The sequence below is a fragment of the Eucyclogobius newberryi genome, unplaced genomic scaffold (assembly GCF_026437365.1).
Source record: "Eucyclogobius newberryi isolate DKJ021-1_F unplaced genomic scaffold, fEucNew1.0.hap1 SCAF_11, whole genome shotgun sequence".
NCBI classification, from domain to species: domain Eukaryota; kingdom Metazoa; phylum Chordata; class Actinopteri; order Gobiiformes; family Gobiidae; genus Eucyclogobius; species Eucyclogobius newberryi.
Genome location: NW_027315735.1, coordinates 10,788,383 through 10,849,330, shown reverse-complemented (window position 1 = coordinate 10,849,330; position 60,948 = coordinate 10,788,383). Strand labels below are relative to the sequence as shown.

The following is a 60,948-nucleotide window of genomic DNA, read 5'->3' as shown; positions in this document are numbered from 1 at the left end:
TATTATGTTCCAGTGAAACTATATTATGTTCCAGTGAAACTATATTATGTTCCAGTGAAACTATTGCCTCCACTCCAGAATATCCTGGTTTATGGTTCATATCTCTGTAAATACTGGGCCTATCCAGATGAAACAAAACCTGGCACAAAGCAAATAAACTCTGTCACAACAGCAAATAAACAAAAGGACTTTAAGTCAGAAGATGAATACAGTATACAAAACAATCTTCCTAAGCGCTGCATAGGCCCCGCCCACCATCAGAGATCATGATATAATACTAAACATAAACACAACCCTAGTGTTTTCTATTTATATTGTAGTTCATTTTGTACAATTTTCGCTACCAGCTGATGACACACTTTACGAGGAGGGCATTCTTGTCAGTTGACAATTTTTATGAAAACTTTTCTTCTCCTAAACTCAAAGCGCACACCACCCACAGCCAGTCCGAGCAGCGCATCTGCCCCACACACGATCTGTCTCAGACCGCATACACATACACAATGTCCGTGTCCGGGCAGACCGGGACAGACCGGGACAGACCGGGACAGACGTCTGCAGTGGGGACACACACGACTCTTGAACTGTCTGCTGCTGCTGCTGCTCAGACTCGCGTCCTCTCCTCGGTGTGACCGTGAATGAAGCCGCCGCCGCGGGAGGCCCTTGTTCCCCGTGACTCATGGAGGATGGCGGCGGCGGAGAGACCGACACTCATGCCCAGGTCTGCTGCTCGCTCACGGGGGAAGAAGAGAGGGACAAACTGGAGAAGCTGCTGGTGCTGAAGGTCTACAAGAGGAGGTGGTTTGTCCTGCTGGTGCTGTGCCTGCTCAACTTCTCCAACGCCACGGTGAGACTCTGTCCCCTCCGGACACCGGGAACTAACCCTCACCGAGATTTAAGAGGCATTGTGCTTTTCCCTGGACGTTACTTAGTGAGCTTTAACAGAAGTAGATCATCAGTTTACATTGTGTTCATTATAAACTGTAATATAGATCTCAAACAGCTCATACTGATAGAAACATTGACTTCCTGTTGAAAAGTGCAGAGCTGATAAGCCCCGTCTCGTCATGGTGACAGCGTAACAGACATGTTATTCACATGTTATTCACATGTTATTCACATGTTATTCTTTATTCACATGTTATTCACATGTTTTTATGTTTTTGAACATTGTCTTTGTGACATTTGACAACTCAAAGTACTACAGAGGACAGGGATGTGGGCGGGGATAGGGGGTAAGTTGCATGATTACTCAACAGAGTTGGGGGTAACGCTTTAGCTGTTAACGTGTTAGAGTACTCAATTTACTTTTTTTCAGAGTAACAAGGAACGTAACACGTTAGTTTTGTGCACCCATGTAATCTAGTACTCCCCAAGTGACTTTCAGCTCAGTAAAGATAGTTGCACTGTGCAGCTAGTGACTCTTGTCCTCACGCCAAAGAGAAAAGACACTTTCAGATGCACGTTTGGAAAAACTCCTTCTCCTTCATTATAACCACTATTTAGTATGTGAGGAGTCAATGTGTGATTTAAATAAACTACAGTTAAAACAAGTGTGTTCTGTTGTTGTGCGTCGCTGCTCATGTTGTTCACTGCTTGAGGACGACACGTGTTTATTGTATGACATTGTGTTGTGCTCATCTTAAACATAAAAGAGAAAGAAAGCTCATTAAACACATTTACTTTGTTACTGTGTTTGTAATAAAGTCAAGTCGTCAGGCTTGTGGTATTGAACAGTAAAGACCGCCTTGTGTTCTGAGGACAAAGTTCCAAATCAATGAAGGACTCACGTCAGGATTTACCTCTGTTATAATGTTGATTATTGGTAACTCAAGATTACTCTAAAGCGTTTCTTTTATAACACAGTAGCGCAGAAACGTGTTTTCCAGGGCAGTAACAAGATAACGTAACAAGTTACTTATGTAACGCTAAACTTAATTATTCTTAATAAAGCATGAACAATCTTTTATTCATAATGAACAAACTGTTCATTAAGAATGATTCAAGATTAACAACTACGTAATTAAGGGGTTAGGAAATTAATGAAGTAGTTAATCTGAATCATTCTTAATAAACTATTTGTTCATGAGCAAAAAAATAAATTTGAATTCCAATTCCATTAACTGGCCAAAGGTTTTAAGAACAAATATGTTCCACCACACATTTGACAAAGAACTGGTGGTTCCTTCTTACAACTTTTGTCCACAATTTATTTTTGGCTGTGGAACCTGCCAGGACGCCTGGGGGACTACACAGTCATGTTTTTATGACATAATTAATGAAGTGGCTGTTCTTAATTAAGGATAAGGTTATTATATGTCTTGTTTCCACTGGTTCGCTTTGGAGCAGATTGATATTTAAGGAGGAGCTTCAAACCACAAGGAGATGATTGGATTAGAGAGAACACCCACTCGGGTTAAGACAATAACAAAAGCAGATAGAAACATGTTTTGTTTTTGTAAGAAACATCAAAAAAATATATCCACAAACATTGAACCCTATTGTTATACATCTAGAATATTATATTAATCTAATGGTTTGAAGTCCTAATTTCACTTTTGTTTTTTGATACTGACATGAACTATGTGCCTTAGTACTTGGATGGGAGACTGCTGTACTGCCCGGGGCCACAGTGAGGCGCTTGTGCACACTGGCATGGCCTCGTGTTCCCTCTGATCACATACGTTTCACTCACTGTTCAAGCTTTACACTTTCACTTCCTTGTTTATGATCTTTTTGGGGCACTAGCACATGACTTGCTGTGGACTCTTTGACACATGAGTCACATGGAACGTATGGTCTACTTCTACATAATGCGCTGCCTCAAACCTTTCGTAGATGTGTGAAAGTTCAGCGTCATCTGTTCTCATCATGTCAATTTTATTACAATTATTTGAATAACGCCCAAAATCAAAACAGTATTTGCCTCGAGTGTGACAAAGCATTTCACTAAAGGCCAGACACTGCAGGTAAAGAAGAAAAACATCTTACATTTAGTGATATCAATGTGCAACATTGTTGCTTCCTCATACAGAACTGTCAGTGTAATCCCTCATTTGTCCAGGTTTATATATGCTCCCTCTCTCCCTTCATTCCCTCGTCTATGGGAGGGTATATATGCTCCCTCTCTCCCTTCATTCCCTCGTCTATGGGAGGGTATATATGCTCCCTCTCTCCCTTCATTCCCTCTTCTATGGGAGGGTATATATGCTCCCTCTCTCCCTTCATTCCCTCGTCTATGGGAGGGTATATATGCTCCCTCTCTCCCTTCTTTCCCTCGTCTATGGGAGGGTATATATGCTCCCTCTCTCCCTTCATTCCCTCGTTAGTCTATGGGAGGGTATATATGCTCCCTCTCTCCCTTCATTCCCTCGTCTATGGGAGGGTATATATGCTCCCTCTCTCCCTTCATTCCCTCGTCTATGGGAGGGTATATATGCTCCCTCTCTCCCTTCATTCCCTCGTCTATGGGAGGGTATATATGCTCCCTCTCTCCCTTCATTCCCTCGTCTATGGGAGGGTATATATGCTCCCTCTCTCCCTTCATTCCCTCGTTAGTCTATGGGAGGGTATATATGCTCCCTCTCCCTTCATTCCCTCGTTAGTCTATGGGAGGGTATATATGCTCCCTCTCTCCCTTCATTCCCTCGTCTATGGGAGGGTATATATGCTCCCTCTCTCCCTTCATTCCCTCGTTAGTCTATGGGAGGGTATATATGCTCCCTCTCCCTTCATTCCCTCGTTAGTCTATGGGAGGGTATATATGCTCCCTCTCTTCCTTCATTCCCTCGTCTATGGGAGGGTATATATGCTCCCTCTCTTCCTTCATTCCCTCGTCTATGGGAGGGTATATATGCTCCCTCTCTCCCTTCATTCCCTCGTTAGTCTATGGGAGGGTATATATGCTCCCTCTCCCTTCATTCCCTCGTTAGTCTATGGGAGGGTATATATGCTCCCTCTCTCCCTTCATTCCCTCGTCTATGGGAGGGTATATATGCTCCCTCTCTCCCTTCATTCCCTCGTTAGTCTATGGGAGGGTATATATGCTCCCTCTCCCTTCATTCCCTCGTTAGTCTATGGGAGGGTATATATGCTCCCTCTCTTCCTTCATTCCCTCGTCTATGGGAGGGTATATATGCTCCCTCTCTCCCTTCATTCCCTCGTTAGTCTATGGGAGGGTATATATGCTCCCTCTCTTCCTTCATTCCCTCGTCTATGGGAGGGTATATATGCTCCCTCTCTCCCTTCATTCCCTCGTTAGTCTATGGGAGGGTATATATGCTCCACTCTCCAGTTAGTCTCTGCTTGATTGTCGAACTGTCAACACAGACATTCACGCCTGCTAAGGTCTGCTAAGGTTTATGTTTCTTATCTCCTGTTTATGTTACTCTGCAAGAGACACTTTTAGTTTAATTCATCTGATCGCACATCTGAAACCTGTTTGCATTTGTTCACTTTTCCTGAAATAAAGGGACAGAAAATACCTGTTTTAGACCACTAGAGGACCACAAAATCATCCATCCATCCATTTTCTTCCGCTTTATCCTGGGCCGGGTCGCGGGGGCAGCAGTCTAACCAGGGACTCCCTGACTTCCGCTCCCCAGACACTTCCTCCAACTCCTCCGGGGGGATCCCGAGGCGTTCCCAGGCCAGCCGAGAGACATAGTCCCTCCAGCGTGTCCTAGGTCTTCCCCGGGGGCTCTTCCCGGTGGGACATGCCCGGAACACCTCTCTAGGGAGGCGCCCAGGAGGCATCCGGAACAGATGCCCGAGCCACCTTAGCTGGCTCCTCTCGACGTGGAGGAGCAGCGGCTCTACTCCGAGCTCCCCCCGTGTGGCCGAGCTCCTCACCCTATCTCTAAGGGAGCGCCCAGCCACCCGGCGGAGGAAACTCATTTCGACCGCTTGTATCCGTGATCTTGTCCTTTCGGTCATTACCCAAAGCTCATGACCATAGGTGAGGGCAGGAACGTAGACCGTCCGGTAAATCGCACAAGCTCAAGTTCTTTCCCCCCCAGCGAGGTGACATTCCATGTCCCCAGAGTTAGTCTTTGTGTCCGGAGATCTGGTCGCCGAGGCCCCTGTCGTCGACTGCCGCCCAGATCTCTCTGCATCGGCCTCTTATGGATCCTCCTGCAGGTGGTGGGCCCACGGGAGGGCGGCCCCACGTCGCTCTTTTGGGCTGTGCCCGGCCGGGCCCCGTGGGGAAAGACCCGGCCACCAGGCGCTCACCAGAGCACCCACCCCAGGCCTGACTCCAGGATGGGGCCCCGGTGACGCCTATCCGGGCGACGTAAACGGCCTTGTTCTTAAACTCATCATAAAGGGCTTCTGAACCGATCTTTGTCTGACCCGTCACCTAGGACCTGTTTGCCTTGGGAGACCCTACCAGGGGCTTAAAGCCCCCGACAACATAGCTCCTGGGATCATTCGGGCGCTCAAACCCCTCCACCACGTTAAGGTGTCGGTTCAAGGAGGGGACACTGGATTTAACACAATTTAAATTTTCTTCCTCTGTTGTGACGTAATGTATTTTTTTTAACTTCCCAATGGCTTTCGGCGAGAGCCTCCTCAGAATGATTCATGTGAAGAACTCAGTTCAGAGTGAGGCACAGATCAGTCTGACATGGGCCAGGTATCAGTTACAGAACAATAGAGGATTACTCAAACAAGCAGAATACAACTTTACAAATTTGAGTACTGTATTTTCCGGACTATAAATCGCACCAGAGTATAAATCGCACCAGCCAAAAAAATGCATAATAGAGAAGAAAAAAAACATATATAAGTCGCACTGGAGTATAAGTCGCATTTTTTGGGGGAAATTTGTTTCATAAAATCCAATTTTACATCTAATCCCCAAAGCAGTGGTAGCAAAAACAGGGTCTCACAGCAGAAATGCTCTCTGTAGCTCTGTAGCTCTGTAGCTCTGTAGCTCTGTAGCTCTGTAGCTCTGCAGCGCAATGTATTGCCAATAGCAGTGCGACTTATAGTCCGTAAAATACCATAAACTAATGATGAACTCGGTTTATCACTCAGCTCTGAGGTTCATCACAGGAGAAGGATACAGAACTCCTCACTGTCAACTCTAAAGTAGAATGGCAATCATTGGATGCAAGACGAAAACAGCACTGCCTTTTGTTTGTGTTTAAGGATCTTTTTGGCATTTTGCCTGATTATTTATCAAGTTTATTTCACATCAGTTCAAGTATTCACTGTTTGAGGTCTCAGGGCATTTTTATCTTACAATCCCATCGTGTCAACACAGAGACAGGAAAAGACTTTCTACAACTTTACTCCCTCACTGTGGAACAAAACAAACTTTTTAACTTATATAATTTTTTCAAGTTTAAAGCACTGGTCAAGGACTACTCTCAGTGCCAATGCACTTGTTTTATATAATTGTATCTCAGATTGTATGTTTAAATGTGTTTTCATGTATTGATTAATTTTATTGATAGTTTTATTTGTGTTTTAATATCCTATGATTGTTGTTTATTTTGTGTTGTGTTTTAACAGGGCCATGAAAAATAACTTTTCTCATTGGGTTTTCCCTGTATAGATAAATAAAATTAATGAATTGATGAATGAGGAAAGACTGTTATAACAAGGTTAAAAGCTCATTAAAGTTGCGTTGACAGAATGTCTCCTTTAAAGTATCAATTGGGATACTTCTGACATTATTATTGACATGATTATTACACTTTGAACATATTCGACGCAGATATTGTCTGCAGTGTTTGTTCCTTGGCAGGTCACAGTGCCCCCGTTCCCTCTCAGACATCCCTCACTCTGTCACTGATGGCAGGCTTGTGTCTGGGTTGTGTTGCAGTTATGGCTGAGCTTTGCACCCGTGGCCTCTCAGACGGCGTCCTACCTGGATGTGACCTTGGCGCAGGTGAACTGGTTGTCCCTTGTTTACATGCTGGTGTCCGTGCCCCTCAGCTTGGGAACCACGTGGATGCTGGACACCCTAGGGCTGCGCATCACGGTACGTCCACACCGACACACACTCCCACACCAGAGCAGACCATTCTTCAGCAGCAGGGAGATGGACACGGAACCTATTTATTATGAAAATGGGGAAATACATTCAATCATGTTATTCATTTGTTCTGAAAATAACTCTGTGTAACATTTCTGGTAATGGGTAGGCCCCCTTCATGACTCCATAGAGAGATAAGTTGAAACCAAACCATGGAACATTCCCCATGGAGATATGTTTTTTTAATTTTTTTTTATATATTGTTTTCAAAATGTTTGAAACACTTAGCAAAAACATGGAACAGGAAGAACATAGCAAAACAAATTGTGAAAACATAGCAAACAAAACTAAAGCACAAAAAATATTTTTTAAAATCTCATTTATCAAATTTTATAATCAAGTAATTTAATTTGCCGTATGTCAGTTATAATATTGGTCCAGTCCTGGTTCGACAGCTCAGTTTTTTGAGATGACCTTTTCCGCTGCTCCCAGGAGTACCGCTCCTGAATAAAAGCCACAGAAATGAAATTTACAAAGAAAAAATAAATTGTACATGTACTGGCCGAACGTGTCAATAAGCCGTAGGTGCTCACGTTGTGCCAAGAGATATTTACATAGAAATACGGTCGACGGTAGTGAATTCTCAGTGCGGGGCGGGTTATAAAACGCAGACCACTGTATCATATGTCAGCGCGTTCAAATTAGGTTCCTCATTAGACTCATTTCTGAGTGAATATTAATTGGATTGTAATAAAACACAGCATTTTGAATCTTAACATACAGAGAACACTGAGCTGTCCCTACTTTCCCCTCTGTCCCTACTGTCCCCTCTGTCCTTGATGACTGATTTACCTGTGTCTGTGTCTTCACATCTGGATCATCTGCTCCTGAGCTCGAACTTATCTAGTGAGTGTTGTGTTGTAACATGAGATATTTACACAGAAAGATTGTTCCACAATAGTGAAGGTCTGAAATTCTAATTTCACTACAGCAGGTTCTGAACTGCAGCTTTATATCACATTTCTGCTTCGCATGTCTTTGAATTCGGCCGTGTCTAGAGTCACTTCCTCATTAGGCTCATTTCTCTGTGAATATGAGTCTGATTATAATAAAACACACAACGTTTTGAAGCTTAAAATACAGAGACCACTACGTGTCCCCTGGACAGTGACCACTGATATCTTCTTCTACAGTGTGTCAAACGCTTGCGCTTCCTTCTAGATTTCCCCCTGGTGGCCGTTTGCCAGTAAAAATCTATAAATTAGATGCACCGTTGTAATGACCGCAGTATTCAAAGCGTGGGGAAAAAGTAGCGGCTTAAAGTCAGAAAATGTCATCAGTCAAAATGAATGGCTCAACTGTTTGTCATCTGCCGGTAAGGCCTGTACAGGAACCTCTGGCACGCCGTTACTATTATTTATTATTATTTTTCCATTGATCTTCATATTTTGGCTCACACGAGCACAGCAAAGCTCTGATTTGAGCTGAAATAAAGTAAACCCCAACCTCTCTTTTCTTTTGACAATTGTAGAGTTTTGAATTGGATACTATTTTTTTTCCCTTCATTTATTTAATCCTCTCGTTGAACAGCCAGTTGGGAATAGAAATTGGAAGCGTCTAGACCAGATTGCCATTTAAATGGCTTGGTCTGACTTCCAGTTTTTACATCATAGTAAAGACACGCTGTAAAGGCCATTTTTGTAGTATTTTCTTAGTTGGGCTGAGAATTATTTTAATCTAGCAAATTGCTAAATTTGCTAGATTTATTATTTTTCTCTTGGTGGAGGCTTATAGGTGGAGATAGATTCCCTATATTCAGACAGGTGTGGAGGCTTTACCTGGGCTTCAAGGCCTATAGTTTTTGACTGTGCTATTTTGGCCTATAATTGTGCAAAATATTTACGTGGAATTGAATCAGTTTTGGATTTTTGAAACCTGCGGCTCTAAATAAATCTACATCATTCCAAAAGTCTGGACATTGATTTCATTCAACACCTCAGCACACATCAATGACAAGCTAAGGCCCAGACTGCCATTGGAACAAGTCATATGGGATATGGATTTTGTCACCACACACGCATTCGCTGCGCTGCGGCCGAAATCAGACTTAACAGCTTTGTTCGTTTGTTGTCATTTTTGTATATCATTCAAGGATTGTCTTATGTTATTCAATTCAATTAAATGTATTTTTCTTACGCCCAAAATCACAACAGTGGTTGCCTCGAAGGACGACTTTGAGAACAGAACAATGTTCATAGGGACTTGGCTATGTCCCAAAGTTCCCTGTCCTTAGACCCTCCTTCTCGGCCAGGAACATCTTCCAAACCTCCTTGCGAAAAAGTATGAACCTGGAGGAGTTCCACAGTGAAGGAGCGATTTGACTCCCTCAGACGGACAGGCAGACGCGCCTCAATTTGCAGATAGACAGTGGAGCTGGAGCCACTCAGAAGGAGAAACAGTTCTTCGAGGCAGATGAAGAACTGTTTCTCCAGGCAGTTGAGGATCTGGATCCACAGGTCAGTGATGTGCCTGCAAATTGAGGGTGTCCAGAAAATAATGTATTTCCTCTTCTTCTGGAAAGATTCAAATGGTGATTGATTTAATTGGGTCTTTACATTACTTTGCTTGTCTCGTATTTTCAAAATTGTCCTTTCTGCTTGTTTTTTTTAAGTTCCCAGGCTAATAATTTTGAATATTTTGATCCACTCTCATAATATCATTGTTTGATAAAGAACATTTTCTATTTCCTGTGAAGTCAGATCATTATTTTTTCCTCTTATCTTTTTAATTTCCTGTTGCATTTTTAGTTTTTCTTGCAGATCATTTAGCTTGTTTCTTTTTTGCAGAGGAAATGGCTATAATATTTCCTCTCAAAACTGCTTTAGCAGCATCCCAGAGGACGGGTAGGGATAAGTCATTCTGTTCTCCACCGAGGTCACGGTCCGACAGCTTTCATCGTTTAGGTCCTGTAGCATTACCTGTCTTGTGTTGTCAGTGTTCACTCATCTCTTGTTCCTTCTATCTTGGGATTATGTGGTGAAATGGCAGCGAAGGGAATGCATTTCTTTGTAGACCAACGTTGTAACTGGAAGTTATGGAGATATGTTTTACTCAATTTAATAACATTTATTTTTGTAGCGCCTAAAATCACAACAGCAGTTTCCTCATAGGGCAACAGTGAGAACAGATTAAACATTGTTAATAGGGAATTTGCAAATGTCCCAACATCCCCTGACCTTTGACCCTCCTGCAAGAAAAACTACAAAACCTCTTTGGGAAACAGTATAAACCTCGAGGAGACCCACAGTGAAGAAGAGCTCCCACTCCCATGAGGAGGAGACAGATTATTGAGGCAGAAGAAGAACTTTTCGGCAGATGAAGAGGGTCAGCATCAGCAGATGTGAACAGCAATGAACAGACTACAAGTGAAATCAGATATTAATGTTGATGAGAAAAGTTGTGTTTGTCAGAGGATAGTGCTCAAGCTGCCATACTTTCCCCATAGTTGCTCCTAGGGCAGCGTAGCTGAAACTGTAGCTTTATATTTCTGTTCCTAACTGGCCTGACCATAAGCCATTTCAAAGAGGAACATTTTAAGCCTGGTCTTAAATGAAGAGACTGTGTCGGCCTCTTTAACATGGACAGGAGCTGATTCCATAACACAGGAGCTTGGGAGCTAAACGCTCTACCTCCTACTGTGCTTTTAGAGACTCTTGGGACCACCAGAAGGTCATCATTTATGCAATTCAATTCAATTTATTTTTGTAACACTCAAAATCACAACAGTTTCCTCTGAGGGCGACAGTGAAAAACGGATTGAACAATGTCCATGGGGGCGAAGGACGATGTTCCAGAGTCCTCTTTCCAGGAAAAACTACATAAAACCTCCTTGGGAAAAAGTAGAAGGTTCCAGAGTGAAGGAGAGCTCTGACTCTCACAGACTGACAGACGGACGCAAGGGAGACAGTGGAGCTGGAGCCACTCAGGAGGAGAACCAGTTCTTCAGGAGGAGAACCAGTTCTTCAGGAGGAGAACCAGTTCTTCAGGAAGAGAACCAGTTCTTCAGAAGGAAAACTAGTTCTTCAGGAGGAGAACCAGCTCTTCAAGAGGAAAACCAGATCTTTCAGGCAGATGAAGGACCATCCATATGGGGTAGAGACCGCTTCACCAGGAGCGGAGCATCTGTGTCCACAGGTCCTCAGGGATGGAAGGGAATGAGAAAAACAAAAGGCAATGAACAGTTTGCAAGAATAAGTAGTCAGAAGTAGAGGATAGTGCTCAAGCTGCCATACTTCCCCCAGCATAGTTGCTCCTAGGGCAGCATAGCTGAAACTGGCCTGACCATAAGCCATTTGAAAGAGGAACGTTTTAAGTCTGGTCTTAAATGAAGAGACTGTGCCGGCCTCTTTAACATGGACAGGAGCTGGTTCCAAAACATAGGAGCTTGGTAGCTAAACGCTCTACCTCCTACTGTGCTTTTAGAGATTCTTGGGACCACCAGAAGGCCAGCATTTTGAGAGCGAAGAGCTCTGTTTGGATGATATAGTACTATAGCATCTTTGAGGTAGGATGGGGCCATGTAATTTATGGCTTTGTAAATCAGGAGGAAGAGTTTAAATTTGATTCTAAACTCGACAGGAGCCGGTGAAGTGACTCCAGCACTGGCGTAATGTGCGCTCTTCTTTTAGTTCCTGTTAGTAATCTTGCTTCTGAATTTTAGGACACGCTGCTCAGAATCGCTTTTAGGCAGGATTCTTCTGATTTTGGCTATATTGTGCAAATGGAAATAGGCTGTTTTACAGGCTTGATTTATATGAGCTTTAAATGAGAGCTCCTGGTCAAATAAGACTCTGAGGTTTCTTACAGTAGAACTGGAGGCTACCTGCTCAGATGAAGCGTCTCGTAGATGTTTAGGGCCCTGCTTAATGACTGTTTTTTTTCTGTAATGTTCAAAGCAAAGATTATATCTGTTAGGGCTGCACAATCAAATCACGATTTGTGTTGACATTTGAGAAAAAGACTGAAACATGAACGGATAAATTAAAACAAGAATCCCTTGTATTTCAGAACATCTTTGTAGAAGTGTATACTACATGTACACATTAAAAAAAAGAAAGAAAGAAAGACAGGTTTGTTCTTTGCACAGGGCATCCCCTTATCTACACAATTGTAGCCTTTCTATTTTGATAGTTGCACCAACTCAAATGGAGAGAATATGATTGAGAATACAGTTTATTTAACCAGAAAAGTTACAAGTCAGGTCTGTTGAGAGACAAGCCCCCTCACAGCAAGAGTGCGTGTTTGCACATCCGTGTCTTTTGTCTAATGCCTTCCAACTTGTAAATTCACACTGAAACAGCCTTCCTACTTGAAGAGTCCCAGTTAGAAAATCTAACATAGCGATGCCCTGTATTTGAAAGACTTAATCAAGTGCAATTCTCTGACATATTGTCTATCTTATTGGTGCAATATTCTCCGTTCATATAACTGCTGTAAATAAGAGTGTTACTTTTGTTACTCTTATTTTTAATTTGTTTTACTTTTTATTAAGAATATAAGAGGTTTTTTATAAGAGTTTTTATAAGAGCTTTTCTATTAAAAGTGTTTTTTTAATAAGTTATCTGTTCTTTTACTTCTGTACCTACTTTGTGTTGCAACCCTGGAATTTCCCCATTGTGGGACAAATAAAGGCTTATCTTATAGTAAAAAATCCAACAGCTATAATCTTTTTCGTACTTGTGTTATTTTCCCTTTAGTCTGAGAACCTGTGCTGCCGTTGAGCCTCTGGAGTTATGAATGCAAATGTTGCTAACGTCTACACAGTGGTTAAGTCAAATAATGCAAATAGTCACTCACAAACAATCCTTTATAAAATTAAATGTAAACAGTAAATTATTTTTATTATAGCTTGTTTTTAGGAAACTTGGCGACAACATCACTCTGAGGTCTGAGGTTCAACCTCCGAGAGCGACTGGAATGCAGCACCAGTTTATGTTCTGGTGGTGAATGTGTCTCTCTCTGTGCTGCAGCTGATCGTGGGCTCCTGGCTGAACATGACAGGAGCTCTGGTGCGTTTCGTCGGTGCAGCCCTGTCTGAGTACTTTGCCTCGAGCAGGTACCCCGTGGTACTCTTGGGACAGACACTCAGTGCTCTGGCTCAGCCCCTCATCATCTTCACCCCCACCAAACTGGCAGCGCTGTGGTTCCCCGAGCACCAACGCGCCACCGCCAACATGCTGGCCTCCATGTGTGAGTACCCCACATCACCCCGACATGTGTGAGTGACCCACATCAACCCGACATGTGTGAGTAACCCGCATCCCCCCGACATGTGTGAGTACCCCACATCCCCCCGACATGTGTGAGTAACCCGCATCCCCCTGACATGTGTGAGTAACCCGCATCCCCCCGACATGTGTGAGTACCCCACATCCCCCCGACATGTGTGAGTAACCCGCATCCCCCCGACATGTGTGAGTACCCCGCATCCCCCCGACATGTGTGAGTACCCCACATCCCCCCGACATGTGTGAATGACCCACATCCCCCCGACATGTGTGAGTACCCCGCATCACCCTGACATGTGGTACTACCCCGCATCACCCTGACATGTGTGAGTACCCTGCATCACCCTGACATGTGGTACTACCCCGCAACACTCTGACAGCTGCAGGTGGAGAACGCTCAGTGTTAAATAAATAAATCAAGAGTTTGCGTGGCGCACGCCTCTAGTGGTCACTTAGAGTTCCTACACAGTTCCTCCTTTTATAGATGAGGCCCCTGTGCTCCAGACTCACTTTTTGGGGTCCTTAAACGTAAGTAAATTTGTTCATTTAAATTTTAGTAGTTAAGTATTTCCAGTACCTTCTGCTAATCAACATAATATGTCGATTAATATGTGGGTAAATACTAAACATCTATTTAATGCATTATTAGTTTCACCCATTTTAGTTTGCCATTTCTTCATCATAAATATATATATATTTAATAAATTGTGGTTATTAAAAGCGTTTGATGAGTTTCATGTGCAGCTGAGCTGTGTGTGAGCAGCATGAGGCTCTCAGCTCTCTAGTTTAAGCCTCGTCTGCAGAGTTAAACTAAGGGAGCGTACTGCATAGAGACCCCTGTGGCCCCTGCTCTAGTCACGGGGCCCTGCTCTGAGAGGAGGGAGGCGGGGCAAAACACACACATGCAGGTGGCTCTCATTAACACCGCGTAACATGATGGCAATATTTGCACTGTGGCACTCTTAAAACTCTTTAAATAGTGATCATGATGAATGTGCTGCATCTCCATCTGAAGGAGGAGTCCATCTTGAGACTGTCCCAGAGAAAAGCTCTTTTGTTTCCGTCCCTGGGACGAGACAGTGTTAGTCTCAAGCCCTAGGGCCTGTATATGAGCCTCTCTCTTCTGTGTGCAGCGAACCCTCTGGGCCTGCTGCTGGCCAACGTCCTGTCCCCTCTGCTGGTGGACTACGGGGGTATCCCCACCATCGTGAGTCTCTCTCTACCCCCCTCTCTCCCTCCCCCCTCTCTCTCTCTCCGGCTCTCTCTCCCTCCCCCCTTCTCTCCCTCCCCCTCTCCCCCCCTCTCTTTCTGTGCCCATGTGCTGACCTCCTCCCATGGCTCCCCCTCAGACGCTGGCCTACACGGTGCCAGCCTGTGTGAGCTGTCTGCTGGCTACAGTGGGGGTCCGCAGCAGTGCCCCCCCCACAGCCCCCTCTCCCAGCGCCCAGTCCAGCTCCGAGCCCTTCTTCCACGGACTCAAACTGGTGAGCTTCATCACATGAACACCAGGAAAACCGGATAACTAGCCTTGTCCAATTTAGACAGATTTTCCAACACACATGTACTGTACTTCTCGTGCTGTACAGCTCCTGAATAAAAGCCGCGCACACACGATTGTTCATATACGGGCCGCACCTGTCAATAAGCCGCAGGTGCCCACCTTGTAACATGAGATATTAATACATAAACGCGGTAGTGATGCGTCCTTTTAACCGGGGGTCTCGCGGTGCACCCGGGGTCCGTTGTGCTGTGGGACTAATTAGACTAATTTCTCAGTGAATATGAGTTGGATTGTAATAAACACACAGCATTTTGAAGTTTAACTTCTGTCCTTGATGACTCTGTGTGAGATGATTGACCTGTGTCTGTCTTCGCATCTGGATCATCTGCTCCGGAGCTCGAAGCGAGTGAGTGTTGTGTTGTAACATGAGATATTTACACAGAAATATGCTCCATTTGTCTTTTGACTCATGAGTCAGGTCTGTCCAAGAAAGTTTCATTCATTCATCACTACAGCAGGTTCTAAACCGCAGCCTGCTGTATATCACATGTCCGCGCTCCACGTGTGTCTTTGTGTTCAACCGTGTCTAGAGTCACTTCCTCATTTGACTCATTTCTCTGTGAATATGAGTCTGATTGTAATAAAACGCATCACGTTTTGAAGCTTAAAATATAGAAAACAGGACGCGTCCCTTGGGCAGCGCTTCCACTGATGTCTTCTTCTACAGTGTGTCATACGCTTGCGCTTCCTGCTATATTGCCCCCTGGTGGCCGTTTGTCAATAAAAATCTATAAATTAGACGCACTATTATAATGACCGCAGGGTTCAAATCGTAGGGAAAAAATAGCGGCTTAAAGTCAGAAAAGTACGGTAAACCTGTGAAGTAGGATGGAGGCGTCTTGATTGGAATGTCAAAGCCAATGACACATGTGGAGAAGTGTTCTTCCTGCTGCATGTAACAGAGCTGGAGCAGACTGGGCTCAGACGTGGACTCCACCGCGGACCAGCACCAGTGCTTTTGTTATGGTCCACTGTGAACAGGACCATTAAAGCGATCCAAAGTGGACCGGGCCAATCAGGAGAGTCCGGAGAGTTCAATTTGAACACGACATTCAACATGCTCCAGGACGCGACTGGGCGGATAAGATGTGTTTGAAAGTAAATGTCCATGTTTGTCAGTGAACCCTGAGCTGCAATGATAAAAAGTTTAAAAAGTTTAATAAGTATAGTAATTTGGCTTCTCTCATCACAACCATAACAACGAAATTTCCCCTTGTGTGGACATTAAAGGATTATCTTCTATCTCATCTTATCTCATAGTATTTGCCTAAATTGTTCATAGTCGTAAATCAAATATGTTTGTATATGTATGTATATGTATGTATATGTATGTATATGTATGTATATGTATGTATATGTATGTATATGTATGTATATGTCTCTGTGTCCAGCGCTGAGAATTTCCACAACTTTTCAGGTAATTCCATCAGGTCCATAAAGTTTCGATTCTGCTCCAGAATATTATCCATGCATAAGGCAGTTTTCTCCTCAGAAATAGCGAGTTGCTCTTATGGCAAACACGCTGTCTGTTGTCGAACACTTTTACCAGCTGCAGCACAGCGCCCGCAGCGCAGCGCCCGCAGCGCAGCGCCCGCAGCGCTGTAGGGTAATAGCCTTAAAAAGAGAATCCCTTTGAAACGAAGATTTATGTAATCAATTTATTATTACAGGGCTGTTAGGGTAACAAAGAAAATTTGTTTCAGGGGAGACGGTGCAAACAAATAGATAAACAGGACAGGCTATTATCAGGAGGCTCCGCCCGGTGGGCAGGGCTTACACAGCTCAGAGTAGGATATCAGAGTTCTCCGACTAGAGCCACAGATTGAGAATGGATGAAAGTGGAAACAGTGTCCAGATGATGGTCATCAGGATGAACTAGGAGCGTGCTAATCGTGCACTTTCAGGTGTCCAACGCATTTTGACTTTGTGTGTGCACCTTTACTGTGTGTTGTTGAGCCCATGGCGTTCTCTGTGCATGTAACAGCAGTGAGTAGCAAAGGTCCACAAGTGTGACAAATACTTACTGTGTGTGTGTGTGTGTGTGTCTGCGTGTGTTTGTCTGTGTGTGTGCGTGTGTCTGTTTGTGCGTGTGTGTGTATGTGTGTGTGTGTGCGTGTGTCTGTTTGTGTGTGTGTGTGTATGTGTGTGTGCGTGTGTCTGTTTGTGTGTGTGTGTGTATGTGCGTCTGCGTGTCTGTGTGTGTGTGTGTGTGTGTGTGTGTGCGTGTGTCTGTTTGTGTGTGTGTGTGTATGTGCGTCTGCTTGTCTGTGTGTGTGTGTGTGTGTGTGTGTGTGCGTGTGTCTGTTTGTGCGTGTGTGTGTATGTGCGTCTGCGTGTCTGTGTGTGTGTGTGTGTGTGTGCGTGTGTCTGTTTGTGCGTGTGTGTGTATGTGCGTCTGCGTGTCTGTGTGTGTGTGTGTGTGTGTGTGTGTGCGTGTGTCTGTTTGTGTGTGTGTGTGTATGTGCGTCTGCTTGTCTGTGTGTGCGTGTCCGTGTGTGTGCGTGTCCGTGTGTGTGTGTGTGTGTGCGTGTGCGTGTGGTTCTGTTTGTGTACAGCTGATGAAGAACAGAGCTTATCTCATCCTCATGCTGTGTCTGGGAGCTGGGATCGCCTCCTTCACCTGCTTCTCCTCCCTCCTCGACCAGATCCTCTGTGTGCAGGGCTACCCCTATGTAAGTGCAGGTACTCCTATATAAGTGCAGGTACTCCTATGTAAGTGCAGGGCTACTCCTATGTAAGTGCAGGTACTCCTATGTAAGTGCAGGTACTCCTATGTAAGTGCAGTGCTACTCCTATGTAAGTGCAGGTACTCTTATGTAAGTGCAGGGCTACTCCTATGTAAGTGCAGGTACTCCTATGTAAGTACAGGTACTCCTATGTAAGTGCAGGGCTACTCCTATGTAAGTGCAGGTACTCCTATGTAAGTGCAGGGCTACCCCTATGTAAGTGCAGGTACTCCTATGTAAGTGCAGGTACTCCTATGTAAGTACAGGTACTCCTATGTAAGTGCAGGGCTACTCCTATGTAAGTGCAGGTACTCCTATGTAAGTGCAGGTACTCCTATGTAAGTGCAGGTACTCCTGTGTAAGTGCAGGTACTCCTATGTAAGTGCAGGTACTCCTATGTAAGTGCAGGGCTACTCCTATGTAAGTGCAGGTACTCCTATGTAAGTGCAGGTACTCCTGTGTAAGTGCAGGGCTATTCCTATGTAAGTGCAGGTACTCCTATGTAAGTGCAGGGCTACTCCTATGTAAGTGCAGGTACTCCTATGTAAGTACAGGTACTCCTATGTAAGTACAGGTACTCCTATGTAAGTGCAGGGCTACTCCTATGTAAGTGCAGGTACTCCTGTGTAAGTGCAGGTACTCCTATGTAAGTGCAGGTACTCCTATGTAAGTGCAGGTACTCCTATGTAAGTGCAGGGCTACTCCTATGTAAGTGCAGGTACTCCTATGTAAGTGCAGGTACTCCTGTGTAAGTGCAGGGCTATTCCTATGTAAGTGCAGGTACTCCTATGTAAGTGCAGGGCTACTCCTATGTAAGTGCAGGTACTCCTATGTAAGTACAGGTACTCCTATGTAAGTACAGGTACTCCTATGTAAGTGCAGGGCTACTCCTATGTAAGTGCAGGGCTACTCCTATGTAAGTGCAGGTACTCCTATGTAAGTGCAGGTACTCCTATGTAAGTGCAGGTACTCCTGTGTAAGTGCAGGTACTCCTATGTAAGTGCAGGGAGAAGTGCAGGGCTACTCCTATGTAAGTGCAGGTACTCCTATGTAAGTGCAGGTACTCCTGTGTAAGTGCAGGGCTACTCCTGTGTAAGTGCAGGTACTCCTGTGTAAGTGCAGGTACTCCTATGTAAGTGCAGGTACTGGTGAAAGCGTGGGTACTCCTGTGTAAGCGTGGGTTCCCCTGTGTAAGCGTGGGTACCCCTGTGTAAGCGTGGGTTCCCCTGTGTAAGCGTGGGTACCCCTGTGTAAGTGCAGGCACTATGTAGGGTCAAGAGTCAAGACTAGGATCAGAACTTAAAAATGATGATTGTTATTTTACATTGTTTGTTTCACAGTTGTATTCACATTCCAAAGAAGTAAACCTGTTTTTTATCTGTTTAAGTCACATTAACTTTATTTTCTCATTAAGAAAGTTTGATATCATAAAGCTGCTCACAGATTTGAGGAATGTTAATCTATCACACTGTCTGCCTATATGAATATACAGGGTACTCTTATGTGAGTATACTGTACATACAGGGTACTCCTACACGTGTACCAGTAGAAGTTCACCAGAGCAGGTGTCATGTGGTTGCAGAACTTTGCTGGCCTGTGTGGGGCGCTCTTCATCGTGTGGGGGATTGTGGGAGCGGCGGTGCTCGGGGTCTACGTGGACAGAACCAAGAAGTTCATTGAAGTGACAAAGATCAACCTGAGCCTGAGCGCGATGGCCTGCGCTGCTTTCTCTGTGGTGAGCAGCACACTGTGTTTGACACTGTTAATGTTTGCTCTACAGAGAGAGGGGTCTGTGGTACATGTAGGCTCTCTTTTATACACACACACACACACACGAGCTGTTGGTGGGATCCCACTTGAGGTCCTGGGTGATGGTGGTGCCAAGAAAGCGGAGGGTGGTGATGGTGAGGGGAGGCTGGGGGGCTGTGACTTTCCTGAAGTCCACGATCATCTCCACTGTCTTCTGGGCGTTGAACTCAAGGTTGTTACCGCTGCACCAGGACACCAGTCGTCCACCTCCCTCCTGTAGACAGACTCATCCCCATCCGAGATGAGCCCGATGAGGGTGGTGTCGTCCACAAACTTGATCAATTTTACGGAGTCATGGCTGCAGTTTGTGTACAGGGAGAAGAGCAGGGGAGAAAGTACACAGCCCTGTGGAGATCTCCTCTCGCATAGAAATATCAAATCTCCCCAGGTGAACTCGTAATATAGACAACCGCAGCCTGACAGACCTGACTAAGCCTTCATCCAGAAAATTATCTTGGCACATTTCAAAAGGAGGCATGACTCATGGTAAACCTCAAAAGGTTTGCCTTTTAAGTTAAATGTAATGTAAAACATAGGGGTGCCTTGGCTTAGGAAAAGTATGTATAGGGTGCCCCAGTGCTGAAATGTTTGTAACCACTGCTCTTGAGGACCTATCTGCAGTCTCTGATGCTCTACAGCACAGATGCAAACATGTGACCCCCAAGACGTTTTAATCCAGCCCGCCGAACATTTCTAATTTATATTTAATAATTTCCAGCTATGCACTGATGCGCATTGCGCACTTTACAGACTTGAGTAGAGGTCTGGATGAGGAAAGAGACGTGTGGTTTTGGGAAACACTTGGAATAAAGAAAGGAGACGGTTTTGCGGACGTTAGAGCTGTGCTAAAAATGGAGCTAATGTGGAGCTAACAACAAGAAAACAGACTTCAGTGATGATGCTCTGTGAGGAAAACATCCAAACCAGAGCAAACCTGGACAGATCAGGAGCCACAGGTAAAAACACAGGTCAGAGTGTAATAAAGTATGAACATGACAGAGTGAAGCTGCTCTAACTGTGTCCACACGAACGTGACCGTGAACACAAACACTATGACCTCATTTCATTCACTACATCAATCATTTGTCTCTAAAATAAGCTTAAACTAAAAATAGTGAGCTCATATTGAGTTTGAGCAGAAACATGTCTGTGATATGAACATTTCATATCAGAAATCATATAACAAGTCCATGTTCTTGTTCCTGCTGCTGCATGAATAGACTCAGTCTTTCACCTGCTGCAGATTTGTGCAACAGTGTCCACAAAGAACTATTACTAGGATATAGAAATATATTTATGTCTTATATTTTTTATTGTTTTCTTTTATACGTTATGTCTGGCCGTTTCGAGTGTCGAAATTCAGCCCGCGGCCCAAAATGAGTTTGACAATCCTGCTCTACAGTATATGCAGTTATACAAATATATCATTGTTCTATTTAGTGCTTTGCAATTAATCAAATTCTATTTAAGATTGAGATTCAACCATTTCTATTTTTCATCGCAAAATACTTGTCTTCTTGTCTTCCACAGCCAATCCTGTCAGAAAAGCATGTGGTTTGGAGCAGAGTTCAGACTGGTGGGGAAGACATTTGTGTGTTAATAATCTTGTTTAAGTTCAGAAAATTAAGAGAAGATTTATACCAATTCTCTAGACAAAATACAATGTAGTAAAAAAATCTAAATCTTGATTATTTATTTATTCATCAATTAAATGTATTTTTGTAGAACTCAAACCCACAACAACAGGGCTTCAATTGCCCCTCTGCTTCTCTACATGAACTTCTCTGCTCCTGCAGGTGGCGCTGATGCCCCAGCAGCAGGCTGCGGTGGCTGTGGTCTGCTCCCTGTTTGGGTTCTTTGGGTTCTCTGTTTACCCCATTGCCATGGAGCTGTCGGTGGAGTGCTCGTACCCCGTGGGAGAGGCCACCTCCGCGGGGCTCATCTTCACCTCAGGGTGGGTCACCGAGCACAACACAAATCAAAAGCTTAAACAGAATTGTAAAGTAGGATGCAATAAAATGACTCTGGAGTAATTCCTGTGACATGTGACCTGCTCCATGCAGGCAGGGCGGGGCAAGGTAGGGCAGGGCAAGGCAGGGCAAGGTAGGAGCAGGGGCCGGCCCAAGCCTTCAGGGGGCCCTAAGCAAAAACATTTTTGGGGGCCCTCACCACGTCATCAGAATCAGTTTTATTGCCATTGTCAGTAAACAATTCACATATGGGAACTTTTTTCAACGCAAACAAAGCGCACCAAAACGCCAGGGCATGCGTTTGCCAGTTAGTTTATTCTCAGCACCTCACAAGCTCAAATATTGATAACTTAAATCCCACAATGCAACTTGGTATTCCGCCGACATCACCTCTACTCCCTGTACAAATAACACACATCCCAGATATATTTTTGGGCGTATTTGTGGCCGTTAAGGGTCGACAGCCACATTACCACATTAGTTTAAATGAATGAACAGGGGGGTCTGCTGCATTTTAATGTGGTCCAGCCGGCTAAAGTAAGAGTAAAATGTTGAGGTTGTAATGCTATAAAATGATGATGTGATGAAACTGTGCCAGGAGAAAATGATTAAAGCCAGTTATTAATACATTAGTGTACTTAATTACTCAATACAATATTGGCTATGATAAATAATTATGGTCAAATTGATTCATTTTAACTGAAAATGTAAAAGTAATAGTTATCTTTACTAATTTATCTTTTACTGTTCCCAAATGTTCCTTCTTGCCAAAGTGACAAAACAAGTTATATTAAATTAAACAAATGGCATAAGCATTGCTTGATTAACAATTAACACTGATAAAACAGTGCAAACATGTTATTCCCAGAGAATGAACAGAACTAGAAGTGAAGGTGCAAATCTAGCTATAGTGAAGAGACTGCGTTTCTGCAACTTTGCCACTTTTGTATAAAAATATATAGTATTATTCTATAACAGACGTAATTTTAATATGTCTGGTTATTTTTCACTATGAATTTATTATAATTTATAACAAATAGTCTAATGATGCTTTTTAAATAAATTGAAATATTTTATTGCTCTATTAAAAGTGAATTACAATATAAATGTTTGTTCTGATCAGAACATCAGACACTGGACTCCTGCATGAAACAATGCTGCGATGTGATTGGCTGATGGACCTTACGTGCATAAACCTTTATGTTCCTCTCATTCCACTTTAAGAAGTCAAAGTAAAACAGACACAACGAGTCACGATTGATCTCACACATGGTGATGTGAGAGAGAGGGACGCAAACTCAAACCCGCTCATCTCTAACTGAGGCTGCACAGGGGCCCTGCTCAGGGGCCCGGGACAGGGGCCCTGCTCAGGGGCCCGGGACAGGGGCCCTGCTCAGGGGCCCGGGACAGGGCCGCACACTGTTCACACCAAAGTTTCACGTCAGAAGTTCTGGACGAGACGGCGCTCGTCCGGACCGGATCTCCGCCTCTTAGTGACCCGGGGCATAGACGCCCCTCACCGGCCTCACCTGCAGCTAACACTGCCTGGCTGGTGTAAATGTTAAACTTATTATCTTTCATTCAGACATATTGTGTGCGGGGCAGAGCTCTCGTCGCCTCCAGCCTGAGCAAACTAACGTGACAGAATCGTGTTGTTTCAAACAGCATTATTAACCGTCTCTTTGTAAGAGAAGTTCAATACCTGGAAAGTGTTGTTGAGTTTGCAGTTTCTTTACATCATCAAGAAGTTTCTTCTTTCGTTTACATATTCTTCTGGACATAATGACCACGTACTGTTTTTATGTTTTGCTCTCGTTCTCCTCGCGCACAATGAAGTTGACCAATCAGCGCAGGTTTGGTGTCTTGGTTGCCAGATTGTCATTACAAATAAATGCGGTTTGTGCGTTATATGTTACCGCTGTGTGCGCTGCCGCGCCAGCAGCGCTACTACACTAGTGGTGCACGCTGCTCTTGCACTTCGCATAAGACGGGTTGCCAGATTAGGGGCCCTCTTAACGCCTCGGGGCCCTACGCGGCTGCTTAGTTCGCTTATAGGCTGGGCCGGCCCTGGGTAGGAGGTAGGGCAAGGCAGGGCAGGGCAAGGTAGGACAATTGCTGTAGAAAATAGACTAGTCCAAGTTAGAAATGAGTCCACTGAAAGAATCCCTCCTACCTTCTGTTTTTAGAAGGGAGAGAAACAGAAATGGCACAAACATAACAGTGTGGTTACATACAAAAGTAGTAATACAAAACTAACTAAATGCTTGGTTGTTTTGGTACGTTTTGATAATTTGTATTCACTGTAAAATAACTAGTGAGAAAAATGTTTTCACCTGGTTATTCTTGGGGCCCAAATAAACGCATTTCTACTGTACAAAGAGTGTTTTAGTCATGTTTGTATATTCTATTTACAAAAAGTGAAAGTAAGAAAAATGCATAAAGTATTTTTCTTATTTTCACCTTTTCTGTAACCCATATAACATTTACATTTATAAATAGTATGGTAGAAAAAATATGTTAAACAAGCATACAAACTCAAATAAAATGAGGTGAGGATTTGAACCCAAAACCACCAATAAACTATTACAGGAGATATAATCTACTTTATTAATCTACTAATATTAACAACCTGTGTTTCTCCAACAGTCAGGTCCAGTCTGTGGTCTACATGGTCCTGCTGCAGGGTCTGACCACGCCCTTGGCCCCCACCCCTGGTTCTGTGTGTGGAGAGGGACCCCAGAGCTGGAGAGGTCAGTAAAGACAAAAACTGGTTCACCCTGAGGACAAGATGCTGACACAAAAACACTGGAGTTCAGGACCACAGATCGCTGTGCATCTTCATCTTAAAGCCACTAACCGCTCTATCAAAGACAGTGAGGAGAAGATTCTGAGCAGGAGAAAAGATGGTTTGAAAGATATTCTGTCCTCACTGTGGTGTCACTACCAGGGCAAAACAGATAGCGAACATCAAAAAAGAGAGTCCAACGACCATGCAGAGAAGACTTGTCTTTAATCGCTTTTCAGACGCTTTTCTCCACAACTTGTCTCTTTCGTAATTATTTATGTAAAACTGTAACAAAACACATAAAAGCGTGAAAAAGTACATGTAAAATAAAAGGTTGGTACATTGACTTACTACATGTAAATTAATGAATTACAACTGTAAACCTTATAGATGTACCTTTACATCAGTTGTACGACAACATGTGAGAACAAATAAAATTAAAGCCGCAAGCGGCATCCAACGGCCCTCGCGGGCCGCCGGCCTTCCGACTCTGCGCTTTCGACTTGATAAAGATGGCGCCCTTATTGTGTGTTGAATTAAAAAAGAACTTGACATACGGCGACACATTGGACATGGCCAATCCAGTGCAAATGAACACAAGTGTCAGTCAAATTTGCTGCTCCACCGCACAGAGACCGGAACACTTAGAATATAAATATGGATAACTTTTGATACCCCGCTTGTGTAGATGATATTTCCCAAAGTGAAGCTTGATCGAGCTATTGCCCACGGAGGAGTTTGTTAAAGTGTGAAGCGTAAATGTGAACATTTCATAGATTTAGCGTTTTTCCCATCTGTGACAGTATATTTGCAGCTCCACGGCACAGAGACCGTAGCACTTAAAATCAAAATATGAATAACTTTTGATGCCTCGCTTGTGTAGATGATTTTCCCCAAATATGAGTTTGATCGGGCAATTGCCCTAGGAGGAGTTCGTTAAAGTGTGAAGCGTAAAAATGTGGTCATTTTAGAGATTTCGCTGTTTTCAAATAGTCCAAATTCTGAGAAAAGTTTGCGGCTCCGCTGCACAGAGACCGTAAATGTTATCTTTAAACTTTGAATAACTTTAGATGCCCCACTTGTCTAGAGGACGTACACCGATTTTGAGGTTGGTGGGCAAAACGCACTAGGAGGAGTTCGTTAAAGTGTGAAACATAAAAATGTGGTAATTTGAGAGATTTTGCGGTTTTCCCATAGGGATAACATGGGAGGTTTCTGTCATCGCTACGACTACGCCGTAAAAAATTAAGGCATTTGTCTGATTGGCTTTTTTGATCGGGACTCCAAAATAGAATTTTGGGTAAAGTTTAGAACATTTTGGTAAAACAAATTTTTGACCTTCAATGTTAATTTAAAGGTCACTCTGTAGGGGGCGCTATCGCGACCATTTCAATTTTGTCATCGTAAACTGGTCCAAACTTGAAAGTTTAACAACTGATTCAAATTTTGATGAAATGGGAGCAATTTTTAGTTTTGCAATATCCCAAAATAAGTTGTCCAACTTTGCGGCTGCGCCGCACACAGACCGTAAAAGGTATCCCAAAAATTTGAATAACTTTAGATGCCCCACTTGTCCAGAGGACATACGCCGATTTTGAAGTCGGTGGGCAAAACGCCCTAGGAGGAGTTTGTTAAAGTGTAACGTGAAAAAATTGCTGACTGAGCGTGTTTTCATTTTCAAAGGAAGATGGCTGCCATAGGGTAAGTCTGGGTGTGTGACCACAATAATATTATTTTTTTGTCCTTACGAGAGGAATGCGTGTCCCGAATTTCGTAACTCTACGACAAAGTTGACCTCGGGGCGTCTCCCATAGGCGCAATGTATTTTGGCTTTTGTCGGTGGCGCTGTCGCGCCATTTTTTAACAAAAAAAAAAAAAATGGCCCAGAAAAAAGAACATTTTTCGCCGATTCTGAATTTTGGGCAAAGTTTGGTGAGTTTTTGAGCATGTTCAGGGGGTCAAATTAGAGCTCAAAAAGCAGAAGAACAATAAAATAATAATAATATTTTTAGCAAAAACAATATAGCCGTTTCCACTATAACAACAAATTATACATCGTTTGAAAGCTCTAAGCCTTCCCGATGCCGCCATGGGGTGGAATCATCATTACGAGCGCTTACGCGCTCGTCACTCCCTATTCCGTCGGGATGCCCCGCCCACTCCCCATAGATTTCCATTGATTTGAGCAGATACAAGCATGGCCCATGTCTGCGGCATGGACTCTCGCGTACAGGACGATGCCAGGAGGGTTTTTGGAGCAATGCAACGCTTCGCGCTGCTGTTGTCAACAATGAGTGAATGGGCTATGCCCATTCACTCATTGTTGACTATTTCTGTCATAGCAGGAGTAAGTATGCATGATCCATGCCTTCGGCATGGGCTAGTTCACTGTACTTGCCAGGGGCGACGGGGTACCAAACATGCGGGCTGAGCAGTTTGGTATTAGGCCCTCCGCCCTGCTGGGGCTCGGGCTTAATAAAGGTCTGAACACATAAAATGGGACAAGGCTACATGCACAGCAGCTAGCAACAACTAACATTTCAAAGAAGTACAGATTCATAGCTCAAGTTTAGTATAAGTTTATATATGCAAACGTAGAATAACATTACAACACAGAATAGCATTCAATTTACGGACAAAGATACAACAAGGCTGAAAACAGGATGTTTTTGTCTGTAGCTGCACTGCTTGACTGAACGCATGTGGCCGAAAAACGAAACTTATACCAACAACGTCCACTAGGGGCAGTAGTCGACTATCGCACATAGGAAGCATTTTAGGAATGATGTAATCATGTGTCAACAGTACAAAAAAGTTAAAGAGGAAATCTTTGTTAAATAAGAAAAACCGTCCTTAAATAGAAACGGTGGTTTAAGATTAACCTTCCGGTCGTTTATAATGGAATTTTAAATCCCTGGACAGGTTGACGCCCAGAGCATTCAGATGCTAATCAGTTACTCAGGGAGGAGGGAAAGTAAGCCAGGCTACAATAGGAGGCTGATAGTAAACAAAGAAGCTAGTTTCTGGTGAAACCAAAAACACCCATTATCAGGAGGTGGGCAGGGCCCCCTCAGAGTAGGATAAATATCTCAGTTCCCAGACTCGATTCGCAGATTGAGAATGACTCAGATGAGTGTCAAAACGTTTTGTTGAGTCCAGATGATACAACTGAATCTTTTTGTACAATGGAACACTCCTGGATGAATGAGGAATTACAATAACATGAGATATTTACACAGAAATATGGTCCATGTAGTGATTGCAGTGTTGTCTTTGAAGAAAATGAAGAAAAGTTTAATTTCACAACAGCAGGTTCTGAACCGCAGACCGATATAGATTCGCTTCCTCATTTGACTAATTTATCTGTGAATATGAGTTTGATTGTAATAAAACACTCAGCGTTTTGAAGCTTAAACTTCAAGGTCCCCTGGGCAGTGCTTTCTCTGATGTCTTCTTCTACAGTGTGTTAACGCTGGCGCTTCCTGCTATATTGCCCCCTGGTGGCTCTGACTGTGTCCACACTAACGTGACCGTGAACACAAACACAATGACCTCATTTCATTCACTACATCAATCATTTGTCACTAAAATAAGCTTAACCTGTTACGTCGGTGTAATCCCTCATTCGTCCAGGCGTGTTCCATAGTAGAAAAAGCTTCAGTTGTAGTCATCTGGACTCAGTTTGAAAAAATAGACGTTTCGACTCTCATCCAAGAGTCATTGTCAATAAAAGAATTTAGGTCGAGAACTCCGATATTAATACTGTTCTGTGGTAAGTCCAGCCCATTGGGCGGAGCCTTCCTGAAGTAGAAAGAGTTGTTTGTTTCAACAGAAACTCCCCCCTTGTATCTACCGAGCTAGCCTATTCAGAATCTTAATGGGCTATTAGAAACCTCTTTGTCTTTGTGAGACCCTGGCTCAACCACCCTGAGTACCTGATTAGCATCTAAATGGCCTGGTCCTGGTCCTCTACCTTTCCAGGGGTTCAGTATTCCATTATAGATACCAGGAAGATAGAATCTGAGCCCTCCATTTCTGTTTAAAGAAGGTCTTTCTTTTTTAACAAAAATAGCTTCCTTGACTCCTCTTTCAAACCATCTTTTCTCCCTGCTTAAAACCTTCACCTCACCGTCTTCAAACGAGTGATTAGAGGCTTCAAGATGGAGATGCACGGCACTCTGAGGTCCTGAACTTGTATTTCTTCTGTGCTGATAGAGCCTCTTGTGTAGAGGCTGTTTTGTCTCACCTATGTACCGTTCTTTACAGCTTTCTTCACTGCATTGGATCGAATAAACTACATTGCTCTGTTTTTGAGTCGGCAACTTGTCCTTTGGGTGAACCAGTTTTTGTCTTAAAGTGTTTCCTGGTTTAAAATAAACAGGGACTTCGTGTTGTCTAAAAATTCTCTGCAGTTTTTCCGACAGGCCAGAGACATAAGGGATAGAAACACCCTTCCTTCTCTGTTCAGTTTCCCTTTTGTCCTGCTTCTTGGTTCTCTTCACTCTGTTGAGAGCCCAAGCGGGGTAACCACAGGCTGAGAGGGCATTTCGGACATGTTTTTCCTCTTTCTTCTTGCCCTCTGAGCTGGTGGGCACACCTTGAGCTCTGTGTTGTAAGGTTCGGATCACACCCAGCTTGTGCTGTAGTGGGTGGTTGGAGCCAAAGAGCAGATACTGGTCCGTGTGTGTAGGTTTCCTATATACTTCTATTTGGAGTTTCCCGTCCTCTCCTCTGATCGTGGAACAATCAAGAAAGGCCAAGCGATTCTCCTTAGCGTCTTCTCTTGTAAACCTAATATGTGGGTCCACAGCATTGTTGTGCTCTGAGAAGGCTTCCAGCTCTTGTTTCTTGATTGTTACAAACGTATCATCGACATAGCGAAGCCACAGTTTTGGGGCAATGCCTGAAAAGGAGGCCAGTGCCTTCTTCTCAAAGTGCTCCATGTACAGGTTGGCCACTATGGGAGAGACGGGCGAGCCCATGGCACAGCCATGAATCTGTCTGTAAAATTGTCCCCGGAATTGAAAGTAGGTGGTGTTCAGACAGATGTCCAACAGTAACTTAACCTGTTACCATCCACCAGTTCTCTTACATCATCACTTTTATTTCCGTGGTCAATACCAGCAAGCCATACATCATTTTAAAGCTTATTTTCTCAACAAAACAAATATGTCATTGATTTACATTGAATAATATGCCCCAAGAAGCAATTGCCAATAGTTTGTGAGAAAGTCTCAACTTTTACAAACGCATGTCCTACCTGTTTGCCGTTTATGACGGACGAAACGGCTTTCAATCTGTACATCCTTGTACTCAGTCTGTCCGTAAGAATCCATAGAAAAATAATATCCACTTGTATTTTTCCTGAAGTTATCCGATTTTGAGATATTGTCAAGTAAACAAAGTTTTCACGCTCGTCAGGCGCATTTCTCCGTCTATAACAAATGACCCGTTTGACATATAAGATAATGTTGGGCATCGATCTTTTCTTCAGATGTTAGCTACAGAAAAATGCACTGCTTCCGAGGCACGAGATTCCTCTGTTTACATTGAGAATGCGCAAGCTAATGGTGACGTAGAAGACTTTGATTGACATATTATTCTAGCCAATGAGTATAGCTTTCGAATGGTGGGACTTAGGGCTTCTTCACACAGAATCGTCTCTATTCATGTGCATAAAGACATTCAGAGTCTAGATTTTTCGGCAGGAGACGACTAGATTTTACGCATCACGTTTTCTGATTTTATTAGCCTTTTGGACGCGCATTTTGTTAGATATATGTATTATTATACCAATACAAAAATAAAATACAAATATTATTAATTATTTTTATTTTTTTTCACCTCTATATGGGAAATTCATATTTACACATTTTCACATACATTGTTTTTAGCAGTTATAATGGGTATTAGTGGCCTACAAAACATCAAAATGTATGTTTTATGATCAAAGAGGAGCTAAAATTGTAATAAAACAGTTTGGCACAGTTGGCACATATTTGGTTCACTTGTTCCGAATATACTTTTTGATACAAAAAGGTCAACAGCACCAAAATGCCTGTTCCCAGAGATCTGAAACTTTACACAGTTGTTGTCAACAAGATAAACATCATATACAGTGAACAGCATAAGTACACAATGAAGTATGTCATGCTCAGGACCATTACATGTTTTGTTTATGTTTGGGCTTCTGTAGTGTAGGCTCTGAAGCCCTGACAGTGTTCATGTGCACATCTGCAGAAACTAGAAGGCCTAAGCTTTCTAATGATGCGTCACACTTGCATGTGGAACATAAGATCCTCTTATAATAAGCAATGCCATTTGGGTATGTCCAACCATTGTGCACAGGGCGAAAATAGGTGGGTGGTAACAGGTTTTAAACTATAATTTTTTTTTCATATTGAGTTTGAGCAGAAACACGTCTGTGATAGTAACACAAGTCCATGTTCCTGTTCCTGCTGTTGATGCATGAATATGCACTCAACTATTACTAGGCTATAGAAATATATTTATTTCTTATATTTTTATTGCTTTATTTTTTACGTTCTGTTCAGCCGTGAACAGCCTGAGCATCAAAACTGGAGGTTTGTCTGTCTCACCTCCTGTTCTCCTCTGCAGTGTCTCTGATGGTGATGGCAGGACTGTGCACCGTCTTCACCTCCATCTTCGTTCTCTTCTTCCACTCTCGCTACAGACGCCTGGAGGCTGAGGAACAGGCCCGGTACGGGACCAAAGCGGCCCCTCCCACCGGGCCGGACCAGAGTTCATCCGCCGGGCTGAACCAGGACCACTCTGGGCCGAGTCATTTAGAACCAGCGGGTGGTGTGACATCACTGTTTGAGTGAAAACTAAATGGTTTTATTAAACTTTTTAACTGTTGCTGCTCCATCCTCAAAGTTTCACATCCCTTCACTTTACGTGTGCAAAAAGCTCAGAGTTCCCAGTAAAAAACTACAAAGCACATCAGTTGGGAAAAACACTTGTGGTTAGTGCAAACTAAATTGGATTTTTTTGCTTAAAAATATAAATTCCTAATCTCTTATTCGTGGTGTTTGACATTGCATTCAGTCATTCACACGATTCACACAATTTAAATTGAGAAAGTGCTACAAAATTCTTCAAATCAAGAAATAATTGTAATTCTGATACTCAAATAACGAGAAATACACCAACATTTCATTCTTTGACTCAATATTTAAAGACAAACACTTCTGTCGTTCTGGTAACAATGAGGCGGAGCTTATGGTACTATCTGTGGACCAAAAGTAACAACCAAAAAACCTGTGTGCAGCTGCTCAAACCAATGCATCTTAATATTTTTTTTTAGTTTTCACTGTTAATATGGTACCTTTTTTAACCTTTGAATAAGAAATGTCTGTAATGGAGAAAAGTCAGGTCATGTCATTCCGATGTCGTTTCAGGCCATGACATGTCATTAAATTAATATCCGTCTTGTTTTCCTGTGTGCAGATGATATAAGAATGTTGGTTCCTGATTGTACTGTCCGGCGCCTCTTAATCAGCCAAGATCAGGCCAATTAATGCGTCAGGACCTGATTATGTGTGAAAAACATCTCCGATTCACCTCTGAATGAGATAGCTCGAACCGTCACAGGCGTGATGGTCTGGCCTATCTCTTTTGGAGCTGATTTGATTGTGATTATGTGCATATGTGTCAAATGTTTGTCACCGCCTATAAAAGGCTTACTCTGTAATTGTTATGGGGTTAGGGACAGATTCCTTTGTTAGGGAAGGTGATTATTTGCTGTGCTCGAGTGAATAAAGATCCACCTTTTGAGAAAGACAAACTCTGTTCCGCTTCATCTTTTTTGGTCATTGTTTGCAGATATTCCACAACATGTCTCAATGTAGAGTTTGGATATTTTAACATTAAAATGCTTTACGATACAGTGCATGAACATCTCGTCGTCTAATTTGGAATGCGAAAATTGTCGCTTTGCCTGGAATGTTCCACAGAGCAGTATTAACTTTAAACTATTTTATCATTTAGATGTTTGAATTGTAAAAACAAACTTGTGGAGTCATCTGTGTGGCAAGATTTATGCCATTTTGATGTAATAATGTTTCAGTCTTATAAAGAATTCACATTTTCATATTCACCACCAAGTTAGACCTAAACCAGAACAGAAAGACTAAACCTGGACTAGATCGGGACTAAACCTGGACAAGATCGGGACTAAACCTGGACAAGATCGGGACTAAACCTGGACAAGATCGGGACTAAACCTGGACAAGATCGGGACTAAACCTGGACAAGATCGGGACTAAACCTGGACTAGATCGAAACTAAACCTGGACTAGATCGGGACTAAACCTGGACTAGATCGGGACTAAACCTGGACTAGATCGAAACTAAACCTGGACTAGATCGGGACTAAACCTGGACTAGATCGAAACTAAACCTGGACAAGATCGAAACTAAACCTGGACAAGATCGAAACTAAACCTGGACTAGATCGAAACTAAACCTGGACAAGATCGGGACTAAACCTGGACAAGATCGGGACTAAACCTGGACAAGATCGAAACTAAACCTGGACTAGATCGAAACTAAACCTGGACAAGATCGGGACTAAACCTGGACAAGATCGGGACTAAACCTGGACAAGATCGAAACTAAACCTGGACTAGATCGAAACTAAACCTGGACTAGATCGGACAATCGGAATTCAGGATATTAAATGTATGGCTTAAAGTCTTGAATTGCGACAGTAAAAAGAAAAAAAAAATCACTCCACCGGAGTTTATTTAAACAGAAAGGTTTGAGTTTGTGACAGTTTGTGTTTTATGTGGCTGACAGAGACCGTTTGACCCTCACACAGAGAGTTCGGACGATTCGGACTTGCTCCACAGAAAGATTCAACTTGAGATTCTAAATCAATCAAATTTAAAATTGGCAATTTGGTAATAGGATTTTTTAGCCACTTGCTAGTTCATGCTAGTGCTGAGCCACATGCTGGACATATATTTAGAATTACACAGAGGAAAAGGAGTATTTGAACACTACAATTGGTTTGTTCCCCAACTTAGAAATTATGGAGGGTCTGAAATTTTCATCGTAGGTGCATTTCCACTGTGAGAGAATCTAAAAGAAATGTTATTTCTGCAAATACATATTTGAACACCTGCCAATCAGCAAGACTTCTGGCTCTCAAAGACTTGCTGGTCTGCCTTTAAAAAGTCCACCTCCACTCCACTTATTAATGTAAATGCTCCTGTTTGAGCTCATTAGCTGCATAAAGACCCTGTCCACCCCACAATCAGTCAGACTCCACCCACTGCCATGGGCAAGACCAAAGAGCTGCCAGAAGACACCAGAGACTAAACTGTAGACCTCCACAAGGTTGGAAAGGGCTACGGGCGATTGGCAAGCAGCTTGTGAAGAAAGATCAACTGTTGAAGCATTTTAGATAATGGAAGAGGCTAAAGATGACTGTCAGTCTCCCTTGGTCTAGAGCTCCATGCTAGATCTCACCACGAGGGGTTCAATGATGATAAGAAAGGTGAAGAATCAGCCCAGAACTATGGGAGGACCTGGTCAATGACCTGAAGAGAGCTGGGACCACAGTTTCAAAGGTTCTATCGGTAAACGTAAGTAAGTCAATTTGATTTGTATGGCACCTTTCACAGACAGAAGTCACAAAGTGCTTCACAAAAACACAAAATTTGAGCAATACACATACAACAATGTACAGTCAAATCAGTCCCTAAAGCAACAACAAAAGGCCTGACTAAATAAAAAAAAGTAACAACAGAATCCAGTGACCGTAGGAAGATCATTCCAGAGTCTGGGGGCAACTGCCTGGAAGGATCTGTCTCCTCTGGTCCGAAAACGAGTGCGAGGAACCGCAGTTTCTGGTCCAAAGACCTCAGTGAGCGAGGGCGAGTGTAAGGTGTGATCAGATTACTGATGTACAAAGACCTGACCATGCAAGTCTCTGAAAGTCAGGACTGTATCCGGTAGGAGACCGGCAGCCAATGAAGGGCTTTGAGAATGGGTGAAATGTGGGTCCTTCTATTTGTGCGGGTCAAGATCCTCGCTGCACTACGTTGTCACGGTTTAAAATCATGCATTGCATGGAAGGTTCCCCTGCTCAAAGGTAGGTTTGTTTGATGCATCCGCAAGGTCCGTGAGGGGCCGTTAAGGGCCGTGTGGATTTCATCGCAGCCATCTCAAATTTCTACAGTCTACATGCCGTGAAACCCATGCAGACTATAATAATCTTTAAGTCTCTCCCACTCTACGACACACTTCTGAGGTCAGATAAAAGACAGCCGAGCCCACCCCCACTCTCTCTCTTGCACTGGACCCTGACACAAGACCCATGCCTCATGCCTCAGGCCTTCATGCTCCTGCACAAAGGGGATAAAGGACGGCGGGCATCAAAAATGGCTCCTGAAACGTCAAAGCTTTTCTAAAGCTAAACCCTGCACAAAGATCAGCACCACGGACAGCGCTAAGGACCCACAGAGGAGGCCTCGATCCACATCTGAGCCTTCCCTTGAACAAGACCTGAGTGGCTGATACTTGCAGAGTGGGCTTCAAGTGATGTGGCGGGCAGCAGGGGGTGCCCTTCCCCCGTAGTATCTCCTCCCCTCACTTCTAGAGGAAGTCAGACTTAAAAGGCAGTGCAGTCTGCTCAGTCTTGCCTTCTGCTGGCTGCTGACAGGTACTGTACATGTAAGCCTCGTCTTTTCATTTGCAGGGTAGACTATTGTTGTTTGTTTTATTGGTGTTTAAAGGTTTAGTTTGGGCTTCAGCTGCAGCACCTGATGTATTTGCTCAGGTTTAGTTTAGTTGTTCCGGTCCATGGGTCTTTCAATGTAGTGTTTCCACATCTTTACTTCCCAACACAAGCTTGAACTTTTATCGTTCATTTAATGACTGTATTTTTATTTTTTCTCTGGTTTGATTCTCACCACTCACCACACTTAACCCCGTTAAAAATAGGGTTGCTTAGGTCAGTGAGGTTCCCCTTAGATCATTCTAGAATCTTACCAGTGTTTCTTCTAAGTTGCATTCAAAAACAGCCTTATGAAACATTCAACATTTTAACCTGGTCACATCAATGTTTCCACAGATGTATTTGGGTTGATTCCTGCTCGTTTGAGGAATCAGGGTTTCTCCTGTAACCGAGGCTCCAGAGCTCAGAAATGGCCTGTTTTCACTTACCCACTATCCCCGCCCACATCCCTGTCCTCTGTAGTACTTTGGTTAGTGTTGTCAAATGTCAAAAAGTCAATGTTCAAACAGAAAAACATGTGAACATGTGAATAACATGTGAATAACATGTCTGTTACGCTGTCACCATGACGAGACGGGGCTTATCAGCTCTGCACTTCAACAGGAAGTCAATGTTTCTATCAGTATGAGCTGTTTGAGATCTATATTACAGTTTATAATGAACACAATGTAAACTGATGATCTACTATGTAATTATGAATTTGAAATTAATTTCTTGAATATGATTGAAATTGGTTTAAAATGATCATTGTTCAATGTCTCAGAGCCACTAAAGGCACAGACTTGCTCTTATGAGTTAGGTGTGACCCCTGATTATACTCAGCCCCTGTGAGGTCATGACAGGTGAAAGAACGACACCAGCCAAGTGGAGTCTGGAGAATTTAATCATTTTCCAATCCACATAAAACAAATATAAAAACAGATCATTGGGTCAGCAGGGGACATCCACCTGCTGGACATCCACCTGCTGGACATCCACCTGCTGGACATCCACCTGCTGGACATCCACCTGCTGGACTCTACTGCCACATACAAAATAAACTACTGTCCAAAACAAAGAAGGGAGGACGCCGTGGGTGCAAAGAGAAGGAGGGTCTCAGAGCTGCAGGGCGCAAAACTGCTGGTAGACGGCCAGGATGTGGGGGTCCAGCTCGGCCGTGAACAGCAGGTTCTCCAGGGTCCCCATGTACTGCTGGATAGTCTGGTGGTGCTGGAACATACATGCAACACACATGTAAAACATACATGCAACACATACATGTAAAGCACATATACATATATACACGCATACATATATACATATATGTATGCGTTTATAAGATAAGATATTCCTTTATTGTCCCACATGGGGAAATTTCATAATTAATGTATAGGTGTATATGCAGGGTTCAGAATAAGCGGTATCACATCGCAAAATGCGACGCAATTTCTCTCAAATGCGATGCGTTCGTCAGAAAAAAAGGCTTTTGTATCACAGCTTTTGCGATACAAAAATGTGTGTTCAATTGTATAACCAAAGCGCCTAAAAGTACTGATCACTCGTCAATAACATCATGACACATGTAGGACGCTGTGTTGACATGACGAGTCCCGCTGCTGTCTCTCACTTTTTAAACATTTTTTTAATGTTTATAAAGTGTTTAAAAGTTCATTTGTTAGGAGTTTTTAAATAGAATGTTTACAAATACATTTGAAATAAATAATCTTGTTACATCAATGGAAAATATTGTTAGTCACTTTCGTGTTTTGCTCTGCAATAAGAACGGATTGTCTAGCAGCTGCAGCTCTACAAGAGAAAATCCTTAATCTGAACCCTGATTTGTATGTATACGTGTATGGGTGTATATATGTATAGGTGTATGTATGTATACATGTATATGTGTGCTCTCACCATGAGGAAGACCTGCTGCAGTCGGTCGATGCAGTTCCTGTACCAGGGCGTGTTGATGTCCACACTGCCCGTCTCACATCGCACTAGGTGTTCAGTCAGCAGCATGATGAACCTCTGACACAAGACAGGGTCAAGAGTCAAAGGTCAGGGGCCGCGACTGCGGCCGTACTTTAACCACTCCACCAGCTTTAGACATTTCTGTTTTAACAGGCCTATTAGGACACTTTGAAATGTCCTTGAAAAGTAAAGTGCAATACAAAGTAAAATGTTTTATGATAGATATTATTAGCTAGTCGTTTACAAAAATGATAGAGGGATTTTCATAGCAAAAAACCAAAACAAAACTTGATATTGTGTTACAGGACTTCATGAAAAACACCGACCTGGAAGATGACTAGGAACAGGTTCTTCTGCTCGCTCTGGGCCGACTCCACCTTCTCCTGCAGCCTCTCGATCTGCTCCTCCAGCTGGGCCTCCTCGTCTTCACTGGTGCGCTCCATGTCCTCTTCATCGCCACTGTCCCTCTGCGGACCACACAAGCGTCTTAGGCTCTTAGGACTGCTGAAGCCCATGTGAAACCCACGTGAAGTCCAGGTGTACTCACCTTCTTGTGCTGCTGCTTCTCCAGCTTCTCCTTGGCCTCCTCCAGCTCCTTCTGGATCTTCTGCACGTGCTTGTTCATTTTGCGGATGGTGGAGTGGAGGATCTCCCAAATGAAGAGCCTGAGGAGCAGGTGTGGTTTGAGGTGAGTCACTACGTTCTGTCAGACTCTGGTCCCAGTCTACAGCAGGACACTTAGGTGTGAGTGGAGGCTGAGAGACATTCAGGGTCCAAGCCACTTTTCACTAGTCCTGGCCCCGCAGACGTCTAGGGCCGCTCTGAATCGTCACTGGGTTTGGATTGTCTTTGAAGTATTATGCAGCACATATACAGTGGGGGAAAAAGTCACCAATTGTGCAAGTTCTCCCACTTAAAAAGATGAGGCCTGAAATAGACATCATAGGTAGACCTCAACTATGAGAGAAAAAATGAGAAAACAATTATCTGAAAATCACATCTGATTTTTAAAGAATTTATTTGCAAATAATGCTGAAAAAAAAACATTTGGTCAATAACGAAAGTTCATCTCAATACTTTGTTACGTATCCTTTGTTGGCAATGACAGAGGTCAAACGTTTTCTGTAAGTCTTGGCCCATTCCTCCATGCAGATCTCCTCTAGAGCAGTGATGTTTTGGGGCTGTCGGTGGGCAACATGGACTTTCAACTCCATCCAAAGGTTTTCTAGGGGGTTGAGATCTAGAGACTGGCTAGGCCACTCCAAGACCTTGACATGCTTCTCACAGAGCCACTCCTTTGTTGCCGCGGCAGTGTGCTTGGGATCATCGTCATGCTGAAAGACCCAGCCACGTTTCATCTTCAATGCCCTTGTTGATGGAAGGAGGTTTGCACTGAAAATCTCACAATACATGGCCCCATTCATTCTTTCACGTACATGACCAGTCGTCCTGGCAGGCTTTTAGCTAGGATTTGAAAACACCCCGTCCAACCGGGGCGACGAAATGTAGGTTCAACAAGACGAAAAATATTAAGTCTTTTCAGCTTCAACCCATTTTGAGATGATCCCTAAGGGGCGGCGTATCGCGCCGTATTTTACATAGTATTTGGCCGTGGAGGTTCGGCAAACGTGGAGCTTCGGCATTTTCCAGAGCACGTCTCGGCAGCCAATCAGAGCCAAGCACACAAACTTTGTCGACCAATCAGCGCGCAGCATGCAAATTTTCACTTGTAAACAGTAAGCTGTCATGGCGCGGACCATGGCGGACTATTGTCAAACGCTTCCCGGCCCGATTTAATGATGATATTCCCTTTTCTAAAATGTATTAATAAAAATTACACGATCCTTGCCCTCGAAAATGTCCGTCCACATGTCCAGATACCCCGTCCAAAAAACGGGAAGACGGCCCTCTAGCTAAAAGCCTGCGTCCTGGTCCCTTTGCAGAGAAACGGCCCCAAAGCATGATGTTGTCACCCCCATGCTTCACTGTTGCTATGGTGTTTTTTTGGATGTAAATCAGCATTCATTCTCCTCCAAACACCACGAGTTTTGTTTGTACCAAACAGTTCTACTTTGGTTTCATCTGACCATATGACATTCTCCCAATACTCTTCCCAAACATCCAAATGCAAATTTCAGACTCGCCCAGATATGTCTGGCACTGCAAGATCTGAATCTCTGGCGGCGTAGTGTCTTACTGATGGTAGCCTTTGTAACGTTGGTCCTAGCTTTCTGCAGGTCATTCACTAGGTCCCCTCGTGTGGTCCTCACCGTTCTTGTGATCATTTTGACCCCACAGCCTGAGATCTTGCGTGGAGCCCCTGATCGATTGGCTGATGTCTTGGAAGATTATTGCTCCCACAGTAGATTTCTTCACACCAAGCTGCTTCCCAGTCTTGTGCAGGTCTACAATTGTGTTTCTGGTGTCCTTGGACAGCTCTTTGGTCTTCACCATAGTGGAGTTTGGAGTGTGACAGTTTGAGGTTGTGGGCAGGTGTCTTTAATAGAGTTAACCAGTTCAAACTGGTGTCTTTAATACAGGTAATGAGTGGAGGACAGAGGAGCCTCTTAAGGAGAAGTTACAGGTCTGTGACAGCCAGAAAATTGTGCTTGTTTGTAGGTGACCAAATACTTATTTTTCCACCATTATTTGGAATTAAATTATTTAAAAATCAGACAAAATGAGAAAAAAAAATAATCTGAAAATCACATTGTCTCTCATAGTTGAGGTCTACCTATGATGTCAATTTCAGGCCTCTCATCTTTTTTAAGTGGGAGAACTTGCACAATTCGGTGACTGACTAAATACTTTTTCCCCCCACTGTGTGTCTGTTGACAGGAAACGGCTGATGAACATGTATTTTGTTTAGCCAAGTCTTTCTGTTCAACAAATAAAGTTTCTGTTGTTTCGGTTTCGTTCTCATCCAAGTTTACATTCTGTTTTGGAACATGTTTTGGGACATTTTGTTCCCTCACGTCCAATTATCTGGTGCTAAACTGCTCCACAAACCTAATTCGTGCCAAGGCTCCTTGGGAGCTAGTACCTGTCATGGCCCCCTTTCGACCCCTCAAACGGGGCTGTAAAGGGCACTTTTCTGCACCAGTCCACTCAGAACTGCTCCTATGGAAATGTACCTCAAGTAATTTAGCATGAATTAGCCAAGTATATTTGCTAATAACATCTATCGTCCATAGAACCACACTTTAACCAAACATGACTAAGCAACATCTGATTTACATTGAGCATTTGATCTTCAGACATGAAGAATTGTGTTGCTCATAAGGTATTTGTTCTCTGCAGCTAAAATGAACAAATAGAGGCTCATTTGATCTTACAACTCTGCAGTGGAGGGGGTGGAGCTTGTCATCTCAATGTAAAACATGTCTGATATTTGCCTGTCTTTCTTCCCTGGAGCAGCCTCTCAGAGTCTGCTCCCAGTGTGATGGGACTGCACCATCCCATCACAGTGGGATGGTGCAGCCGCAGAAAAGTTCTGATTTGTCCAACTCTTCTGCGTCGGCCGCGCATCCAAAGCATCGGACGCTCAAAACGCAGGAGTCACGCTGCAAAAACGCTGGTCGCCCAAGACGCGCGTTCACAGTGTGAACTTCACACTCATTCACACTTTTAATGTAAAACTGGAGCTTTGACCCAGCGATGTGAACATGTCTTCCTGCATGGCTTGCAGGAAGACATTACACAGAGCTCTTATACACACATGCACTTTCTTACAGACACACACACCTGGTGAACTCGTGGGCCATGTCCTGAGAGAAGAGCCAGTTGGCGACAGCAGCACAATCCACAATCTGAGTCCGGATCATTTTATCCACCAGAACAGCAATCATCTGCACAGGAACCGCGGCAAGAAAATGACTCCAATGACATACAACAGAAAACACTTCATAAAATGTCACACTTTAAGGTATTTCATTTGACACCTCTCTGTCCATAGAGATGATAAACGTGTTCAAATCATACACAGTAATGTTGATTTATGCTTGATTACAGAAACGTTGGACATGAAGTGGTTGATGGAATCATTTGATGCAGAGTGGCCAGTTTCAAAGTCGGTTTAAACCTAAAAAGGCATCCATCTGCTCAGACTCGGAGATAAGAGTTCAGCAACACACATTGGCAAGATGTGTAAAAAGTAAAACTCTATTGTGAAAGGAGAATTATGTGAGGCAGGGGATGTGTTGCTCCTTGTTGGCAATATTTTAATAAAAAATTACGTTAATTTGTATTGCTTATTATTTCATTATTTAGAATACAAGGCTGAACTAACCATCAGTAAGATTAAATTGAATCACTCAGTTTGTCACTATGTGGGCCTCCAATCCCAAACAGATCGTCACTGACACTTGAAAACTGGCGAAGGTTGGAAACAGAGTTTAAGGTTAAAGTCCAACTCGCGTTGTGTTCAAGTCCATTTTATCGGAGTCGGAGGTCAGATCTTCAGAGTTTGAGGTCATATGAATGCAGAATCAATAGTCACGACCTGAAGCTCCTGCACCAATCATGAATCAGAGCTGGTTTGTCCTCTGCAGCTCAGTGAGACTGGGATTGTGGAGGAGCTGAACGTGAGCCATGAACAAACTGAGAAGGACAAACTCTTTCCATCATTGTGAATTTTTTGCCGATTTGAGAACTCAAGCGACTGTTCCTTTTTTAAACCCCCCCTCCTGTTGTTTCAGAGAGGCCGCCTCCCATCAAACCTCGTGTGGAAGCACACAACAGCCCCGCTGCAACACGTACGTTTGTTTATTAGCACAACGGATTGCATCATCTCTCGTCTCCACAGATTTCCATCTCTTCTGAGCTCAAAAAACAGTCTTTGTCGTCATTTTTGTACTGTAGGCTGAAGGAACTCACTAAACACACACTGGCATATTAACCACGCATGCGCAGCCAGGGAAACGTGCTGCTATGCTGGGGATGAGGCTGCAGGTGTGCAGTAGCACGCAGGGAATTATTGAAATACTGGAAGAACTACTCGGCTGTCCACGCCATGAGGAAATGACTCAGATTACACACCAAAAATCCTCTATTATTCATTTAACTGTGTTTTAGTTCAATGAGTGGTTGGACCTGTTGGGGATGCTTTAAAGCTCTGGACACACAGGCTCAGTAAGAGTGCAGGCTACATCCTTTATTATGCCATGGGACTCTGGTGGCTGCTGGTTTATTGTACAGATGCAGTTTGTGCTTAAATAAGGCTTTTCCTTCAGATCGTTCTGGTGCAGAAAGGGCACGCATTACATACATGGTAAACGAGTCCCATGGGTGCTGCTCACCTGAGGGTGGTTCCTCCACACGTCATACACCACTTTGACAATGTGCAGCTTCCCCTCGTCAGTGTCTGTGAGTGCCTTCAGAATCTCATGAAACCTGTGCGTTTGGAGGAAAAGTATTATCACAAGAAGATCTGATTAAACTATCATACATGGCAACAATAAAATGCACCCTCAAATGAATACTACCTAAAATGAATACCCATGGGAAGATAAACAAAAGCTAGCTTACCCCTGAGTCTGATTTTTGTGATGCTCAGAAAGATCATCCAGAAGAGATTCTCAAACTGATTTATCTTACTCTGAGCCACGTAAGCTCCGCCCACAGGGCAGAACCTCTTGATAAAAGCCTGTCCTGTTCATCTATTTGTTAGTACCGTTTTAAGTTCCCATAAATTAATCTTCTTTGTTACCATTACCAGTCCTGTAATGTGCTGTTGTAATTAGCCTAAATGGCTAAGGCGCTGTGTTAGAGCGCTGTACATCTTCATCTTAAAGCCACAAACCTTCTTTTGAACAGTGAGGTGAAGATTCTAAGCAGGAGAAGAGATTTTCTCCCCCTTTAAACAGGATGTTAAAGATTAAATTTATCCATAATATACAACAGCATATTGACGCCATGGGCTGGGTTCAGCCCTTTCCATTCAGAAGCTAATCCGGTACAGTGCAGATGATGAGATTAACAGGACCAGCTAATATCAGTTGGCTCGGTGGGCAGGGCTTCCGCAGCTCAGAATAGTATAAATATCAGAGTTCTCAGACTAGATCCACAGATTGAGAATCACTTTTGGATGAAGTATCCAGATGACTACAACTATTTTTCTACAATGTTAGAAGAGGGTTAAAAGAGATCAAATGGCCCTAAGGGGGAAGGAGAACCAGAACCTTATGGGAACAATCAGAGATTCAGGCTGGGGAAAGTCCACATTCTGCCCTTAACAACATGCTTTTACCGACAGAGGCCTGAAAGTAGACTTCAAGGAGAAAAAATATAAAAGGATTCTAACAGGTGTAGAACAGGTGTGTCAGAGATGAGGCCTGCGGGCCGAATCCAGCCCACCAGACGTTTGATTCTAGTCCCCCAAACATAAAAAAATTATATTTATTCATTTCCAATTGATGTAGTGTTTTTATCGCTAGAACTACGAGTCCCATAACCCACCCCTCCCCCGCACCGATCAGCAGCTCAGAGTCACTTCTCTCCTTTCTCCTCAGTCTCAGACTCGTGCTCCAAACTTTACAGATCTGACTTGAGCAGTGTTTGGGAAACACCGGGAAGACAAGAGACTGTATGTGGATGTTAGAGCTAATGTGGAGCTAACAGCTAGCAAACACACTTCAGCGATGATGCTCTGTGAGGAAAACATCAAAACCAGTGCAAACACAGATCAGGAGCCACAGGTGAAAACACAGGTCAGAGTGTAATAAAGTGTGAACATGACAGAGTGAAGCTGCTCTGACTAACAATGTTTATCAATAAACTTACTACAAGCGGTAGAAAAGGAATGAATATATAAAGTGAATTTGCATCTAAATCTTCCATTATGTTATATTTGGCCTACGGAGCAAAATTAGTTCGACATCCGTGCCGAAGAACCTTTTGTTTTCTAGAACATTTCAGGTGCACTCCAAAGCAATTAGACATATTTTACTGCCGGTGGCTTAACCAAATATGACACTATGAATTATGTATGCAATACAATATAAAAAACATTGCGTCTTTGTGAGGACTTATAAGGTCCAGGTCCTTTAGGTGGGTGGGAGCACACTTACTTTCCCAGGGCACTGAAGGAGTGGCTGAAGGACTTGGCCGCCATGTGGAGCAGAGTCTGCAGAAACACGTCGATCTTCAGAGGGTTGAAGCTCTCGCCTTCATCTGAAGGAGCACACACACAGGTCAGCAGGGCTCACAAGCTTTGCTTTTCAAAACGTTCACATTAACCAGGACATCTTGAAGCCTCTAATCACTCGTTTGAAGACGGTGAGGTGAAGGTTTTAAGCAGGGAGAAAAGATGGTTTGAAAGAGGAGTCAAGGAAGCTATTTTTGTTAAAAAAGAAAGACCTTCTTTAAACAGAAATGGAGGGCTAAGGTTTAATCTTCCTGTTATTTATAATGGGTTACTGAACCCCTGGAAAGGTAGAGGACCAGGACCAGGCCATGTAGATGCTAATCAGGTACTCAGGGTGGTTGAGCCAGGGTCTCACAAAGACAAAGAGGATTCTAATAGCCCATTAAGATTCTGAATAGGCTAGCTCGGTAGATACAAGGGGGGAGTTTCTGTTGAAACAAACAACTCTTTCTACTTCAGGAAGGCTCCGCCCAATGGGCGGGTCTTACCACAGAACAGTATTAATATTGGAGTTCTCGATCTAAATTCTTTTATTGACAATGACTCTTGGATGAGAGTCGAAACGTCTATTTTTTTCAAACTGAGTCCCAGCTTTTTCTACTATAAACATGTTACAACTAAATTGCGACTAAAACAAAAAAGGTATTTTAAATTTGAAGTTGAAATTAATGCTGCTGTAATGGAGGATCAGAAGCTTGACTTGCCGTCATCGTCGTCCTGGTTGGGGTTGGACACTTCTTTGAGGATGCTGAGGATCTCCTCGTTGGTAGCTCTGTTCTTGATGGCGTTTAGCACAAGGATGGACACTGGGTAACCTGGTAAAGAGGCTGTGGACAGAGGCAGGAGAAGCATTAGGAACCTGCACTCAGACCACATTGGACTGAGACCCCCATTCAGCCCAAAACTCACAACCGGTTTAGAAGCACATTTGATGAAGAATAGCATTGGCAGTACAGGAGGAAGACAGGGATATCAAACACTTGAATTCTTGTAGTTCTGCAATACTTATTTCAGCTATGAACACATTTCGGATGGTTTTCTGTAATACAGTGGATCCAGTACTTACAGGCGCTCTCATCTGCGTACTTGTAAATAAAGAGGGGCTCTGCAGGGATAAGTGCAGAGAAGGTGGCGGGCACAATGTCCACCATGCGCTGGTGGTACGACAGTCTGAAGGAAAGGAAGTGGACGTCAGAATCAGTAATGTACAGGAGGAGGAGAGGGATCAGAGGAGGAGGGGAGGATAGAAGCGGAGAGGGATCAGAGGAGGAGGAGAGGGATCAGAGGAGGAGGAGGTGGAGGGATCAGAGAAGGAGGTGAGGAATCAAAGGAGAGGAGGAGGGAGTAGAGGGGTCAGAGGAAGAGGGAGGAGAGGGATCAGATGAGGAGGGAGGAGAGGGATCAGAGGAGGAGGGATCAGAGGAGGAGGGAGTAGAGGGATCAGAGGGATCAGAGGAAGAGGGAGGAGAAGGATCATAGGAGAGGAGAAGAATCGCAGGAGAAGGTCTCTACCTCATACTCTTTTCCAGGACCTCTTTGACAAACTTGGGCTTGGGCATTTCAAGATCCACAGTGAGACAGTCGGCCCTAGAAACAGACGTGGCATCGTTCATAATGTGTTCTTTTTCAAACTCCCTCTGAAGGCCAAAGTTTGGGCGCAAAACACAGCTGTTCACACCGCTGCGTCCAAAGTCGCCCCCGAGGCCAGAGTTGGACCCCTGTAAATTTGAAGGCAGATGTCCTGGACGCCTCAGACACGCGTCCAAAGAATAACCTCACCAGCAGACGCGCGTCTGAGACGTCCAGCGCACATGCGCAGTGGAGGAGTTGTTACTTTCCTGTGTTGCTTTTCTCTTAATGGTGGACCAGGTTGAGAAAGTGGCTTAGGTGTATTTACTTTACAAAGTCAGCGATGGGCTCCAGGCTTGTCTGGGACCCGCTGATACTGAGCTGAGTTAAGTGAATATTTTTATTTGCTCCAAGAGCTGCGTCTTGAGGATTTCTGTTTATTGTTGCAGGGTTTGCACCGCGTCTGTGGCTCAAACACCCCTGATGCGTCGTGAATGTAAACTGGACACTTTGATGCAGCGGTGTGAATGCTGCTTTAGGGTTTAGTTTGAGTAGTAGTTCAGAAATACTGAGAGTACCTCGGACCAAAGCAGAGCACTGTGGTGCTGCTGTAACAGTATTGTTCAACCATAATAACCACGCGCAAACTCCTTTGCAGTGGGAAGTTACTCACCAATCGTCCCAGCTCCAGCGGAACTGGAAGTTGCTGAGATGGTGAGCAAACCAGTTGATGAGCCTGAGGGCAAACAGACAGTTAAAGAGGAAAGGCATTTCTGGTCAGGTTTGCACAGACGAGGACCCAAAGCTCACCGGTCTATGCACGCAGTGTTCATGGTGTCCAGTCTCATGTAGAGCATCTCTGTGGCCTGGGCCAGCTGACATCCAGGTTAAGGACATGTCTTTAACTCAAGAGGTTCATCAGCCATCAAGTTCAGACAAGTCCACAACTCTGCTATGAACACTAAAATTCAAATCAATTCATTTTTGTAATGCCCAAAATCACAACAGCAGCTGCCTCGAGGGGCGACAGAACTTCCAATAACACATATGCTTGTGATTTTCAGTAGGATACAACTTGTGGGAGTGAGCCAGGCTGCAGTTTACACAGTTCGATGAGCAGTGTGGTGTACATGACGTCGATGTGCGGAGGGACGGGCAGCAGGAACAGTTGTCCAAAGATCACCTAGGAAACATTCAAAACGTTATGGTTGTTAAGCAAAGAAGTCATGTTAAGGGAACGGCAGAAAGGACGCAGCAGAGAGGAAGAGGAAAGAGGACGAAGAGAGAGGACGAGGAGACGAGCGGCTGTACAACGGGCTGGACACTTCTCTATTTGGAACGCGAGCAGTTACCCAGTAGATAAAATATATCCATGCATCGGACGCACGCCAGGCGGGCACAGGACGCGCCCAGGACGCGCCCAAGACGCGCACAGGACGCGCACAGGACGCGCACAGGACGCACACAGGACGCACACAGGACGCACACAGGACGCACACAGGACGCACACAGGACGCGCACAGGACGCACCTCCACAATGTGATAGTTGAGGGGGATCTTGCTTTTGCCTGGATAGCTGAGTAACTGCGCCGCACTGAAATGGACAGAAAACACAGGGCGGTCAGTAAGTCAGGTCAGTGAGCAGGCATTTCTAACACCTCCAGTAAAATGAAAAAAGGTGCACTAGTATGTAACTTTTCTGTGAGGCAAATCATATCCATCTTGTACTTCAAACCCACCACACTCTTCTCTGAACATGGCTGCCTCTGGGGGACAGGCAAATGTCAAACCCTCCCCAATAATAAGTGAACCCTTTGGACTATAAACAAATGGCTGGGCTCTTTCTGCATAGCTTGGAACCTCATATAACTGGAATAAATCAGACGCAAAAATGACAGGAACATCAGAATCTCTGAAGCTCGTTCTGTGGTCGGCTGATGCCTCTCATGTGGCTCATGGTGCAGTGTTTGCGGTGAATGGAGGAGCAGTGTGTGTGTGTGTGTGTGTGTGTGTGTGTGAACAGTGTTTGCGGTGAATGAGGAGCAGTGTGTGTGTGAACAGTGTTTGCGGTGAATGAGGAGCAGTGTGTGTGTGAACAGTGTTTGCGGTGAATGAGGAGCAGTGTGTGTGTGTGTGTGTGAACAGTGTTTGCGGTGAATGAGGAGCAGTGTGTGTGTGTGAACAGTGTTTGCGGTGAATGAGGAGCAGTGTGTGTGTGTGTGTGTGTGAACAGTGTTTGCGGTGAATGAGGAGCAGTGTGTGTGTGAACAGTGTTTGCGGTGAATGAGGAGCAGTGTGTGTGTGTGAACAGTGTTTGCGGTGAATGAGGAGCAGTGTGTGTGTGTGTGTGTGTGAACAGTGTTTGCGGTGAATGAGGAGCAGTGTGTGTGTGAACAGTGTTTGCGGTGAATGAGGAGCAGTGTGTGTGTGTGTGTGAACAGTGTTTGCGGTGAATGAGGAGCAGTGTGTGTGTGTGTGTGAACAGTGTTTGCGGTGAATGAGGAGCAGTGTGTGTGTGAACAGTGTTTGTGGTGAATGAGGAGCAGAGTGTGTTGAGGAGCAGTGTGTTTGTACCATGTCTTGCGTTCTTTCCAGTGGGTCTTGATGATACAGTTGAGGTTCTCTTCTATCACAAACCTCTCCACAGAATGGCTCCCCGGCATCACAGGGCCCTGGAAACAGCACATGTGGGACTCAGACATTTGTGACAGTGACTTCATTTGGCTTTGTTTCCTAATAAAAACACATTTAAATCACTTTCATTATTTATTTTTTGAGCATACATTCATTTATTCTGTGCTAATAATCACAAGAATATAGTAAAATAAATGTTTCCAAACAACAAATTTTGCTGAGAGGATTTGCTGAATACCTCTCAAATCCCCGGGCCAATCACTGACCATTTGAATAGTATCCAATGATGTGGCCACTCCTGATGGAATTATTCTCCCTCCTGAGCCTGCTGCGGCGACATACCTCTGGGGCGTCGGTGTAGTCAAACATACGGAAGACCACGCGGGGCATGGGGTAGTGAGCGTCTGGCATGTGTCCTGGAGGAGTGAAGGGAGGCAGGTTGTGCTGCAGCGCCTCACACAGGACACTGTCGAAGGCGATGTATGGCCTCAGGATGTGCCGCTCCTGCCACCGGTCTTTCTTCAGCTTCTGGATCTGAGCCCACACGCAGTCCAGGTACTGCACACGGCACAGACACATACCACTCATACAGTCAGGTGCAGCCAAACTAGAAGGCTTAAAACAGCAGAGGATTCTCAGAGCCACAACACAGGTCGAGAAAACATCCGTTGTCAAGAAGATTCAGGACGGAAAGAACCTTCTAACCAGGATCTATCAAACTAGTGTGAATGAAGCAGTGTTTGTGACGAGGGAGAGTGAGAACAGGGTTAACATTTAGCATCATGTGTCCTTCCACTACATCCAGACATCAGACAGGAGTCACACAGCATCTCATGTCAACAGAAGAGGGAGCTGTGGTTGCCAGGTTACCTCCTCCTGTGGGTGGGGCTTCTCTGCAGACCACACCTGTAGCATGGGCACGTGCGTCTTCACCCGTCGCCTGCACACAGGAATAACATCAACATACTTGATTAATATGGCCCTTTGTAGACACTCAAAGACCCTCATGTAGCCTTCTTCATTCTCTCAACACTCCGGGGCGGTAATCATAGCAAAAGAAGTGAGGCTTGCCCACCTGCACCATCAGCCCACCACCAACACTCACACACCACATTCCTGCACGTGGTATGATTTACCTGGGACAGCCCCGATTTTTTACGTCCCGTGTCCCGGTGCATTTGTCCTGGTTTCGCACAGACTTCGTCCCGTGTGTCCCGGTTTAATGTCTGCTGGGGCGCATAATGGTAAAAGCAGCCAAATCGCAGATAGTGCGCCGTGCTAAAATCTCTTTGGCCAGTGTGATCCCGCATCTCGGATCCAAGCGGCAGTACAGTGATGATTCCGGCCTTCCTGCCTTCCGGCTTCTGACCAAAGTTGACTGAATTTTGCCAGTAAGCGCATTTCTTGCGATAATATAACAGGTCCAATTGTCTCTTTGGCAGGAGCCATCTTGGGCCAAGATTCTTGGGGTCCTTTATTTACCAGTAGGTGTCTGCGTTGTGCCTGACTGAAAAAGTTGTTTACATTTTGACAGTGCGCCGCGTGTAGGTAGACTACTGTTCCCAGAATGCTTTGCATACATGTTGTTGGGACTTGCGGTTCCGGAGTACTGTAAAGCTAGACGTGCATCGGCATCTCGTGTCCCAAATCTTCTTCATACACCGTGTACCACACAAAATATCTTCGTGGTCAGTAAGCGCAACCAGAAATAAACCATATATTAAGCACACTGGACTATTAAGCGCACGAACGGCTTTTGAGGACGTTAAAGACTTTTACGTGCGCCTTATAGTGCGGAAAATACGGTACTCACTTGAGGTAGCCCTCGATCTGGCTGAGGAGGCGGTCCATCTCCACATCCTTCTTCTCGTAAAGCTCTTTGCCCACCCAAGGGAGACAGGACAACACCACGTACACAAACCAGTCAGAGCGCACCTGCAAACACACACCGCACAGTAACACACACGTATGTTGGGTTGTGTTCAAAATATTGATACGGTGACGTATCGTCACGGACTCTCAGTATCAAGTTACAGTATCAATTTTTATTTAAAAAAAATATACATATATATTTTTGTGGCCCGTAGGCTTTGGAATAGTACTTTTGATCTGCTGTTTGTGCTACGCTCTTCTCACTTCGAGATGAGAAGGAGCTGTGGATGCTGCTGCAGCATGTTCAGACCATGCAGAAACATGCAATACTTTAATAGAACGTGTTCCATATATTTCTATTTGGATAAGTTGGATGTATGAAGTTATTGGAGCATACATTTTCGTGGTGATATTAGCACTGCGTTTGGATATAGTTAGGCTATTGGCTATAACATGATTATTCTTTATTACAGTAAAATTAGCCTTCACACTTTTCCATTTTGTGAATTTCCCGTTTTATTTAGATGATCAGACTTAAGTCTGTGTCATCCTCGTGTTGCTAAGCCTCAGTCTCTCCTCAGACTGTGTCTGATCAGTCGCTTCTCCTTTAAACCTCACACATTAAAGTTATTTGGAGTAAACATGTTTAAACTGACGTTTTAGGAGGAAAACTAGTCAAATAATGACTGAAAAAACATAGCTTTTTTTGCGTGTTGTGCAGGAGCGGTTTTCTTCCCGTTTCTGAAGGGACGGCAGAGTTAACCCTTTCATTACTGAGGCGTGACATCCCAGACAGTTATCAGGGCTTTTGGACTAAAACCAATATTACTCAATGACATTGGGATCAGCAGATACCAATACTGGGCCGATATATCGGTGTACTCCTAGTGGTTAGTTGTGGTTATTCCCAGAACAGTTGCTCAAAACCATTTGCTGGGTATGAAGAAGACTGTTCGGATGCAGATAGTAAAATTGCAGGGTTCAGATAAAGGATTTTCACTTCACGTATAGCGGTGCTGATAAACAATCCGTTCATTTTTTTCAAATTTGTATAGCAATTCGATAATTGCATAGCAAAACACGAAAGTGACTAACAATCAATATTTTCCATTGATGTAACAAGATTATTTATTTAAAATGTATTTGTAAACATTCTATTTAAGAAAAACCTCCGAACAAATTAACTTTTAAACACTTTTTAAACATTAAAAAAAAAAAAAACTTGCAAATAAAATTAGTTGTTGAACAAATTAATCAACACAAAGTCAGATGGCCGTATTTACAACTTTCTTCCATATCATCAATCAGATGACTATTTGCAGGAGTCTCATTTACATATTAATTGTCTTTACACTTTTACTCTCACGCTTCTGATGGAAAAATAAATGTTGCTGTGGTGTTTCCATCATGGTGAATTTGTGTTATTCAAATTGTACCGCTCTATTTGACGTTCCATTCCAGCTATAAAACGTTTCCATTTTTCGTTTTGTTATTTGATGACGATCCCTAAGTACTTCGTCTCGGCTCCGGCTGCACATTTGATGACGGTCCCTAAGCACTCGTCTTGGCTCTGGCTGCGCATTCGGAGCGGTGTAATTCGCTGCGCCCAAAATACGCATCTGATTTTTAAAACGAGGTTGTAGTCACTTGGCAGTGTAAATATGAGTATTTTGGCATGTGAGTAATCCGCAAAGACTTTTGCGTTTAGGAGCTATTGACCTCGGAAGTCCGAATCTGTGACACTAACTTTAGCGCACGTGGCTTCTCCCACTTTCAGACTCGATCTGAGACAGTAGCAGGACTCGTCATGTCAACACAGCGTCCTACATGTGTCATGTTATTGACGATCAATTGACGAGTGATCAGTACTTTTAGGCGCTTTGGTTATACAATTGAACACACATTTTTGTATTGCAAAAGCTGCGATACAAAAGCCCTTTTTTCTGACGAATGCATCGCATTTGAGAGAAATTGCGTCGCATTTTGCGATGCGATACCGCTTATTCTGAACCATGTATTGTAGATGTTATTCAAATAAGTCCATGTTTCGTTTCGGTAGATTTATTCAACCCAGTTCTCACAGGCACATAACAGTTATAATGGGAGCACTAGTGCCCCCTAGCTGCCAGGCATGAGAAAAAGGCAAACAATACTAAGAGCTCATAGTAGAAGCCAGAGCGGCCAATTGCCATGAGCTCTAGCAGGATTTTTAGGATGATTGTGATAATTTCCCCATTAATAAATGATTTACTGTAAATTTTAACAAACGGAATGACTGCTTATACAGTGTAGTGTATAAAAGTATAACAAGGAACATATCAATAGAAATGTTTAGTCATCCGCAGCCCTGTTTTACAACAAACCTTGTGGTGAAGCATTATAATCTTTCCTTGAAACAGGTGGTGAATTCAAACTACACATTGGCTTATGGAATTTGTTTTATGTCTGCTCCAATTGAGATTAAAACAAAGCGTAGTAGTGATTGGTCCCATCTGCAGACTTACCTGTGGCACGTCTTCTTCCTGAGTAACGCTGACAAAGTTTTCAAACATGGCCACCATGGATGGCGCGGCGATCACGTGACAGTTCACTAGATCGGACAGAAAGCGGACCTGCAGAACAAACGTGCATCTTTTAGGAAACAGTTTAGTTGTTAATGTTAGAAACAAAAATTGTGATTTATAATTTGCTGCCTTCACAAAATGTATCGTTAACTGAAAGGCCCCCACCGCACCATTCCTCCTGCACGATACGCCTCTTTCACGTACCAGGTAAACCGCCTCGTTGTATAGGTTGTTTTTGAGGGTCTCCTTGAGTTGGCGGATCATGGCCTCCACAAACTCTCCTCCAAAGTTGTAGTTGCGTGCGTTAAGGAGTCCGACCAGCGTGGTGTAGACGGTGAGCTTCTCCGGCAGCAGTCGGGCCCTGTCAGAACACACACCATCAAAGACATCCGCCATGCTCTTCTTCACTTTGGCATCATGTTTTAGAGCATCAACTCTATCAGGTGTTGTGTTTTATGCTAATGTGAGCATGCAGTTGTAATGAAGGTCAGAAATATTCAAAATGGGTGGTGATTTATGGACAACACAGGAGACCTCAGGATCTCTACTTTTGGCAAAGTCACTTTGCAAAAGTGTGAAATATTAAACCAAGTGTTTTTGCGAGAATCAGAGAAGGATCAGAGAAGACGAGCTCGCAAACAGGATTCATGAAATTAACGTGAATGAAGCGAAACACAACTGCAGGTGTGTTTAGTCCTCAAAGTATTTACACTAATATATATATAATATACTTATATTTAACTTATCTAAACATTATGCATTGTTTTATATTCGTTCAAAGGTGCACTACTGAACTGCTCGGCTCACTGGAGCTGTTATGGCTTAGAACAGGGGTGTGCAAACTACGGTCCCAGGGCCAACTGTGGCCCATGGTCCAGTTTGTATTGGCCAGCAGCAAGTTTATAATATAACATAATATAATATGGTCTGCGTATGGTTTGCGCAAGAAGCTTGAGCTCCTCTGAGCTCCACTTATGTTTCAACACTAGATGGAGCCAGCCAAAAAAAAACATTGACTATAAATTAGCAGAAATGGAAGTGACAAAGAAACGCAAAATAGCAAGTGAGTGCAGGAGATTTCTAACACGGTGGGAAATTATTATTTTGTCAAGGAAATTAATGGAAAGTATTTGTAATGAAGATGTTGCTGTGACGAGTATAATGTCCGACGGCACTATGAGACCAAACATCAGAGCTACACATCATACACCGGTGATGAACAAACACAGAGAATCAAGCTAATGGCAGCTAGCTTACTAGCCCAACTACTGTTTTTTTCCGTGCTAAAAGGAAAACGCTACAACAGCAAGGGGTGGCATCTGTGCTATCGAGTAGAAATCAAAAGCACAGAGACACCGTTCAGCTGTTGTTTTGTGGGGAGTAGAGAACTGCTTACTGTACGGACGAGCTGCTTGACATGAGCCTAAAAACCACAACCACAGGCAAAGATATTTTTGAAGCCGCTTCAGAGGCAATTGAAAATATAGGGCTTAAATTGGACAAGCTCTGCAGCAAACAACAGACGGAGCCCCAGCCATGAGAGGCGAGCGCAAAGGAACGGCATCATTGTGTGATTAGGTTAAAAAAAAAAAAAAAAATTAAAATGCACTGCATAATCCACCAAGAAGGACTTTGGTCCAAGACAGTCCAGTTGGGTGGACACTGTTGTAAAACTGTCAACATAATGCGAGCTAGGGGACTATACCAGACTATACCACAGAGAATGTAAAGCTTTCCTAGCCCATGTGGATTCTGAATACGGGGATGTACTCTACCACTCTGATATACGCTGGCTCAGCCTCTGTGCTCCAGCTGTTTTACGCAATGAGATCAGTTTTTGAAAGAGAAGGGCTGAGGGACCCTCTGTGGCTGGCAAACCTCACATTTTAGTTGATATTATTCATCATTTGAATACACTAAACAAGAACCTACAAGGCCTTTACCTTCTGAGTAAAGCTCCACCTGTTTGAGACGCATCTGCAAAGCTTTAAGGCTGCACACTTCCCTGCACTGACTGAAATCAGATCTGCTTTTCCAAACGCGGACCTTACTGCTAATAATGAGAAATATGTGTCTGCGATTGCATCTCTGATTGAAACATTTCTGTTAAAGAAAAACAAATCAATCATCTTCCTGGGAGATGCAGAAGTGGAAGAGAGTTTGCACTTCTGATTGAAGTTTGGATAATGTCAAGTTTCCTCTGGTGAGACGCCATGCAAAAAGAATGATGAGCCTGTTTGGCTAAACGTACATCTCTGTGAAGCTCTGTGTCTCCCACTGAGTTCTTCACGGAGGAGAGTTACAATTACACACATCTTATAGTCAATATGTTACATCTAGCATGCAGCCCTCGGTTCATTTTTCTTTATTTGGCCCTCAGTGAAAAAAGTCTGGCCTCCCCTGGCTTAGAATATTCCCCGGTACGGTCAAGTTAAAGATACATGTTAGGTCTGTGGAGAAGCAACCCAGCTTACAGTAAAGCACACTTCAGGATAATTTGCCAGATTTAGGCTCCGGGTTTGGGGAGTTGTGACCAGACTTTGAAACGTCTCCTCTCTTCTGTGGTGTGTGGACTTTGTATCTAAAGCCCCTTCATTTACTCTGGACAAGAAACAGCTGATGCTAGGTTTGTTAGCTCTGCTCGGAGGACAAAACGATTCTCGTCATGTCTGTGGTCAGCCTTTTTTCTCAAATATAATTTCAAGTTGAGAAATGAAGAGGGGGGAATAGGCCCACCGGTGGGCACATGTGGGCTTGCTTCCAGCCCCACAGCTCAGCCGCCACGAGTTGGAGTTCACTACAGTGGACAAGAGGTTTGCGTCCCTACGCCTACAGATTTGGGACAGAGTACCCGGCCTTCTAAAAGTCCCTTGGAGGGGTAGACAATGCAGCGACTGGGGACTAAGCTGTTCCACTAGGGGAATTCCACTGGGCAACGACAGCGACACCTGGAGCGGGGAGATCGGGAAGATCTTAACCCAAGCGGTGTTCAGTTATTGGACTTTGTGCTAGCCATGTAATGTCCAAAACAAACACAAGCACACGGGTGTCCTAGTGCCACACGCACTGATGGATACCCTAGGTCAGACGTCAATCATAGACTGTCATCTGACCTTAAGACGTGGGTCTTGGACACTCGGGTGAAGAGAGGGGCAGAGCTGTCAACCCACCAACTGGAAACCGGGCAGACTTTGCAGGCCCAAGCGCAAAGAGAGGGTCTGTAGGGAACGTCTTGTGGAGCCCTCAGTCAGCAGGATCTTCAACTCGCACCACTGGATGAGCTTCTCTCAGATCCAGGGGGAGGCTGGAGTCCGGACCATTTTCTCGACCGCCATTGTCAATGCGGCTACTTGGCACGGTGGTCGAAAGGTCTCAGGTGCCTGCCGCGGCGGCAACCCCCGAAACCGGTAGTGGACACTGGAAATAAGGGATAAAGTCAGGCTGAAGAAGGTCTATCAGGCCTCTTTGGCTTGTATGACTCCAACCCAATTGATCGGCAAACCATCTGGCACCTCAGGAGTCAGTGCTTCATCAACACAGTTTATGGTGCAGGTTGATACTTGTTGACCTTGACTGGGGATGTTGGATGGTGAAATGAAAACTTTGAGGACCTCCTTAATCCCGCTGTCACGTCTTCCGAAGACGAAGCAGAGACTGGGGACTCGGAGACTGGCTCGTCCATCACCCAAGCTGAAGTCACTGAGGTTGTTGGCAAACTCCTCGGTGGTAGAGCTCCGGGGGGGATGAGATCCGTGCCTTAAGTCTCTGGATGTTGTAGGACTGTCTTTGCTGACAAGTCGGGGACAGAGCCTCTAGACTGGCAGACCGTGGAGGTGGTCCGTCCGTTAAAAAGGAGGGACCGGAGGGTGTGCTTCACCTAGAGGGATCAAACTTCTCAACCTCCCTGGTATGGTCTATTCCAGGTTAATGGAGAGGAGAATCCAACCAATGGTCGAACCTCAGATTCAGAAGGATCAGTGTGGTTTTTGTCTTGGTAGTGGAACACTGGACCGGCTCTATACTCTCCATTGAAAACTTGAGGGTTCATGAGAGTTCGCCCAACCAGTCCACGTGTGCTTTATGGATCTGGAGAAGGGGTCCGGGGCCCTTTTCTCAGGGCTGTCCAGTCCCTGTATGACCGGAGCAGGAGCTGTGTTTGCATTGCCGGCAGTAAGTCAGACCTGTTCCCAGTGCATGTTGGACTCCTCAGGGCTGCCCTTTGTCCCCGGTTCTGTTCATTGTTTTTATGGACAGAATTACTTGGCGCAGTCAGGGGTCGGAGGGTGTTTGGCGACCACAGGATCTCATCTCTGTTGTTTGCAGATAATCATATCCAAGGCCATGGTAACCGTAAAAAGGTGGCTTGCCCTCTCCAGGTGGGTGGGGAGGCTCTTCAAGTATGTAGTTCAAGTATTTTGGGGTCTTGTTCACGATTGAGGGAAGGATGGAGCGTGAGATTGACAGTTGGATCGGCTGCAGTCGCTGCATCGGACTGTTGTGGTGAAGAAGGAGCCGAGTTGAAAGACAAAGCTCTCGATTTACCGGTCAATCTACGTTCCTGCCCTCACCTATGGTCATGAGCTTTGGGTAATGATCGAAAGGATAAGATCGCGGATACAAGCGGTCAAAATGAGTTTCCTCCGCTGGGTGACTGGGCGCTCCCTCAAAGATAGGGTGAGGAGCTCAGTCACACGGGAGGAGCTCGGAATAGTGCTGCTGCACCTCCAGCTGAGGTGGCTCGGGCATCTGTTCCGGGGCCTCCTGGGCGCCTCCCTAGGGAGAGGCCCTGGGGAAGACCCAGGACACGCTGGAGGAACTAGGTCTCTCGGTTGGCCTGGGAACAACTCGGGATCCCCCCGGAGGAGTTGGAAGTGTCTGGGTGAGGGAAATCTGTGAGTGTTGTGATATTCATTTTTGTCAATACCGGCCGACCCTGTGTGTATAGAAGTGAAGAATGAATGTGTATAATGTCTAATGTCCCTCCCCAAAGCAGAGGTTCCGTACACAGAGCAGAGGATGCGCAGGATCTTGTTCTTGTAGTTGGGCAGGTCGGCCTCCAGGACCCCTGCCAGGCCCTCCAGGTTACTCTCCAGAGAGGACGTGCTCTGGAACACAGAACCATATACACATCATCACCACAGCCTACACCACGCGAGACTCACTCGGATCACACCAGACTCTGTACCTTCTCTCCGACTCGACATATGAGCGACTCCAGCCGGTCCTCGATCTCGATGGGCTCCGATGTCCTCCTGCGTTTGTGAGGCTGACCCCCTAAAACGCATGAACAACAATTTGAGGACTTTTTCCACAATCAAGACATCATATTTTAGTAAACTGATAATGGCTATGGCCACTGTCTTCATTTGTTGTTCTAAAACCCAGGGCTGTCAAAATATAAGTACAGCAATATAGTCAGTATGTTTACATGCAAACGAAAAAAATGAATTGTTGCTTTAATCCGATACAATTAGACATCTTCATGTGCATGTAAACACCTTACGATAGAAATCGGCGTTGAAAATCTCAGATTGAGACCCAGATTATGCGGTTGTGTTCGGTTTCCTTGTGGCATGTATACACCTTAATCGCACTGAAACTAGACAAGGCTTGTGCGCATGCTCCACGGCCCCTAGCAGACCCCAAAACTCCACATTTACCGGGTAAGTTCAATTGTTATGGTCGCAGAAAGCAGACGGTTTTGGTTTTAGCATGTAGATCGCCCGTTTGCGATCATCTTTTGAAATTATTTCGCAGGACCATTAGGTCTGTACGACTATCTATCTTGCTGTTGTTCGAAAATGCCGCTCTGGCAGTCTGTCGCGTGACAGCTGTTTATATGTGACGCAAAAGGTCAACAGGAATGGGGGCGGGGGCGTATTAGTCCGCTGAAACTACGCATATCTCCACCTAGTGGTAGGAGGACGGCACATTCTTGTCAGGAATTCAACTTTTTCGTCTGCGTGTATACTTGGACAAGGACAGAGTTGTCAAGATGTCAAAAACGAATGTTATAAAAAAACGTTTTTTTCCGCAATCATGTAAACACACTGAGTGACAAACTTTGAATTTGAGTTCAGGATGAAATATCAGAACTAACACTCACAAACATGGAGCCCATAGGACATGCTCAGGGCTAAAACTTTCTATGTTCATCTTTTTAGAAGACAGATGCACAAATGCCAACAGCAAGGCACATCGTGATATTTCTGCCAAAACACCAAATGTATAATGTAAAAAATACAGAAAAAATACTTTTATAAATTATAATAATTGATAATTGTATTCAATAACTGGAGTGTACAGATGCTGTAACACAGGTACTTTTATAAACAGACATGAAGTAAAAGTACATGAGTTACCGCCTCTCGCTCTCCATACATTTGCAAATATCAACCGACTTCAGATCTAATCATTTTGCATCTTTACAGATGAACCAATTTCCAAGTTTGTGAATCTTGCTCACTGACTATGGCAATAAAACGTTTGTGACTTATAACAAATAAGCATCAACTTTGAATTACCGGCTAGAAATGTAAGTTAGATTGTTGTTCTATTACAAAGAGGCTAGGGATGGAACAGTGTGTACTATATCCGTAGATAGAATGGAAGACTATTATTGCCTAAACATTTCCAGAAATTGCCATCATCAAAAATGTTAAGTGTGCGTCATAACTTCTAAAAGTGAAATATAGGTGCAGGAGGTGGGGGACAGAAGGGTCCTGGCTAAATTCACATCTATGCTGGACCATGAGTGTCGCCCCCTGCAGGACCCTCTGTCCGCTCTGGAGAGCAGCTTCAGTGAGAGACTGATCCACCCTCGCTGTGTGAAGGAAACGTTTCACAGGTCTTTCCTTCCTGCTGCTGTCAGACTCTACAACAAACACTGCTAGCCCTGAACATGTGCAATACTGAATAAACCATGTGCAATACCTGTAAAGAGTGTTCTATTTTTTTTATTCGGTTTACTTACTTGCTAATAGTATTACCTAGTCTTGTGCTAGCTATTTTAACTTAATTTTGTTCTATTATACTTATTATTATTATCTTTATATTTTTATTTATCTATTTTATTTTATCCCCCCTCCATTCCCTATTAAGATAGTTTTGTTAATAAGAGTTTTTTTTTGTTCATAAGAGTTCTATTAAGTGTGTGTTTTTGAAACTTCCTATAATCTGTCCTTTCCTCCTGTTTCTACTGCGTTGTAACAACGAAATTTCCCCTTGTGTGGACATTAAAGGGTTATCTTATCTTATAATTTAATGTTTGAAAAGCGTTTAAAGCGGCTCTAAAATCACGTGTCAGTGCTTTTATTTGTACTGACTAAACCACCCGGATGTTCCACTTCACCCTTACTTCTAGTTGCCTCCATATAGAATATTTTGGGTCTCCATTTTTTCAAGGGTCTATAAATCCCTAAAGTGTTCCCTGATCGAGTTTGTAAAGTAGGAGCCAAAATCAAACTTCCACACAAACTCTCACATGTCGCAGCTCTGTTACCGCCCCCAGGATTTAAGCGTGTTCTCCTAGAAAAGAACTGATCTTTCCACGTACAGAGCACGTAACCACACTTCACCACACACACAAACTGCTGCACATGTGGATTAATTCTTATTGATACAATAATACATCACAATAAACGAAAACTGGAGCAGCGTTAGCCCGGTGCGCTCTACGCATTTACTTACCTTCATTATCGTCGCTGTGTCTTCTTCGGGACATATTAAAACTATTTAGAAATAATGTTGCAAGACTCTGCAAAGAAAATGAACCCTTGTTTGGTTCCGAGTGGCTTAAATGTGTCTATTAATGAGGCGCGGCGCCACAAAAGCCAAACGCGCACAAACTGCTGCGTTCTGAATGAATCATGAAACACTTCCGCTGTGTGCCGGAAGTGCACCCGTTTAATGTCCCCGACTGTTCCACTGCACCATGCTCTGCACAGTTCCGCTTTCTGCCCTGCGCGTGCTTCTCCTGGCCAGCTCGTGTGTTTGTTTATTCACGTTTGAAGAGAATGGCGTCAGATAACATGTCATGTACGGAGTTTGGCGATTTGGACCTCGAACCAGATGTTCCTAATCAGCTAGAGTCGTTTAAAAAAGAGAAACATCTGTGCGCCACTCTGCGGAAACACTTCAGCTTGTGCCGAAGAAAGGTGAGTGGAACATATCATGCCTTTAAAGGAGCCATATTATGCTTTATATAGTAGTTAGTAATACACTATAACATACGTAGATTATGATTTTACATTTTGTTCAGTGTAAACTGCAATATAGATCTAAAACTTCTGAGTAAGAGTGGGACCATTGACTGTTCAAAACTGCAGAAC

The 60,948-nt window shown here is 44.0% G+C and overlaps 3 protein-coding genes across 3 annotated transcripts in view; 2 read left to right on the top strand and 1 right to left on the bottom strand.

The window, feature by feature from the left end:
* The first annotated feature begins 575 nt into the window (after positions 1-575).
* slc49a3 (solute carrier family 49 member 3) lies at positions 576-30,983 on the top strand. Its single transcript, XM_072435889.1, has 10 exons — positions 576-847; positions 6,833-6,991; positions 13,015-13,234; positions 14,406-14,479; positions 14,622-14,756; positions 17,389-17,505; positions 19,142-19,294; positions 21,165-21,322; positions 23,985-24,088; positions 30,742-30,983. Exons 1-10 carry the CDS (start codon positions 680-682, stop codon positions 30,966-30,968), a joined length of 1,515 nt encoding a protein of 504 aa, XP_072291990.1. The 5' UTR covers positions 576-679; the 3' UTR covers positions 30,969-30,983.
* A 4,770-nt stretch (positions 30,984-35,753) lies between these two features.
* LOC140349495 (nuclear cap-binding protein subunit 1) lies at positions 35,754-60,527 on the bottom strand. Its single transcript, XM_072435853.1, has 23 exons — positions 60,308-60,527; positions 57,804-57,892; positions 57,623-57,723; positions 52,823-52,979; positions 52,559-52,666; positions 49,996-50,117; positions 49,053-49,122; positions 48,525-48,740; positions 48,123-48,220; positions 47,079-47,142; positions 46,621-46,731; positions 46,359-46,423; positions 46,222-46,284; positions 45,492-45,566; positions 45,046-45,149; positions 44,684-44,806; positions 43,903-44,005; positions 42,133-42,226; positions 40,580-40,683; positions 37,383-37,500; positions 37,162-37,302; positions 36,779-36,892; positions 35,754-36,097 (listed from the first exon to the last, which is right to left on the bottom strand). The coding sequence occupies exons 1-23, from the start codon at positions 60,339-60,341 to the stop codon at positions 35,984-35,986; spliced, it is 2,388 nt and encodes a 795-aa protein (XP_072291954.1). The 5' UTR covers positions 60,342-60,527; the 3' UTR covers positions 35,754-35,983.
* A 29-nt stretch (positions 60,528-60,556) lies between these two features.
* The window catches only part of LOC140349503 (thiosulfate sulfurtransferase/rhodanese-like domain-containing protein 2), a 14,303-nt gene continuing 13,911 nt past the window's right edge, over positions 60,557-60,948 (top strand). The window contains exon 1 of the mRNA XM_072435864.1: positions 60,557-60,774. Coding sequence (XP_072291965.1) covers positions 60,634-60,774 — 141 coding nt within the window. The 5' untranslated portion in view covers positions 60,557-60,633. The remainder of the gene's footprint in view (positions 60,775-60,948) is intronic.

Coding starts and splice junctions, on each gene's coding strand:
- LOC140349495 (XM_072435853.1), bottom strand. CDS start 60,341: ATGTCCCGAAGAAGACACAGCGACGATAATGAAG. Junction 46,285..46,358: donor AACACTGCGTGCATAGACCG/GTGAGCTTTGGG, acceptor GTTTGCCCTCAG/GCTCATCAACTGGTTTGCTC. Junction 40,684..42,132: donor TGTGGAGGAACCACCCTCAG/GTGAGCAGCACC, acceptor GTTCCTGTGCAG/ATGATTGCTGTTCTGGTGGA.
- slc49a3 (XM_072435889.1), top strand. CDS start 680: ATGGAGGATGGCGGCGGCGGAGAGACCGACACTCATGCCCAGGTCTGC. Junction 14,480..14,621: donor ACGGGGGTATCCCCACCATC/GTGAGTCTCTCT, acceptor GCTCCCCCTCAG/ACGCTGGCCTACACGGTGCC. Junction 17,506..19,141: donor GTGTGCAGGGCTACCCCTAT/GTAAGTGCAGGT, acceptor ATGTGGTTGCAG/AACTTTGCTGGCCTGTGTGG.